The 69,155-nt window shown below is 37.3% G+C and overlaps 8 protein-coding genes and 2 long non-coding RNA genes across 17 annotated transcripts in view; 5 read left to right on the top strand and 5 right to left on the bottom strand.

Moving 5' to 3' along the window:
- The window catches only part of LOC116303691 (uncharacterized), an 8,657-nt gene extending 1,646 nt beyond the window's left edge, over nt 1-7,011 (bottom strand). Inside the window, exons 1-13 of one of the 3 annotated variants that reach the window (XM_031713272.2) lie at nt 6,878-7,011; nt 6,477-6,625; nt 5,222-5,407; nt 4,515-4,638; nt 3,815-3,993; nt 3,169-3,387; nt 2,668-2,751; nt 2,177-2,293; nt 1,596-1,718; nt 1,433-1,474; nt 686-823; nt 479-568; nt 1-9 (exon numbers count right to left, since the gene is read on the bottom strand). The exon at nt 1-9 is cut by the window's left edge and continues 147 nt beyond it. In XM_031713272.2, the coding sequence (XP_031569132.1) occupies nt 1-9; nt 479-568; nt 686-823; nt 1,433-1,474; nt 1,596-1,718; nt 2,177-2,293; nt 2,668-2,751; nt 3,169-3,387; nt 3,815-3,993; nt 4,515-4,638; nt 5,222-5,407; nt 6,477-6,555 (1,390 nt within the window). In that variant the 5' untranslated portion in view covers nt 6,556-6,625; nt 6,878-7,011. The remainder of the gene's footprint in view (nt 10-478; nt 569-685; nt 824-1,432; nt 1,475-1,595; nt 1,719-2,176; nt 2,294-2,667; nt 2,752-3,168; nt 3,388-3,814; nt 3,994-4,514; nt 4,639-5,221; nt 5,408-6,476; nt 6,626-6,877) is intronic. The other 2 variants (XM_031713273.2, XM_031713275.2) reach the window with 2 other exon arrangements.
- Nucleotides 7,012-15,732: 8,721 nt separating this feature from the next.
- Nucleotides 15,733-21,915, top strand: LOC116303696 (uncharacterized). 2 transcript variants are annotated; one of them, XM_031713281.2, is made up of 5 exons: nt 15,733-15,933; nt 17,160-17,233; nt 17,787-17,834; nt 18,697-18,756; nt 19,667-21,915. In XM_031713281.2, exons 2-5 carry the CDS (start codon nt 17,170-17,172, stop codon nt 20,545-20,547), a joined length of 1,053 nt encoding a protein of 350 aa, XP_031569141.1. In that variant the 5' UTR covers nt 15,733-15,933; nt 17,160-17,169; the 3' UTR covers nt 20,548-21,915. The 2 variants fall into 2 exon arrangements, with proteins under 2 accessions (XP_031569141.1, XP_031569142.1); XM_031713282.2 differs by lacking the exon at nt 15,733-15,933 and adding an exon at nt 16,757-16,992.
- Nucleotides 21,916-25,561: 3,646 nt separating this feature from the next.
- LOC148905515 (uncharacterized) lies at nt 25,562-31,231 on the top strand. Its single transcript, XR_016121730.1, has 3 exons — nt 25,562-25,742; nt 29,048-29,137; nt 30,505-31,231. It is a non-coding gene; the product is annotated as an uncharacterized LOC148905515 (long non-coding RNA).
- Nucleotides 28,165-32,536, bottom strand: LOC116303699 (uncharacterized). Of its 2 annotated transcripts, XM_031713286.2 has the most exons (6): nt 32,279-32,536; nt 32,148-32,200; nt 31,019-31,145; nt 30,300-30,548; nt 29,037-29,192; nt 28,165-28,528 (listed from the first exon to the last, which is right to left on the bottom strand). In XM_031713286.2, exons 1-6 carry the CDS (start codon nt 32,441-32,443, stop codon nt 28,304-28,306), a joined length of 975 nt encoding a protein of 324 aa, XP_031569146.1. In that variant the 5' UTR covers nt 32,444-32,536; the 3' UTR covers nt 28,165-28,303. The 2 variants fall into 2 exon arrangements, with proteins under 2 accessions (XP_031569146.1, XP_031569145.1); XM_031713285.2 differs by having other exon boundaries at nt 28,166-28,528; nt 32,148-32,536.
- Nucleotides 32,537-32,985: 449 nt separating this feature from the next.
- LOC116303698 (uncharacterized) lies at nt 32,986-49,687 on the top strand. Of its 2 annotated transcripts, XM_031713283.2 has the most exons (6): nt 32,986-33,078; nt 38,761-39,602; nt 44,363-45,992; nt 46,293-47,451; nt 48,477-48,608; nt 48,952-49,687. In XM_031713283.2, exons 1-6 carry the CDS (start codon nt 32,990-32,992, stop codon nt 49,054-49,056), a joined length of 3,957 nt encoding a protein of 1,318 aa, XP_031569143.1. In that variant the 5' UTR covers nt 32,986-32,989; the 3' UTR covers nt 49,057-49,687. The 2 variants fall into 2 exon arrangements, with proteins under 2 accessions (XP_031569143.1, XP_031569144.2); XM_031713284.2 differs by lacking the exons at nt 48,477-48,608; nt 48,952-49,687 and adding an exon at nt 48,223-48,468.
- LOC148905514 (uncharacterized) lies at nt 40,169-41,273 on the top strand. The gene has a single exon (XM_089040107.1). It carries the CDS (start codon nt 40,172-40,174, stop codon nt 41,249-41,251), a length of 1,080 nt encoding a protein of 359 aa, XP_088896233.1. The 5' UTR covers nt 40,169-40,171; the 3' UTR covers nt 41,252-41,273.
- Nucleotides 41,580-43,135, bottom strand: LOC116302030 (uncharacterized). The gene is made up of 2 exons (XM_089040218.1): nt 43,090-43,135; nt 41,580-42,309 (listed from the first exon to the last, which is right to left on the bottom strand). The coding sequence occupies exons 1-2, from the start codon at nt 43,107-43,109 to the stop codon at nt 41,580-41,582; spliced, it is 750 nt and encodes a 249-aa protein (XP_088896344.1). The 5' UTR covers nt 43,110-43,135.
- A 197-nt stretch (nt 49,688-49,884) lies between the features above and the next one.
- LOC116303701 (transmembrane protein 53) lies at nt 49,885-53,008 on the bottom strand. Its single transcript, XM_031713290.2, has 3 exons — nt 52,881-53,008; nt 51,747-51,986; nt 49,885-51,629 (listed from the first exon to the last, which is right to left on the bottom strand). The coding sequence occupies exons 1-3, from the start codon at nt 52,905-52,907 to the stop codon at nt 51,015-51,017; spliced, it is 882 nt and encodes a 293-aa protein (XP_031569150.2). The 5' UTR covers nt 52,908-53,008; the 3' UTR covers nt 49,885-51,014.
- A 655-nt stretch (nt 53,009-53,663) lies between these two features.
- LOC116303700 (uncharacterized) lies at nt 53,664-62,521 on the bottom strand. Of its 3 annotated transcripts, none has more exons than XM_089040083.1 (12): nt 62,401-62,521; nt 60,449-60,516; nt 59,729-59,870; nt 59,277-59,509; nt 57,593-57,921; nt 57,327-57,468; nt 56,777-57,250; nt 56,229-56,557; nt 55,961-56,102; nt 55,396-55,872; nt 55,006-55,048; nt 53,664-54,180 (listed from the first exon to the last, which is right to left on the bottom strand). In XM_089040083.1, exons 2-10 carry the CDS (start codon nt 60,504-60,506, stop codon nt 55,400-55,402), a joined length of 2,322 nt encoding a protein of 773 aa, XP_088896209.1. In that variant the 5' UTR covers nt 60,507-60,516; nt 62,401-62,521; the 3' UTR covers nt 53,664-54,180; nt 55,006-55,048; nt 55,396-55,399. The 3 variants fall into 3 exon arrangements, with proteins under 3 accessions (XP_088896209.1, XP_088896210.1, XP_088896208.1); XM_089040084.1 differs by having other exon boundaries at nt 53,664-54,177; XM_089040082.1 differs by lacking the exon at nt 53,664-54,180 and having other exon boundaries at nt 54,879-55,048; nt 62,401-62,520.
- Nucleotides 62,522-68,288: 5,767 nt separating this feature from the next.
- On the top strand, nt 68,289-68,887 carry LOC148905513 (uncharacterized). Its single transcript, XR_016121728.1, has 2 exons — nt 68,289-68,683; nt 68,830-68,887. It is a non-coding gene; the product is annotated as an uncharacterized LOC148905513 (long non-coding RNA).
- Nucleotides 68,888-69,155: the final 268 nt, after the last annotated feature.

The raw sequence follows: 69,155 nt of genomic DNA, 5'->3' as shown, positions 1-69,155 counted from the left end.
TCCAATCTCCTGTGATCAATACACCACCATTTTATATCAGTGACCACAGTGTATTACCTTCGAATTCAATCTTGTACAATTAGGAGGGAGGTAGGGAGGTAGGGAGGTAGGGAGGTAGGGAGGTAGGGAGGTAGGGAGGTAGGGAGGTAGGGAGGTAGGGAGGTAGGGAGGTAGGGAGGTAGGAGGTAGGGAGGTAGGGAGGTAGGGAGGTAGGGAGGTAGGTAGGGAAGGAGGTAGGGGGAGAGGTAGGGAGGAAGAAGGATGGGAGGTAGGGGGGTAGTTAGGGAAGGAGGGAGGGAGCGAAGAAGAAAATGATGATGGGAGGGAAAGAAAGGAGAAAGGAAAAAGGAGAGGGATAGAACGAGACAAAAGACAAAGAAGGTTCGAAACAAAACAAGTGAAGGAGAGGGAAAAAGGAAGAGTATAAACAAGCAATCATTTTTTAGTTTAAAAAAACTTTTAACTTGATCAGTGTTACCTGGTTTAAAATTGGAAGTAGCAAAGAAGTTAGCATCAGGCAGTTTGTAATCTCCCGGCCAACCAAGACCTAATGCGTTAGAACAGGATCCTGGAAAAAAGAAGATACAAATCAAAAATTGATCATTGATAATTATCAATCGCATGATAATTTAAGGACATACACATAGGCTGTGCTGAAGGCAAAACGGATCCAGGCAGACTATACCTTCAGGTTTTACAGGATAGGTATCACACTTTGTCCCGCAACTCTTGCGACAGTTGAAGTCAATCCAAGCTGTTGTTCCACACTGCTGTAAATGTGCATAGTCAGAGCATTTATCGTACTTGTCCAGACAGCGAAGACCTAAGGTTGAAGACATCAAGAATGAAAACAGCGAAGGAAAAAGCAATAAATTGAAACAGTAATGGATCCATAGGTGGTTCATTCCATCATAGGTAGCCCAAGCTCTGCTCTTGTTGGGTCTTTACTAACAGTTTGCAATGTGGGATATTTTTGTATATTCTGTACGAATTTCCAGCCTATTTGGAGTGGAAATTAGTACAGACCAAGATAAAGAACAGGAAAAGATATCTTCAAAGTTTGGAAGCATTTGTTTCAGTATTTCCAAAGGAAAGAAAGAAGCATGCAAGCAAGCAAGCAAGCAAGCAAGCAAGCAAGCAAGCAAGCAAGCAAGCAAGCAAGCAAGCAAGCAAGCAAGCAAGCAAGCAAGGAAGAAAGAAGGCAAGTAAGGAAGGAAGGAAAGATGGAAGGAAGCAAAGATGGAACGAAGCAAGGAAAATAGGGAGGGAGAAAGAAAACAATGTACGCATATGCATTTGGATGAGTGGATGGATGTCGGATGAATGATATGCTGCATCTGTCGTGGCTGGCTTATTTCTTTCGAGTTGTTGCATCCAACCTCGAGAAGATTGACGTGTCAAATTGCACAGCATAATAATTCACCGTACTTACCAACACCAGTTCTGGGTGCCAGAGAAGGGGTTGGTTTTGGCTCTAGGAAGATAAACAGCAAAATTAATATCTCGGGGGATAATTAAAAAAAACTTCATTGTAGTTTATTCTTCTAAGATAAACAAGTCGAATTATAAGGTATAGGATGATGAAGAATACTTACTGGTGCATTTGTTGCAAAATTTACAACTAAGTGGGCAATACAGCTTCATTTTTTCCTTTTCTGTTTGGCATTTTCCTTCTTTAGCCCACTGGATGCACTCAAACTCATAGTTCTTGCAATGAGCTGAAAACATTCAACATCAATTACAAAACAAGGTATATAATAATCTGCCAGGCGGTACGAGTTATAAGTCAGGAACTCGACTAGGGTCTTGATAGTACATTTGTCATTTCATGAACTATTCGTCGTGTATTAATTCTTCATAAACGTTGCACGCTACAAGAGTTTAAGGGTATGTCACACGTTCTCTAAATTAAATCAATCAAAACAGAAGAAGAGCCAAGAAAAAATGTTATCTACAGCTCCTAGCCTCTGATACTTGTGTATTACTTAAATTGTAGTTATACAAAATCTGTCGCCCTCCCGCCCTATGGAAGGTATATATAGGTATGTATTTCACTGACCAGACCGTCAGTGTGACAGCTGCACGGTGAGTTGTGACAGGGTTGCCATGGTTACCGCGATGTTATCTACTAGTGATGAGTGTAACTTAAATCGCAGTTATACAAAACCGGTCATACCTGATATGCAGTGACCACATGTTTTGGAACACCAGTAAAACAAGTTTTCGCCATGCTTTTCGCACAGTCCAGTCTGCTTGTAGTCTGCGCAATTGTCAGAACGATCCTCACAAGAAGCTGTAATACCAAGAAAAACAACACTGAGCCTTTTGGAAAGGTATGAATCCGATCATTTCTTTTAACTTTTTTCATCGTTTCTTTCAATTACAAGTTATGGTCATTACACACACTAGTGAAATGAATTTGCAGAATTATTTTTCGAGTCGTGCAGTCACTACCATACATTTTTCTAAGAGTTTCAAATTTTCTGTTAAGAATTAAGGGGCCTGTTGGTAAATTGGTCATACTTATTCTAAAAGGAAATAGAATTATGTAGAGCAGAGCAGAGCAGCGAAGAAGAATGCAGAGGTGCCGGTCTGAGGTATTTAGCTTTGCAGCAGATGAGCTGAATTACTCTAGATTTATTGAATATACCTATCGATCACACTTACCTGATCGCGCCTCCAACGAAGCCTTTGGCATAGCAATAGGCTTCTGTTTTTGAGTTTTTAAATTTCTTGCCTTTTTCAGAAAACCTGTGGCGCATCAGTAATACAATTTTGTTAGGTTAGGGTCGATGTTTTCCATTTCAATCCCTAGAGTATCATTTCTTTGTTTAACATTTGCGTATGAGAAACCACATGAATTTGGACACAACTGAAACAAACTATCGTATGTCCTTCTCGGACAAGGACTTAAAACCGTAGGCCCCGTCTGTCTTCACTATATAACCCTGTATAAGGCGGACGCAAAAGATCCACTGAAGACGCTGGTGACGACCATCTTCAGTGCCCGTGCTATAATCGGCTGCCTTATCAATTGGGCCGCAAGGCCTGTTAGGCATCAGCCGTCCACCCAGGAGTGGTAAACGCATTAGATTAAATTCACAAGAGAGTGGCAAGTGGTCTGAAATGGAAAAACTGTACGCCAAAGGTAAAGAGGTATATACCAACCTGGGCACTTGTACATTCTGTTTGCTTGAAGTGCGTCGTCATCACTAAGTGCCACGTACGGTGTCTTTCCCTTGAGGTCCCTGATTGGTTTGATCGTATCTTTTCCGTTACTAGAGAAGGAGTTCCATGGGTAGTGCATGATTGAGCCGTAGTCGTATGGGACGTTGTAATCAATGACTTCGGTACCCCATTTGCGTTTCTCGAAGTTGTACTTCATACCTTTAGAGAACATTGATTCACACAAGTAATTAAATAAATACATCGTACCAGAATATGTTTCTGATGCTTAGTCATAATATGCATTAGCGTAGTGAATAGCAATGAAGGTTCGTTTCTTTTTCTCAAAACTAAAATTGCTGACAAACATATGCGCATGCGCAAGGCCTAAAGCACGGACGCGTCCTTTTTCCTGCCAAAACTTAGTTAAACTTTTGTGACACTATTAACAGAGGCCTAAGGCAACTCAGTAATTGGTTGTTACTACATTGTTATCAACAATTTCAGATATCTGGCGTATTTTTGATAAAGAAGCTTCATGGAAAACCATACAAGAGACCACACCAAATCTAAACCTCATTGTTGAGCTACATTAAAACATCCTCAGTGATAGCAGAGAGATAATAGACGATGAGGAATGTGTACTTACTCTCTTGGACGTTTTCAAAAAGGATTTTGATGTAGGAGTCTCTGTCGGGTCTACTCTGTTCATGCCAGAATCCAATAGCGTGCCCAAGCTCATGTGTCATGACGTGTTGATAATCACAACCTTTACCCATGGACAGGTAGTTCTTCCTTCCGTACGTCATACCCACCTCACTCCAACATCTTGGAAATAATCAATGGTTGTCTAGCTAAGAAATGCTGTGTAGAACCAACTGAAACTACTTCTGGGCAGATCTAAGTCAAGGCATGGCTTTGACTCACAGATCGAACCCTGAAACAACCTCTGGGCTTATCTAATTCAAGGCACGGCTAACTCACAGATTGAACCCTGAAACAACCTCTGGGCTGATCTAAGTCGGGGCATGGCTAACTCACAGATCAAACCCTTAAACAACCTCTAGGCTGATCTAAGTCAGGGCATGGCTAACTCACAGATCGAACCCTCAAACCACCTCTGGGCTGATCTAAGTCAGGGCATGGTTAGCTCACAGATCGAACCCTGAAACAATCTCTAGGCTGATCTAAGTCAGGGCACGGCTAACTCACAGATCGAATTAGCTTGTTTGATTTTGCGGAGGGAGGAAAACCGTACTCAAGAGCCCAGAGAAGAACATTGCTGAAGAATATTGATCCTGCCGTACAATATAGTCACCCCCTCTAAAGAAAGTAATGTTGCGACTAACCCTAATGATCTGTAAAACCAAATGTAGTTGGTCTCGTTTGTTCTTGGCTTGAATCGAATGCAAGTCTTGCTCTCCCATTCTGCCATACCGGCTTTGATGGCTTTGATTCCCCAGTCCAGGCTCGCTTCAAGAAAGAAACGAAGAAAGAAATAATAGGCCGTTTGTAGGACATAATCTCAGGACAATTGCTGGATTGCTATAAACAAGTGTGCAGATATATCAGTCAGTTATTGTTCAAATACTCAATCGTGGCTGGTTTATTTGTATGACAATTCGTGTAGGTGGCCTTGGTTGGCGTAGTTGCACTGTAAATACAGTCAATTCAAAAAATGTTGTCGTCGACCAACTCAAGCCTACGCGACTGGACCGAAAGGAACTCTGGGTAGCAATCATTGAAGCCGAGTTGACTCCATAATTTTATCCGACTAGTTATGCCTGGTTTACAGTTTTTTTTATGCCTTCATATTTTCGAAATTGTGAACTAAATCATAACTACTTCGTTTTTCTTTCCCTAAACCCGAAGACATGCATTTGATGGATTCTTTCTCGCCATTATTATCTTATTACTAGAGGGAACAATTAATTCAGAACGAATATTTAACCGCTCCAGTGATTTTTACCCATATTCCTTTCGGTCCAGTCGCGTAGGCTTGAGCCGGTCGACGACAACGTTTTTTGAATTGACTGTATATAGAATGTTTACTCACAAACACTGCAGTCAAATTCGTAAGGTATAACAGCATTGGGCCACAGCTTCTTTGGATTGTTATTGGCGGCTCGTCCTGATAGGAATGTTGGGTCGCCGAAGGCTTCCAGGTTACGAGTTTGTTCAGGTGTTAACTTGATGTCGCCTTCAAATATGCTGCGGTCAGGTGTCATGTAGTGAAGTTGGTCTACAAGATATCGATAAGTGAAATTATTATACATTTCATTCACTATGTCGCTTCTCATTGGCAGAGAGCCTACAGCCAATACCGGCATGATATGATAATTGTAATATCTGTAGATTTTCCTGCAGATATTACCTTTATCATAAAGAGTTCAAGGTCGACTAAATAGATATTGTGGATGAAGCTATAAGTTAGATTCATCGTGAATTCCCGAATACTGGCTATGGTAGGGTACAATCTCAGCTTTTGTTCCGTGGAATCAAAACATCCCAACTCGGAGAATCCCTACAGACAACCGATCCAGATGGAGTTGCAATGAGATGGCTGTCCATTACACCTAGAGCAGTTTATTGTGTGAGTGGGCCGTTAGCATTATAGCACATAGGTGGTAACCACAAGTTGTTAAGGTAAGCAGGAGTAAATCTTTATTCTTAGTTTACAGATGTATAATAAACCTCGGTATGCAATTTGTCAGGACAAGACATAAAGACAGATAGATAAGGTCAGAAATTGTGGGAGTCTACAAGAATTCAAGAGGGCTTTAAGAAAATTAAAATTTGAATCGTTATATAAGGCATAGATTTGTAAAATATCTACTTAAGTTTTTCTCATTATTATTTAATTAGTTGTTACAATTCATAACATTTCTTTCTTTAATTTAGGTTTATATGGTTTTGGGTGGTTTTAATTTAACATGGATTTCTATTATGTATTTTTTGTATATTTAGGGGAATTTAAATTATAGATTATAAGTAGGTGTGGGTTGGTTTGGTTGGGGTTGGGTGGGGTGGGGTGGGGTGGTTCAGTATATTTTTACGTAGAATTCTACACTTACATAATATTTTTAGATCTAGAATTTTATCTGTATTGTATTATTTAGATTTGAGTTTAGCACGTGCACGTTCTAACGAGACTTTATTGTAAGCTCCTGTGTGTCTCCGGAATAAATAAATCACTTACTTACTTATAGCCAAACGCAGCACAGACAACCAGGAAGCTATAACAAGGAATACAGACACAGAGACAGAGAGAACAGACAGAACAAACAGAACCACATCAAGTCACTACTAACCTTTCTTGCCATCAAAAGGTCCTTCTCCAAGAGCATGACCAACCAACAGCAACACAGTCACCAGATAAAAGACGGCCATGACGATTATCGCTCCTAGCAAGTTTTATAACGAAATTCTCTAATTTCGTCAAGTTTAATAACAGAAGTAACTGTAATTTAACGAAACAATTTGGTGCAAAATAAGACAAAGAGAAACAAAAAAGAAGAAAAGAAATAAAAAATTGGCAAAAACTTTTTCTTCTCTTTTATTTGCGTGATATGACGGCTTAGTTTTCAAGAAGGATATCGGCTACAATAGTTTATAGTTTCATTTGCAAGTAGTCGAACTTCAATTGAAGAATCAATAAAAGACCACGTCCGCACTCTTTCAAATTTTATGATCACTTCGTTAAACATCTTACCTATATATCAGACCAGTATGATGGCACTGAGCTTGCTTCTTCACCAACACGTACTGAGCCACTCGAAACTTTAAGTAGCTTTATATTGTATTCATAAGCACGATGAAACTGGATGAAAGACGCGTTGTAATTGGTCATTAAGCTGAAAGCAGTAACATGATCAAGGAGCATAGCTAAACAAATACAGATTTAACTGAGGACTTGTGAGTGACCAGCATACGGGCGTAGTTTGTCTAGGCACTGATATTCTATTCGTCTTTTACTTGAGAGTAAATCTTCTGTGCAAACTCTAAGCAAGATAATCTTGGACTCAAATGTTTGGAGTTTATTTAGGGGGACAAAGAGAATGAAATATGTGGGTATAGAGTTACATAAAGGGGCAAGAATCAAATGGGATGTATCTTTCTAGAAGAGTGAAATTAAAAGTTCTGCCACATGTTTGAGTAATGGAACATTCTCAAAAATTAACTTAATAGTCGTAGTAATTTCAAGGCTATATGAAATAATGATGATATTCCGAATGTGGTGGCGAAGGTGATGATAGATGACGATGGCGATGACGATGACGATCGTGGTGGTAATGGTGGTGTGTATTGGATGATTACGATGATGATCGTGATTTTGATGGTGGTGATAATATTAAATGATTATAAAGATTAGATTGTGATGGTAATTGTGGTGTGTATATGATGATAATGATTGTAATGGTAGAAAGATGATGATGATTGTGATGGTAATTGTGGTGTGTATATGATGATAATGATTGTAATGGTGGAAAGATGATGATGATTGTGATGGTAATTGTGGTGTGCATGATGATAATGATTGTAAAGGTGGAAAGATGATGATGATTGTGATGGTATGATGATTGTAGTAATGATGAATGTGATGGTGATGGTGATTGTCAGGGTGGTGATGAAGATTGTGGTACAAATCATAAATATAATGTTCACGATGATAATAATAACGATGATGGTGATTATGACCAAGACGACGACAACGAAGATAAAAACAACAAGGATGATGAAGTTGTTGGTGTTGGTGTTGGGTCATAATCATAATGAGAGACGTCGATTAGATCTTCCGAGGATCTAACTAAGACCCCCTTTCTGTTTAAGCCACAGCAGCGCAACACAAATTCAGTCACACATTCGTTCAAACGTGACCCGATGAAACCCCCAAATTTCAGTGTAATGGTAAAATTGATTTTTTTAAAATGGAATTCAGTAAGAATCTTCCATACTTTGGTATTCAAAAAAGCATATGGACAATCCCACTCTTCGATGTTCCATATTGTATCAGCTTCGAATCATGGTCAAATTACTATGGTATAGAACAAAACAAAACAGTACAAGTAGTCCCTTGTGAGCAATGCCACCATTGCTTTTTTCCTGGTTGAAAGATGAACTTTTGATTTTCTATGTTCTATCAGCTGCATGATGATCAAGTTGCAACCTTTACTTTCCTGTCAAACTTGTTATCACATCTGGTCAAATAGTCACAAGCATAGAAGAATCAGTTTTCCATGTTTACGTTGAAATGAAAAATACTTCCAAAATTAAAAATATCCAGTTACGGTAACCATGTTACTGAATAAACACACCAAGCGGTACGTTACAACAGATAAAGGAAAACGTTTGGCTAATTACATTTTTTAAAAGATTGTGAAATAAATAGAGGATAGTACATTAGCGCACGGAGATACGAAGTTTATCTTCGAGTGTTGATAAATTTCGTATCTCCAAGCGCCCATGTAATATTATGTTTATTATGTAATTATCCATGAAATCAACTTAATAAGCTTTTTATAATTATTATAAAAAGTTTTTATTTATAAACTAATAGCATGGTAACGATATTTTCACATGTGAAAATGTCAGTTTTTCGAAAAGGAGAAATATAGGTATTTTATGGATAATTATATGATAAACTGATATTTTTTATCATGAGTTCAAAAATACTATTACGTTCCTTTCGTTACTTAATTACAGAATCATTTACTCAGGGTTGGCCTCATTTCAGCTTAATTAGAATATTCACCGGATACGAAAGAATGGTAAAATCTGAACATGTACAACTTCATTATTACAAAGCTAGCCGTCACTGTCAGCGCGCGCACTTTAACAAAACTGATTTAAATACCAATGTGTTCCTTGATTACAGAGTGGTATAGCAACGAATACATAACTGGGCTATGCCCGGGTAGGTGGGGGAGGGAGGGAGGGATTTTGTGCAAGTGGTAGGGGTAATCAGCGGTCGGTTTTGAGAATGAGCCCTTGTTAGACGTACCACTCGGAGAAATTGGATAAAATGACCTCCCCTCCCCCCTACCCCCCCCCCCCCCCCCCCCCCCCCCCCCCACACACACACACACGTCCCATACGTGGGTTACCTGTGTATTATTTCCTTTCTGGTAGTTCAGGAACTAGGAAGTAGATTCCCCTAGTCCAAAGGGGAAGTCTTTCCCCCACATTCCGCATGTTTCTTTGTCTGGAATTGTTTCCTGTAATATATAATTCCGTTTGCGTAAAAATGAAAACTCGTTGAAGGTTAACTCGAATAGGTCTTCCTGTTTACATGCATAGCCGGAAGGAAAGGACATCGGTTTTGGTCGAATAAAACATACCGCTTACACTATTGCTCGTAGTCTATTTTTGTCATATAGATGATAAAATGCGTGAAATGTTACGGAAGTAAACTGAGCACATATAGTGAAACCATGAAATAAAATCAGCAACAAAAAATAATGTACTATTTAGTGACTATAATAGTCGCTATCCCTCAACAGAAACAGAAACAGAGAAGAGTTGAGTGATAGCAACTATTAGTCACTAAATAGCTACTATTTGGCAGTATCAACTTTGTTATTATTTCATGGTTTTGCTGCAGCTGCTATAGCTCCAGGGCTACAGGGGTTTGACTTAGCTCTCGGATAGTTAGTACTCAATCAAATACCCCACCGTCACGAACGATTTATGTATCAGTCAATTCCAAAGATGCCCATCCCCTCCCTACCCCTAGCACTAAATCCCGGTAATTTGATTGAGGGAATTGCCCCGTACACCGGGTGCCATTTGACGAACCAAAATAAAAGGAAGCTCGATCGGTCGAGAATTTTGCTATAGATAAATCTTGGTCTCTTGCCAAAAGCTTCTAACTATAAATATATATATTTTTTAAGTTTGGCATAATTAGACTGTGGAAAAAATAAGTAAGATAAGTAAGATAAGTTAGCAGTTTCTCGAAAAGCCTGAGCAACGTACTTTGGATGTAAGTTAAGTAAACCCACTGAAAATATGTACGTGCATGCTACGAAAATCATCGCAATAGAAAGATTAGCGACTGCTCGTTACGCTCAGTTGCAGCAGATGTAGTTCGTCTAGGAGAGCAATCAAGTGTTCGCGAGACAGAATTTATTATATCTGACATTATTTAAAAAATTAAATACGTCATTAATTTAACAGTTTAACAATCACGTATCACATTTCACCGTTTGCTAAACCCTGTTTTTCAGTTATACTAATAGTATTTATTTTTTGATAATTAGTGATGAAAAGCAACGACATCAAATGCTGAAAAAATTTGATTTAAGAAAAGCCCATTGCGTGATTGTTCATTATTGATTTATTCTCAACGCTCCAACGACCAACGAATAATCGAAATATCATTATCAGGGCTCTTGTCCACCATATGAAAAGCGATTACAGAACCATAAAAAATGTCATAAAATCAAAGTTCAAGGACGTAGCAAACCCTAAAGAGAGAATTAAGGGACAAAGTAATGGCATTAATTCGCTGGGGGAGGGGATGGGAGTTGAAAAGAAAAAGAGAAGGGAGGGGAGGTAGGAGGGCAAAATGGTCAAGCGCTAAACCTCGCATAATTAAGAATGGTTAAGTGCACATGAACCCTTGGAAGCATAAACCTTCATAACTTGGAGACGCATCACTCAAATCAAGAAATATTTTACCATTCAACTATTTGTTTCATGTAGAATCAGTACTGAAAGTATTGTCGAAGGGTTCATTTGCACTTCAAGAAAAGAAGGGTTTACGAAAACGTCATTCTTATTTTGCATAAATAAGAAAAGAAAAATATAAATAACACACTTTTTAATAACATCCCAAGATTTTGCCTTACGCAAATATTTCGTACCAATATCATTTTTGATCACGTTCTCAACCTAATTTCAGATTTACTCTAGTGAACTTATTGAAGCAATTGAGATTTGGCAAGCGTCACGATCGTCTTTCATTTATCCATGCATCGTCGAACAAACTACCTCGGGTACGCACGTACGTAAATAGAATCGTATCTTGCTCAAGTTATTTTCGTCAACTCGTTCTATTTTGATGTCACGTTGACGTCATTAGCCACTTACACAATAGCCCAACAGGTGCTTGGATCTATATATATACTTTATGTACGTGCATTTCTAGTTATGGCCATTCGATTTAAAAATCTTAACAATTACGAAGTTTTAATGCAGGTCATGCGTGATGAAATATATATTTTTTGTATTTTGATGTTGGGTTTAAATTTTCTATCTTTAAAATTGCTATTTGCGATGGCACCGAAAAAGAAGCGCACAACAGAGGTTATTTGTCTCCACGATAACAATCGTAAACAAATTTATTATGCACACCACTCGTTATTACTCTTCCACCATCTGTGTGGGATTCGTTTAGAAAATAACAGGTGCGATACAAATAAAATATCTAATGAATAATAAAAGATGCAATCCTTAATTTCTAAGTGCATTGAATGCGTAGTAAAGAGATTAGATGAAAACAATCGCAAACACGATGGAAAAAAAGATAATAATATATAAAATTTTTATTAGGTTATTTGCATAACAAGCAAACTACATGCTGCCAAATGGCATCAAATCACCGTCACTATCTTAACAGAAAAACAAAAAACAAAAAAACAAAAAAAAAACGACCAAAATATCTTGAACTTCCGTAGTATCAAGGTTATGAGCCTATCAAAGCCGTTCGTGTTTTTGTCATGGTAACTAGGTAACCGATATCAGTGATCAATTATATATTAAAAATATCTTGACTTCAGTAATAGGAAGGTCATATGCTGTATGCTGTTTTTTATAAGCTTTATAAATCAGCTTTATTATACATATATAATTAACGTATATATATATGTACACTTGATTGCAGAAAGGTTGTAGTATACATTTATACAAATAAACAAATGATATGCAAGACATCAAATGAGATGCAGAATGTAAAACATTTTTTTTCTTCAAAAAGCTCTAAGGATGGACAACTCGAAAACAAAATATCAGGGATCGTATCCCATAATTTTTGATATACTTTTGATATAATTGTATATATTTAAAAAGGGTCAAAGTTTATGCAAACCGCAGTATGTATATATATATATATATATATATATATATATATATATATTTATTTATTTATTTATATTTATCCGTCGGATAGCGCTAGTGTCGATATTGCCTCTTGGGGTTTAAGGGGAGGTGTGGGCTTCAGTTAACCTCTTTATGCAATTCAACAAAAATATCCGATCCCCCTAGGCGATGAAAAAATAGGCGTTGAATTTTACTGTCTATAACCAGTTCAATCAACTGTATCCAAACAAAACGGGTAAAGAGCATATATCGCGAGTGAGTAGTTGGCCATATTAGCAACATTCACGCACGTACATGCTCAACTTAATTACAATCACACGGAAATGCGCACGTCTTGCTTGTTACACCTTGGGGACAAAATAGAACGAAGGCATCGGGTAGAGGTCTTGGGTACGCTTGGACAGTCTCACGAGATTTTCATGTTTGACTGGTTCAGGATTTTAGTCAAAACAAGGCATATTTTAAATATATATATATTAAGAAAAAGTCTGATTTCCACCCAAATCGTGACTTCCAAGTTTCACTCTTATGACATGGAATTCTAACTCTTTGAAAAACACACTCGTGCAAATTAATCCCAAATTGAACTCGAAACCGTGTGATTATCTATACTTATATTATTAACACTCATTTGCGGGTCATTAACATTTTTTTCCCGTATTATTCTACATTTTACCACCTCCCCCCCCCCCCCCCCCCCCCCAAACAAAACAAAAAACTTGCTATCCGCGGAAGAGGAGCGTGCATCTGTGATGGAAATCCGCTCAATGCTCCTACACTTCCGTTCCGGAATCTCCGATCCTGATTTTCTTCTACACTCCTGTACTTGGTAGCATTTATTGAGGAGGGGTTATGAGGTCTACGAAGTTAAGCCTTCTTCCCACTAGCTGCGTAGGCAGATGCAACTCTAATTTACGTTCGCATATTGAAAGAAGTGACGCATGCGCAAGTTCACTGCTAGCTCCCTTGTTGACGATTCTTAGCAGAATTCTCTGAATGAAATGAAGATTTTGTTTTTATTTCGTTGACTTGCGTCGGTCGGTCGCTAGCTAGTGAGAACTAGTCTTTAGATTACTGATAAGGAGATGTCATCATTCAAACATTTTAAATGCGGACCATCGAATCTCCACTGTTAACGCTAATTTAGACGGAGTATCAACTTCCAGTCTCAAGCTATCCGGCATAATGAGGTAATGATCTTAAATTAGTAACTAACAAAGCGACGGATCTCTAACATCCCTTCAGCGAAGAAGCCTTGCTGGCTATGTACGTCATCCTTGCCTAAAGGTCGCTGTGCCGGGTCTTATACTAGACTATTAACGTCTTTCTTAGTGATAAGACCACATATGGCTACCACCGGAACTGATTTCTGTTTTGTTTTTTTTTTTTTTTTTTTTTTTGGTCAAGGAAAATAGAAGAAAGTTTTAAAGGAAAAGAGAAAAAAGCTTTAAGAAATCTAAATTTATAAACGGTTTTCGTATAAAATGAATTTGCAAGTTCTAAAGTAACTCGTATGAGTACTCGTAGGAATTGATTTTTCAATAGTACGTCACACACCTATTCAACATCTTGAAGCTTGAGCCGGATTGAATAGTAATTTTGAACTTTACTAGATTGAAAATCGAAAGGAAAAAATATAAAAAGTAAATAAAATAATACGCTCCTCGAGAGAAAAACATTGAAATATCAGAGCTCGATTGAGTCGTTATAGTGACGTAATTGCATCATCACTCTATAATCCCATATAAGCAACTATTGTATTATAGTCAAATTCTCTTTCCTGTCCAAGTTAAAGATTAATTTGGGTCGTTCGATTCGCATTCCTTCGAGGGAAAACTATGACTTATGGAATCTGTGTAATATAGTGTGGGATGATATAATCAATCTGCAAAGCTACATGGCTGTCCAATTTGGAGATAATTGAATTCAAAAAATTCCTCTGACTGCCAAATTGGACTCGGCCTATCAGCCTCTTCCAATTTTGTCAGTCCTCGGAATTTTTTTCATCCAATTATTTCCAAATTGGATAGCATGTAGTCCTATTACCTATACTAATACATAGGTAATAATCAGGGAATCAAACTTTTTGAGATTGGGTTTCCTATGCTCTCATAAACAGATATCTATATTTTCTAACCTCTTCGCTATGTGAGTCGACTTGCAAAACCGTAATTGTTAAAAATACTCCTTTAATTCTATTGATTCTAATAGTTAAAAACCACGAATTATAATTCAAAATTTGTGCTGTGCTTGCGTGACAAGTTGTCCGTCACTGATACAAAAAAAGCTATCCTTCGTAAAATAGAATTGCAAGTTGTGTTACATAGAGTGCATAACATAACACGAATGCATCGTACTGTGACTGAACGTCGTTCATACATCAGATAAAACACGCTGAGACGACCAACATAGACTATATATTGATTACGTGAACTTTAGTGACGTCATAAATGAAGTATTCCTCTAAATTTAAACGTAGGTTTATAAGGTCTGTGACCCGTAAACTATCATCACATTCTTCAAATGAATGAAAGACCATGGCAATATAAATGCCCTTCAGCCAGAAGAACTAAAAAAAATTCTCTTCATTACGTGCCGTATTTAAATCGATTCTAAGTGCAAAAGATGGAGTTTTTCGTGTGTTAAAGCATGCAAAGATTGTTCGAGAAAAATCAATCATCTGAAAAATCTGAGGAGGAAAAAAACAAGTGAACTTTGGTTTTTATACAAAGAAAGTTCAGGGTTTTTTTTTTGCGCAAGATTAAAATACGAATTCTTCTATGACTTCTGTGTAGACTGTAGAAACTATGAGTAGAGATCAATATTTATTAATATATATATATATATATATATATCCAACAGAAATGGGTAATAATATGTGTTTCGATCAAGTTGCGTGAGGTTAGGATGCAAAATAACTTGTTGATCAAGCATACTGCCCCTCTAAATCGGTGTAATATTGGTTAGAGAATCTTCCAGTATATTGGTTTTGAGCAAATATAAGTCTTATTTATATACCATGTTTTTGAAGAAACCTTCAACTATAACGCAACTAAACGCAAAAGCAATTTAAAAGCCTTAAAATTGAAATTCCGACTTTTAAAAAACTGACAATAAGGTATATAAAAGCCTTAGTTATTAAAAAAAAAAGTCGAAACTGGACGAAACAAAACTTCGTAAGGCACACTCTGTTGGCTACGAAAGGATTTACCGAGGAAATATGACTCTATGATAGAAGTAAATTAATTTTATCAGTAATAAAATAAAGTTTCGACATTTCATAGCAATATCTGATGCATTCGATAAAAGTCCCAGATGTTATTTTTTAAGGCATTACAGAGATCAACAAAAAATATCCATTGACGTCAGAACTGGACTTCTGACCTATCAGCTAACAGTATTTATTGTCTGGTTGTTATTAGCAACGTGAAACGCGACAGTTTAAGAGTCATAAGAGGATTATGTAAATATGCGATGAGTTCAGTTTGAGTTAGGCTTTGAGGAGTTCAAGGTATATCCGAAATATCATCCATCCTGTGTGGCACTCGCGTGTTAGCAATTGCACAATAAGTCCACGTTGTTCAAGTCCTGCAGCTCAATAATACAAAACCAAACTCGTGCAGAGGCAGAATACCCCGGCTTTTCTTCTAAGATTCGCAGAATTACAAGGTGAGTTATTTCTTTTAAAAAATGTTTCTCAAAAATGCATGATTTACTAGTTAGGTGTCCATATTTTTGGGATTTAAAAAAATTTTCTTGCAACGTCAATTCTGCAAATATTCTACAAATAATTTTCTTCATTTGATTGAGTTTTTTTTTTTTTTTTTTTTTTTTTTTTTCCACACTACTGGAGGTGTGTCAGAAAAAGTCAAATTTTTTTCATTGAATTTTGAAGCCGCTCTTAAAAGGCTTTCAGAGACAAAAGAAAAATTGACTTCAAATATCATTTAATTCCAAGCTAAACACCAAGCGTCACGCAGTTGTTTTACAAAGCCCATTCTTATTTTCATTCACTCTCCAAACCGAAACTTGTTACAGCGTGTTCACTGACCGCGAGGTTCGAACTGACTACACATACACCGGATGTGCGCGATAGAGATGCGTACTAAGACAACTTTTTTTCATATTGAGATTCGCTTCCTGTCATGTGATCACGCACGGCTGCCGAAGTGTGTTTGTCTTCAGCTTAACAAAGAAAACTGCTTTTTATATTGACTCTTAAATTATTTAAGCGATCTTTGTCATTCGAACAGTAAAAATTACGTCAAAGATCTACGTATAAATCTCTTTTCGGTTATTTTGGCGCACGTCCAAGCAACATGGCAGCTAATTACGTAGGAAAATAGCAGAATAGATATCGTTTCTGTATAACATATATAGATATATACATTTCGAAGCAACAGAGGTAATGTCACGCCAGTTTAGCTTGGCTAATCACTCGCATATCCGATAACACAAATATGACGTCAAACGTTTCGTATATATTTCGTTGAAGGAGCGGATGTTGTTCAAAGGATGAGATCATACTACTTAATTTTCTCCGAATTCAATGAAAACCTCGTGTGTCAAAGATTGTAACGAAGTGTTCTAATACCACGGAGGTCATTCAACAGTTCGTACACTAGGAGAGTCGTTCACGTTCGCGTTCTCTTCGACTCGACCGACATTTGTTTTATTATTTTTTTGTTTCGTTTCGCGAGGGGTTTTAACAGTGCTTTCGCATTTTAGGTGAGTGAAAATTGTTTCGCATCTACCCACTCGTACGCTACTTTCTTCTCTGAGTGCTCAATAAGTAGTGGGCGTATTTTTTTTCGGTATTGCCTATGCGTGGGGTGTTTAATTCGAACGTTTTATACTGTAAAGTATTTGAAATGTAATTCTTTTTTTAATTTCAGATAAAAAGGGATGGTTAGGGCAGCTTCTGGTTCACAGAGTCCGGTTGACATGGCATTTAATGATATTTTTGAAGGTAATATTTCATCAAAATATACATGATATAATTAGAGAGAATTTCTAGAACTTAATGTCACCACTATCACGCATAATAAGTTGATTCAGTCTTCTATTTGCGATTATAAAGTCAATATTAAAAATCTGCATTCACTTAGTTCATGGAAGTTATTTACTACATTTGAGGGTGTATGGCACTTTGAACATGATGGAGTTCTAGGAGAGGCAAGAGAGTACAAATTGCCTTAGGGGGGAGGGGAAGGGAGGGGAAGAAAGAAACTGTGGGGGAGGGCGAGAGGGAGGACAATCAGCACTCAAAAAAGCACTCCGAAACTCAGTTATCAATATCATATTGGTAATTTTAGAAAGCTATCAAAGTGCTTGTCTAGCCTTGCCATTAATAGCTGTTATTGATGTAGAAGAAATCGAAAGTTACGTCATTGGGTAATTGAACCAATGAGCCAATGAACGTCGAGTGTTGGAGCTTTCCACTAGATTACTCGATGGCGTTTAACACGCAAGTGTTATTACGATCGACAGTAATTTATGGTTAGTATTATATCTCTCATCAGTTATACAAGCGATAGAAGAAATGCCCAACACCGCACAGATCGTTCCTAGTGAGTATAAAATATCTATTTTTTAAAATCAATAATAAAATAGTAATAACCGTAATAATGTTATTAACCAATCAGCATTTTTTACTAAAATATTAATATTAGATACAGTTTTTTATTAACGCGTCAATATTGTAAACAGATCGCCGTAGTTAATCATTAACAAAAGTCACTTGGTGAGTAGAAGCTTATTGTCTAGAGGCGAAGCGGATATGAAAGCCTATGAAAATGTTCCAAGTTCTACGCTTTCTTTTGAAATGAGTTCGTTTATCGAAATAACTTTGAACGTGCTTTGGTCATGCGTTTTGTCATGTCTTAATCTTATTAAACTATAAACGCACTCATGTGATAATTCGACTCAACTAAAGCCACGTCACACTACAGACGCTAACCTTCATAAACCAACACACCCTCCACTTGCTACCTTCGGGAAGAACTAGATCAATAAAAATCCGCATGCAAAAGTGCCTTCAACACTCGCCTTACTTGAACTTTCGTGTGTGAAAAATAATTGTCTAATCACATCATTCTTTCTAGTCAATTAATGCTTTGCGACATTAAATATATATAATATTATATACAGCCATTTGCAAAAATTATGGCCGCTTCCATATATATGTACAAGTATATCAAAAGCATATCAAAAGTTATAAGATATCATCCCTGATATTTTTTTGGAGTTGTCTATCACTAGGGCTTTCCGAAAAAAATATCAAGAAAGATATCCCGCCCTGTCTGATATACTTTCGATATACCTGTATGTATATTTGAAACGGCCATAATTTTTGCAAATGGCTGTATGTATATATATATATAATATATAATATTGTTTTGTTATTTAAAAAAAAAATTTGCATTTTTTTAGGTCGCGACGATTGTTCAACCGAATTATTTGAGATGCAAAACGAAAATTTTCGCGGACAAGGTAAGAAAATACGTTTAAATTTAATAAAAGTTTAAAAGAAGACTAGACCAATAAATACAAGTAATTGCTTCGAGTTTTTTTATCCAAAATCGGACTATTTTTCATATTGTTTACAAGAGAAAGTAGATGTCTTTCACTTAACATGTCTGCTTTAGTGTCTGCTTGGCACACTTGTTTTCAAGCAACGGCGCAGTAAACTGGGCACAAAGTTAAATTGCTTTCGTGACTAGGAGAAAGTTTGAAATTTTCGAAGTTGTTAGATATTTAAAAGATACCATTACAGAATTATATTGCTACTTGCTGACAATCTGGTTTCTAAGACCTTATTTAGGTTGAAAAGTTAGAATTGATAGCGTACTTAGACTAAGTGTTTTCGCTTGAAGAACCTTCATGCATATTTATGACATTATTTAAGTTGCGATAGCAAAAAAAAACAACAACAAAAATGAAAAGGTGTGATACCAAAACTTAGAACAAAAACGAAATTCTGAATCTCTAGTAATGCTTGATGTTGAGGAGTATACTGATGATGGTAGTGGTGTCCATGATCATGGAGGTGGTGGCGGAGACGATGATTACTGCATGGCTGGTGGTCGGTAATCAGTAGTGAATGGAGATGGTGGTGGTGGATCTTATGATAGTGGTACTGGCGAGCTATAATTCTAATGTGATTTTTTTTTTTTTTGCAAACTGGGAGATAAGATACTGCCAGCTAAGCTGACCTTGCCTAGAAAAAATGTTAAGACTAGGCTTTAAGAAGCTAGGTTAGATCCATAGTAGAAGATGCTTGAAGATACATACACGATGTTCCACGAAGACTATATATAAATATACAGGAGCTACATGAATCTCAAGTTATAAGCTCTTGCAACTATTAATTAACAAGATCTTTATTACTTATTTTTTTCAGCCAAGATCTACGGGAGTGACTTAAACCTAGCCGATACGAAGCCTGAGGCAACAGCGTCTTCAAACTACCAACCTCTCAACCACATCTCAGGATTGGTGGGCCTGAGCTTACAGCTTGACAGAACCCGAGCTAAACCAGAACCAGAACCGTTTTTACGAGATTTCCCAACAGCTTTTCCAGATGATGTCCTGTGGGGAGAAAAACTCATAAATGACACAAAGAATCTGATCCAGTATCCACCGTTTTTCTCGCGAGACTTGTCGGAAAATTACAGGAATTTTCCTGTTCCTGAGGGACAGGAAATGCATATTGTTCCCGAGCTCGGAGAAAAATGGCTCGACACACCAGAGGTTCTTTTTGCTGACAATGAAGAAATTATCCCAAAAACACCCGAGGATTCTAACTTCTCGGAATACAGTAGTGACAGCGAGCCACCATTCGAGGTGAAAAAAGTCGATGAAGCCGAAAGAATGAGTGAATCACCGGATAGCTTCAGCAGCAGACTCGAAGCTCACTCCCCTTGGTTTGAAATTGACTCTACGAATAGCCATAGCCCTCTGGTGATCACAAAGAGGCCTACTGAAGTGAAAAAAGAAATAAAAAAATGTAAGAGCTCGTTTAAATCAGGAAGACCGAGGCTATGCCAGTTTCTTCTCGAGCTTCTAAGCCACCCTGAGAAGTATTCGCACCTCATCGAATGGATCGACAAAGAAAGGGGCGTTTTTAAGTTTCTGAATTCGTCACGCGTGGCACAAGAATGGGGAGAACGAAGGAATAAACCTCGTATGAAGTACGAGAACTTTGCCCGGTCTCTACGTACTTACATCGCCAAAGGAATCCTCACTAAACCTCGAAGCAAGCTGGTATACAAATTCGCGTAAGACTGCTTGACCATATCTTCACTCTTGGCAGAGGGAACTCAATGAAATCCACGGTTTCAAAGCCACTAGTCTGGTGAATGGGGTCGTTATTGATCTAAGAATACTGAAGATAAGCCTGAACTTACTCCATACTTAATGGAGCAAAGAACAATCCTAAGAATATTGCAGCAAAATCAAGTCAAATTTAGGACATGCAGTTTGCAAGTTAGCAGTTTGTACAAGAAGGTGTGGACAGGTATCTCAGATATGAGATCAGTTAGAGCACCGTATTTCACGAGACCCAAGCTAATTACATTGTGTAGAGACCGAGTGAAATACATATTTGTTTAGCAAAGTACCTTAAATGAAGTTTTCCTTAATATCAAAATTTTGAAATCCAAAAGAAATTGCGTTTATGAAGGTCTGTGAAGTCAGTCAGACAGTTTCTGGCAATCGAGTGAAGCTCAACGACCACATTGAACTGACGAAAAAATTTGTTTATTATTTAGAAAGAGTCGTTTAGAATAAAGAATCGAACTTTGAAGCTAAAACTGCTATATCTATACTGCTATATTCTACAGTTTTTAACTTTTTTTTCCATAAATTATAGTCTAATTATAAGTTATTCATAGATGCTACATGTTAGCTTTCTTTAGCTTTTTAAGTAGCAATACCAACAAAGACTACTTCGTACCTCGGGAATAATATACCCAAGTTGAAATATTCGAGTAGACTAATAGAGGATAGATCTTTTTTTCTCTTCATTATTTTGTGTATTTGCTTATTAAGTTTTGGTTCGTGGGTTAAGCAAAATCACAATAACTGTTGACTCTAAACAGGTCGTTACTGTTCGTTTATAAAGCTTATCATATTATTCAAGCCGAATCGAGTGCATTGTACAAAAACTCGATAGCAATCACTAAGCAAAGTCCATAAACAACACAACGTAGTCTTTGCCAAGAATGCAAAGCTAAAGTATTTACAATGTAAAGACAGAAGTATTCTGAACGTTCTGGCTGTGCCAGACTATATTTTTATAGTAAAACTGGTATTGCCTACAAAAATACTGTCTTACTGATAGTATACCGACAAGTAAGTAAAAAAAACTTATCCAAAACAATCTAGCTCAATAAACACTTTTTTAGCATACGTTTTTTCCAAGGAAAATTAAAAAAAGTTTAACAAGACAGAATTGTAGTATCGACTTTACTGCGTGTATTCAATCAATCGTTTTCATAGTTAATAACTATATCTGAACAGGATGGTAATTTTATGAAGAATATATTGTAGACGAACTGACTGTAGAGATGTTTGTATTTGTAGATAATATTATTATAAACTAATCTTTGTACAATAGTTGAATATATGAATAAACCATGTTTATGATGACTTTAATTTATTTTATTTTTCTAATTCGTAGCTACTTTCTTGTTTAACTTGTTGATATCAGTTTTCCACCAATATATTAGCCCCCTTGTATCTATCTTTATGTTAGATATGATTACGAAAGCCTCAAAATGGAATTTGACTGAAGAGTGACTCTTGTGAAAATTCGGACATAACTGAATCATATATGAACTATCGATTGAGCTGTTTCAGCCGTTCCATTACTTGGAGAAGTGTCCCCAGAAGAAAGAACGCTGACCTGTTACTCTCAAATACTGACTCTCAAATACAAAACCACAAGCGTTTTTCCCCTGTCAATTTGCTTAAGTACAAAACATACTAAGACTTACACTTACAACCAAAGCTTCACTAAAAAAGGCAATTTTTACGATCCTCATCGAGTATCTTCGCCACAATCGACTCGCGACAGCAAAGTTGACAAGGATGTTGTTATTTTTTTTCCTGGAGGAAGTAGAAAACCCAGCCATGCTGATATTTTGATGTTTTTATTTTCTGCTTGGCCTATTTATTACGAGTTGATAAAATATTTTTTTTTCGTTGTATATAGTTCATGGACGAAAAGGAATGTAGCGACGATGTTCAACTTTAGGTCCGACGAAAGATTAGTTGCAAGTGTCGAAAACCTTTGTGTCATTTTCTTTAATCTGAAAGGCTGGTAAAATTTCAGCCTAGGGATTTTAGTAACAAGGGCTGATTTTTCAGTAGCCGAACCTTCGCTCAGTCGTGCTACTGAGGTTCAACCCTGCACTTACGTAACGGAAGTCATAAGCTTCCGGTACAGCAATGCAAAATAGGTCTTTCGTCTTCCGGTATTTCATACACGAGCTGGTATGGCGTTCCATCCCCGCCAAAATTGATGGTTTGTATTTGAAGTTCATCACATGAATTTTGCATTCGAGTAAATTTTTTTATGTTATCATCTTGTATTTCATATGCTTCATCAAGGGTTCAACATACGTGTTTTATATTTGTCGTTCATGTTTTATATTCTTGATTGTCGCTGATTCATTCTAAACTCCACGCCACGTATTTGTCCTTTGAGTTTCACATTACAAACTCGACAACTTTTATTTTCAACTCAACTTCACGCTCCGGTGAACTCGGTTGACCTTGGTAGCCGCTGACCTAAAACAACGCAGTCGTAGGTATGAAAAGAAAAGAAAATGGCGGCAGAGTTTGCCCTCTGTTGTTGAAGAGACAATTCGGCAGCTTGATACAAACCGCCAACAGGAGGATGACTGTAGTAGCTTATTGCTTCGTTTAGAGTATCCTAAACCGTATCTAAACCGCATGTGGAAATGTTCATGTCTTTAATTTGTTTCGTATAAATAAGTACTATGATTACACTGGGACTATCTAGCATTCACTGCGGCCGTCAGCTTCTTGCTTTAGGCCCAGACAACGTTTATTGGAATAGGTGTATAAACGCAATAAAATTTAAAAACTAATCTTTCTACGTGGAATATACAATTCTTAGATTTTTTTTATCCTGATATCCTAATGCCAAAATGAGACATTCTCCTTTCGATGGTTATGGACACTCCTAGCAAAAGACTTTATTTGCGGCACAGAAAACCCACTTTCTACAAGGTGAGAGACGTTGATCTTCAGAAACCTTGAAAGAAGGGCGACCTGGGTGGCCAGTTAACACTTTTTCTGCCCTAGATTCATGAGATATAAACTATTGTTTTTCGTTCCTTAAGCATTTTATCGCTAATCCAATGCCAGCCACGATTGAGGCCGGTAGTTAACCTTTATTAATAATTGTACGGTTTAGGATACTCTAAACGAAGCAATAAGCTACTACAGTCATCCTCCTGTTGGCGGTTTGTATCAAGCTGCCGAATTGTCTCTTCAACAACAGAGGGCAAACTCTGCCGCCATTTTCTTTTCTTTTCATACCTACGACTGCGTTGTTTTAGGTCAGCGGCTACCAAGGTCAACCGAGTTCACCGGAGCGTGAAGTTGAGTTGAAAATAAAAGTTGTCGAGTTTGTAATGTGAAACTCAAAGGACAAATACGTGGCGTGGAGTTTAGAATGAATCAGCGACAATCAAGAATATAAAACATGAACGACAAATATAAAACACGTATGTTGAACCCTTGATGAAGCATATGAAATACAAGATGATAACATAAAAAAATTTACTCGAATGCAAAATTCATGTGATGAACTTCAAATACAAACCATCAATTTTGGCGGGGATGGAACGCCATAAGCTGGAACTAAAAAGATATTGTTTCAAACCAGAGTATTATATATGGAGATAACATGACAATAATGGTGAGAAAGTGAAAATAACAAAAGACGCATTAAGAAAACTGACGTGCCTTTTTTCTTTCGCGAAAATCGAGACACTGTCAGTATCATAATTCGAGATGGAAAACAAATTATTTTGCTTTGTTCCGTTAGATTTGTTTTGCGACGCTATGAAAGAGATACAAGTCGATATATCATAATTTAACCACGCTAAACTATGGTTATAATTTATACTGATTTAGATGAGTTTATTTGTCAGTGATGGAGTCATTGTCACATTACCCAGTATGTGGTAGTCTGGAAGCTAAAAGAATCACAGGTAGCCCAGTCTCTTTTTTTTTTTCCTGAATGTATGTTGCGAAGATTCTATATTAATTTTTTTATTTGTTTATTTATATATATTTTTTTGTAATAAAATCGTTCAATAGACTTGTACGGAACTCCTTGTGTCTATTATAGTTGTCAATTGTACGAAGGAAGCCTTATTTCAAGGTTTTTCCGTACCTACGATATTTAGATGAGGGGGATACGAGCCAACTAGCAGCAAACGGAGTCGTACGATTCAAAATCATTCTTTCCGCATTCTAAAATGAAAAAAAAAAGCGAATCGATAACCCAAAAATTTCACGCAATGGAACAGAATCCAACTCGCAAGGCCCAAGTCTCTGACCCAAGCCGAATATTTTTAGACACTTGCAGGCGGTTGTATAACCGGAAAAAAATTAAAATTCAAAGCTCAAATTTACGACACGAATATCCGACTTTTAAGGAACACAATAAACAACATAGTACATTATAAGAAACTTTTTAAATACTGTTTTGAGTTGAATAATGTAACGGAAAAACACTTGTGTAACGCTTCGTTTATAAGTAATACAAGATAACTCATGCAAAGAATTTTGATTGTGGAGTTCTGATATTGATGGCCAGGTTGCTTGGAAGGTAAGTAACTTTAGCAAAGATATGATTTAGATTCTGTAGGACGGATGTAAAGGTATGCGAGGCATCTACTTCCTGTGATTTGCTACCATAGTTATTGTTATACTATAGGTACACTCGACATGTCATAAAGTATGATACAATTAGTCTAAGAGTTTAGTCATGCCTACATGTATATGACCTCGTGTTCTGATTCAACGCTTATAGATGAGTCATCAGTCAATAATAGACTGGATAGATGATGCAATGAGAATAGTGTATGTTTTGGGGGGAGTGGAGTTGGGGATCTCAAATAGCAAGAGATCAATAAATTTTGTTAAAGTCTCAGCCCCGGGGGGGGGGGGGGGGGTAGGGGAGTGGGGGGGGGGGGGAGGGACTCCTATATATAGAAGGGCTGGGATGCTCTGCAGAATATTTGAAAATGACTGATCCTTGAAAGGTACCCGAGGCTTGTCCAGGTGGCCATGGCAACTAATGATTTCTACCCCTAAAAGGTGTCAATAATCAGAGTGCTAAGTGTTGGAAGTCAGATATTGAACCGAAAAGAAAAAATCCTGATTTACAGCTGTCATTCTGGCTGTCATCTGACAGAGTCAAGAGCCCCTTTTTGGTAATGAATTGTTTTATTATAAATATATTTATCTATCTACAGATATTATACGGACCATTTTTGGAGCATATAAGAGTTCCTATCAAGCTTTGTAAAAAAACTGTCATCAAACATATTTTGTTCTTCATGTCTTATACTTTGTACTGATTATCTATATACCACAATGCACCCTGTTTATCGAACTCAGAAAAGGACTGTGCATTATGAGAGTACACAGCACACCAGCTCACTTTCTACCTGGTCATTTGTATTCAAAATAATGGCTACTCTAACTTGTATGTCATAATAATGAAGAAATACAAAGCGTGCGCGCGTGCTTTGTGCAGTTATAAAGCACGCGAGGGTTGGCAGAACGAGAGAGAAACAAGATAGAAGTGTTAGGAAAAGAACGACACGTGGCGGGGTGCTTCTCGAGTGTTCTGCAAATTACAATAACCGTTATTTTAGATAAGAATGACGCAACTGAAAGTGCATGCGCATGCTGTGTGCTCTCATAAAGCACACGCTCCCAACCAATCAGAACGCCAGATTCAACAGTTATTTTATAAAAATAAAATAAAAAGCCTGCTTGCTGTACTTTGTGAAGTTATAAAGCACTTGGGCATTGGCAGACTGACACTTTAAGAGAGGTGTCACAATTCTCTTTTCTTCTGACAATCTTCTCGTGCGTTATAACTCTACACATCATGCTCTTTCACAGACTTGTTTCTATTTCTTCAATATCTATTAATTACCTGGGCCGACAGGGCAGAAAAACGACAAGCCCGCTACTTTCACGATTTTTTTATTTAACTGAGTTTAATACTCCAAATTTTTAAGCGATTCATTTGTCACTGCTGCTCGAAACTCGTGACGAAATTTTGTCAAATTAGAGTAAAGGCTACTTATTAGTATTCACGAAAATGTCAGTTTTTCTGCTGATCAAAATATCACCTCTCTCAAAGTACACGGCTTTATATCTCAAATACGCATTCAATAAATTTTGGTCGCATTTGATATTTTGCCATTTGGCTCCAAAAGAACGTCTTTACAAAACATTGAGCTTGAATACGTAAAGCTGTCCTTATGGCGAAAGGCCAAAAACCATTCTTCTGCCCTGTCGCCTGGGCCCCTTTTTATCCCGGATTCCCTCCTTCCATCCCCCTCCCCACTCCCCTGATGATTCTAGTGGCTACAGGTATATACTATGTAGTAATACTATGTGAAACAGATATACACCTAGCCACAGGGAGTCCAATAGATCTTATTTGTCTCGGTGTAATGTTTTCCCATGATTTTACAGACCACATGCCATTCCCTTTAGAATAAGATTCTTCATTTGAGTTGTATCCATGTTCATGTGAGTCTATTCGATTGTTTCATCATGTGCAACCATTAAACAAAGAAATGCTACCCTTTGAGATTGAATGGCATGTGGTCAATCCCCAAGTGGATTTGGTCCATATTAACTATAGAGAAAGGGAGCTCAACACAATAGGAAAATATAGGTTAGATTTACAGCTGTAGTATTCAATGCCTGTAAAGGAGACTAGAGTCCAGCAATACCCTGAAAAAACCTGTGGGTTAATCTACTGTAGCTAAGGGCATGGCTAACTCACAGATCAAACCCTGAAATAACCTCTGGGTTGATCTAAGTCAGGGCATGGGCTAACTCACAGATAGAGCCCTGAAACAACCTCTGGGCTAATCTAAGTCAGGGCATGGCTAACTCACAGATTGAACCCTGAAACATCCTCTAGGCTGATCTAAGTCAGGGCATGGCTAACTCACAGATTGAACCATGAAACAACCTCTGGGCTGATCTAATAAGTCAGGGCATGGCTAACTCACAGATTGAACCCTGAAACAACCTCTGGGCTGATCTAAGCCAGGGCATGGCTAACTCACAGATTGAGCCGTGAAACAACCTCTGGGCTGATCTAAGTCAGGGCATGACTAACTCACAGATCGCAAGCCCTGAAACAACCTCTGGGCTGAGGCACAGCTAACTCACAAATCACAAATCGAACCCTGAAACAACCTATGCACTGATGTAAGTCAGGGCACAGGTAACTCACAGATTGAATGCTACACTTTCTCAAATAATTAATTGACATGTTTTGAGGAGGGAGATTGAGGAAAACTTGAGAAAAACATTTCAAATTTAAATCAAGACAAAGGCCTAATGAACTACGGTACAGGACTGTTATTCTCAAAACTAAGTAATACCAAATCCATGACTTAAATTGGGTGAGGTGGCATGAAGAGATGGGGGTAGATGTGGTAAGCAATGATTATTTGGCATTTTTTCCTTAAATATTATTACCGCCTCCTCCATGGTTAACCAACCATTCAAGACCGTCACCAAGTTTTTAAGCACTCCCCCCCCCCCCCCCCCAGTATGTCCCCAAATCATAGTACCCCACCCCCTGCCCCTTAAATAGACTTGTACTAAGTTAATTAATTAATTGATTGATGAATCAAATTAATTTGTAACTTAGTTGACAAAAATTTTGCAAAATTAATATCCTTAGGCTAGCTAAAATATATATATTAACTGTCATACTAACTCGATTAAATAATCAAGAATTAATTTCTGTAATGTTCTCAACGAGTACGGCAATAAATATTACACTAACCATCCAAAATCCAAGGAATGTTGACACCAGTAGCTCCATTTTCAAGGAAAATGTAATCGCTAAAGTCGCAGGTACCCAAGCAAAGTTCCGAGCAGGAATGTGAAGAAGGCTGGAAACATTCTTAATATGGTAGAAGCTTGCAATCTGGTCAAATATTCTAAGCAAAGCCTGCAAATAATAAAAAAAGAAACAAAACACAGTTAACTTTGATTCTAATTTATAAACTAAAAAGATTTGAGATTATTTAAAACAAGCTTGCTAGTAAAGTAGCATGATGTACAACTTATTTTTTTAGTTCGGTATCTTAAAATTTTGATTGGCTGAGCGAGCGAGCGGTCAGTATTATAATCCCATCTATGCCTGCAGGATGTCCAGTATCCTGACTTTGGGCACAGTAATTGCCAATCAAAGGGCTTAAAATAACGGCTGGGCATCAGACAATGTCTGCCCAGAATTGGAACTTGTCCGGTCAAATCTTTGCATTTGTCAGTCATTTTGACCAGTAATGTTAAGCCAGAAACGAGGTATGACAGAGTTAAAACTAATTTGTTGGCTGGTTATCATGACCGGTGACTTACTGGCCGTTATTTTAAGTCCTGCTATGCAGATCTCCTATGTAGCCAGTAAATAGCCTCAATATTAATATTATTTAGAAAATTAACAATTTATTTCTTACCAAAATTAAAGCTGTGAGGAAAACATTATAGAAGCCACCATGAGAGGAGAGGCCATTAGCAATAAGGAGGTCAATCTCTCCATTGAACAAGATCACAAACGGTAAGAACAGGACACAGCCGATGTTAATGGAATGGATAAGCTGAGAAACCGACATCTAGGAAAAAATGTATGACAACTATTGAGTCAGTTTTATGAATACACTGAAGCCATTGCTGAAATGATCTAATAGCCAGTCCTTTTTTCAGGAGGGGAGCACTTAATAGCCAGTGGCTAACAAACCTGTGACCCTCATTCTGTGATCGAATTGGAATTTAGGAGTTGATTTTTGAGGAGGGAGGAAAACCGGAGAATCTGGGGAAAAACCCTTGAAGCATAGGAGAGAACCAACAAACAACTCTACTCATATACGACACCATACCTGGCGGGACTCGAACTCGGGTCGCATTGATGAGAGGCGAGCTCTCACACCGCTACGCCACCCATGCTTCCCAAACGTCTGTTCACACCAGACTTCCCTGCTAGCAGAGTCTCTCCTCTTTCTCTCCCTTCTTTCAGGCGGGGAGGAGGTAGACCTTGCTGACTTAGAGCGTTTCCTTTGATACACTGATGTCCATGATCATGGATGAACAAAACCAGTTTTAAAAGTGGTTTTTACTGGGCACACGTAGTGCACAAGAGCAAATGTAACACACCGTGGCGCCAAATGTTGTTTGACGAGAGCGGCTGTTAAAATCATGACAGCTTTGCTAAGTTACACCACGCAGGCGTGACAAGCATAACGTCCTACATTGGCAGAGTTTATTTTTCTCACTCCACCAAAACAAAAGAAAAATAGGCTCTGCTAGCAGGGAAACGACAGACCTTTTTAAACATGTTTAAAAGTTGTTTACTTTAACTAGTGGCCGTTAACACAATGCGCATGACTAAGTAAACAATTTTCAAACCTTGTTTACAGTAACTAAAACAACCTTGGGGAAGCACAGGAGGTGTAGCAGTGAGAGCGCTCGCCTCTCACCAAGGTGACCAGAGGTCAAGTCCTGCCAGCTCAAAAAACCTTTTTTAAGCCTGTGTAACCTGATTCTGAAATGCTTGAATGTGAGGCTACACAGAAGAAAATTTATTGTTATGGAAAACATGGCTGTGGTGTGAGAAAGGTCAATATATTTTGCTAATACAAAATATGATGCCTAGTGCATGGTATTTCAGGAATCCAAAAAAAAGGTCTAATATTAGATGAAATAGCAAAAGAATTATTCTTTACCTCTTGGACAGTTAAGTAGTTCTTGGAGGTCAGCACAAATATAGCGAGCGATAAGCCATGAATCAAACCAAATATTCCATGCGAAAAAGTAAATTGAAAAGGTATATATGGATCATTTTCTGAACAGTATAGGACAACTAGTATAAGTGAAACAAGTGTGACAAATACAGTAACCAAGCTTGCATGTGCTTTTTCATGGAACCAGATATAGGAAAGGATCATCATCAGTGGACTAGAAGCCAGGCCAAGCTAGAAAAAAAAGATAATTTTACCACAAATGTAAAAAAAAATTTTTGCTTTGGAAAACACTTTAGGAGCTGTAAAGCACTTAAAAAGCAAGAGACACATTACGTCATGCCTCATGTTCCTAAGCTTGCTTTTCATGTGCTCTACAGCTTCAAGTGTGTTATCATGGTACAGCACAGCAACATGTGCTCATATTTTAGGCCAAACAAAAAAAATAAGTGTGTTTCCTGTTGCACGACCGATCCTAATTTTCTTGCGGATTTTTGCCGACCCTAATATTTTTACATTCCTAAATTCACCACAGGGTTCCCAGTAAACTCATTTCCACTTTTATATCAGTAAAATCTGACCTACCAACTCCAATTATTTTTCTTATGCAACAGGAAACACACTTTTTGTTTTTGTTTGGCCTTATATTTTTTAATTATGTAAAGTGTATATTCCTTAATTGCATGAATACAATATATGCCAACCTGTAGCACTTCTGGTCCACCTGATGTGTTTTTGTAGCCATTAGAATAATATTCATTTATTGATATGTGGATAACATAGCAACAAAGGACTGGAAGAGCTTTAAGATGTCTCGTCTGATAAATAAAACTGGGAAAAAAAGCAACAAGATTATTTTTAACCTGAACAAAGGAATTGGATGGATGGAAGGATGGATGGAGGGAGGGATGGATGGATGGATGGATGGATGCATGGATGCAGGGAGGGAGGGAGGGAGGGAGGGAGGGTTGTGGGATGGATGGAAGGATGGATGGAGGGGTGAAGGGATGTATGGATGGATGGATGGATGGATGGATGGATGGATGGATGGATGGAGGGATGGACGGTAACTACCTGCCCCTTCAGCCAGGGGCTTAACAATGATATGTGCATTAGATCAACCAACGTTGGGGCTGTTTCATTGTTATTTTTATCTTTATAAGCGATTTTGAGTCACATGATTGGACCAAAATTTCCTTTCAATGTTAGTGACACCAGGATGGCTGTTTGATCTTGAAGCTTACGAATTAAAGGTCCTTATCAATTTGGGGGGGGGGGGGGGGGGGGGGGGGAATGGGAAAAGAATGACATCTCAGTTTTATATTAAAGTGTATATGACACGAAAACATTCCATCATTTAAAATGTATAGTTTGTTAGTAATAATAAATATATCGTAACAAAATTTGTTTCAAAAGCTTATTTCTTGAGATATTTGCGAAAGTTAATCCCAATTTGTGACGTCATTTTGTTGACACGTACTCTAGATTCAGTAGTAATGTACTAAATATAAATTGTAATTCATATAAATTAACAACAAAAGACATATTTTAGTCAGCTTCATTTGATAGCTTACGTAGTACTCTTCCAATGTTGGAAAATTGAAAAGTGTACTACTTGAAATTAAGATTCTATATTCAAACATATTTCATGTATTTGCAACTAAATCTGGAGACTTGTAAACAAAATGACGTCACAACTCGTGCTAAAAATTTTTGAATTTCTAGAGAAATACGTTTTTGGAACAAATTTAACCGTGATATTCTTATTAATGCCAATAAACTACACATTTTTAACATTAAAATTTTTTCGTGTCATATACACTTTAAACATACCTCCATCGTCTTCTCTTCCTCGATATCCACAGAAATACTAAAATCATCAAAGACTGTAACCAGAGGAAGAAAACATGAAGTCGACTCTTTCTTAAATACGAAGCATTTTTCACTCTTAAGATCATATTTACCACCACAAAGAGAAAAGTAAGAGAAAGAGTATGTCGTAAGCTTGGCTTGTCATTTTGCCCGTTCTGACTTGACTTGGACAATAAGCCTCTTTTTGCACCGTCGTCTTTCATCGCTCGAGGGAGCTTTTCTACCTCAGATCCGAAAAAGGATTTCAGACCATTCATAATGATCGCAAAAAATCAAGAAAGTGGCTGTAAAATTTGGAGATAAACTTATTTTTCCCGTTTGTATTTTCAACAAACGCCTTTCATCTTTCATTGAAATCTTTATTTTGAATCTTCAATGGCTTTGGACAGCGGTATCACTATCGGTACACAGGAAACCCAACGACTGATAAAAAATCCCAAACCTTGTTTCTAAAACAATTATACACATAAAAATTAAAATATCATATGAGGGATATATATAGTCGATATTGAATATATATAATGACATAAGATCGCTAGCAGCATAACAGCTTAGAACTATGGAAACTATTATTTTATACTGATAGGGATACCTGTGGAATTAGGTGATGGGGGAAAAATGTACACTGAATGGGGTGTAAATTAGCTTTCTTTCACTATATGTTTTTTAATAAAAAAAACTTGATAAAGTTAAAGAAAAAAATGATTTTGAAAAGGTAAATTATTGTTCGGACAAATTTCGGTTAAAGGTCGGCGAGAGTTCGGAATGCCCCCCAGAGACCTTTGCAAACATTATAAAACAACATGGCGGATGAAGCTGTGAGAGTAACTTCAAACAAGACATGCGAAACTGCCACAAAAACTATTGAAGCGTTGCGTCTATTCAATGAAAGGTAAGGAAAAAACACCGTAAATTTTCTCTTGCTGCTGAGTATCTATCGTTTTATTCAAAAAATACGATAAATAGAACAGTTCTGGAGTATAAATCTGCGTTTTTGATTCCCCTTCTTGTTGGTTCAGTGTCAAGTACAAGTAAGCTTTATTTCAAAAGGTGTTAAATCAAAGATCAAGGAATATTTCACTTGAAAGGATGCTATTATTTCGTAATGCTATCAACAAGGAAATCTTTGGAGCTAGCTATGAAAAATTCTACGATTTTGTTTTTCCATTTATTATGATCCAAACAAACGTCCAGCGAGACACCTAAATCACCGTACACCTTCATATGTAATTTTAAATGCTTAAGAGCTCATATGTAATTTTAAATGCTTAAGAGCGACTGTCCAGAAATATCGAGCACGGGGCGGCCACAGTCAAAAAATAAAAGTCCTTCATTTTTGGTCTGTAGACACTATTAGATGAGTTTATGAACGTACTGGGGTCGGTTTTTCGATCTACGTAAAAAATCTGGATTTTTTTGAAAAAAACGATTTCACCCCGTGTCGGTCTAAAAATTGCTCAAGAAACGGCTGCGAATTACGCTTTCAAAAACATTCTCGCTCCAAGTGAAAACCCAAGTTACAATCAAATTTGCAACTTAATTCAAGAAAAGGGGTGTTGAACAATTGTTCCAGGTGATTTTAGACGTTTTAAACTAAACTTTAGATAGAAAAAATTGCATTCTTCCAGCACAGTTATTCACAGTCTCGATTTTACCTCACATTTATAAAAGCGATTTTTCACATGTGGCCATTCTCCAATTTTTACAAAACTCAAGCTGTACAATGTTCAAATGATAGAATAACACGAACTACAAAAATTAGTTTGGGTTTTTCCACAGGCCTTATGAAAACTTTATGCGAAGTTGGAAAAATTTGCCATGTAAATATGCAAATTAGCAGTTTGTTTACATCTCCAAACCACAGATCACGGCCGCGAAAAAAGTCATCTAAAATAGTTTTAACAGCTTATTAATCCACACATTAGCCTATCTAAGGACTATCTAAGTATGATTGGCCTTTGTTATTATTTTAAACGATTATTTGTTGAAGTTAAGCCTACACTTCCGGTGTTGAAGACACTCAGCTTGCTTGCCTCGGTGGCATTCCATCGGTGCGTAGTAAACTTAGTAATCATAAGTGACTGTTATCATGCTCTATAAACGTTACTATTCCTCACTAGTGGTATCCAGCTTATCACATAGTATTTTCACATACTGAGTATGCTTGAAAGTTTGCATTACTTTGTAAATAAGCAGGGATCAAACCTGTAAAAGCGGATAATGTGAGCTGATGGCGTGACAAACAACAGTTTGCGCGGAGCCGGACGTGACGTCGTTTGGTACAGTACGTTTTTTATTGCCTGAACATCTTGTGATTTGGCATAAACTAAAGAGAATCACTCATTATCAAGATTTGTTTTTTTTTAGCTGTCATATGTTTTCTTGCTTGATCGAAGTCATGTTTAAAATTGGTTACATGTATGAGTGCAGTTGTAGACGGGTATACAATTCCCCCTCCCCTACCCCACTAGCTTCATGGCTGTACAATAGATCGAATGTATGATAGACTCGCCTGGTTTCGTGGAAGCGTAAATCTGATATAAGACTATGAGAAAAAGGAAAATACATTTTAAAGTATATATATATATATATATATGTATGTATATATATATATATAACATTTTATGTCGATAGTGCGATTTGATAGAACTGTGATCTGAACATGACGAGTGTGTGGCCGAAATGTCCAGGAATTTGATAGTTTCAATCAAATTCCAAAAATTTGTTGTACCTTACCAGGTAGACAAAAATAAAAGCAGCATTTAACAAAGTGTTTATAGTCAGTATAGAAATTTGTTAATTATGGTGAGCATCAGTTATGGAGGCTCGTGAATCATGTTCCTTTCAAGCTATCATTGGTGGTCATTGTGGGTTTGACCCAAAAGAAAGAAGTAGATCTGTCACTAACGTTCCTTTGACAAGATGTAAACGGGATATCGCCGAGGACAAACGATGTTTTAGTATAGTTGAAGTTGAAACCGAGGTCGAATTAATTCTCGCAAGAGTATGTATTTTTGAGCCCTCTAGAAACATAGACAGCCCTACAATCTGTCGGAATCACCGTGCGTTTGGGCGTCAGCTGGAAACGGACATCAGCGAAATGTTCTGTACCCGTAACTCTTTCTTTGCACAAAGCCGATGTCAAAAGGAATCCAAAAGCAGAGTGGGGTTTGAGCAAAAGTGGATCGAAAACTGTGTTAAAAGAGACTGGTGTTTTTCTTACTGTTGGTTCAGGAAGGTTGGTGGATTGCTAGCATTAAATTGACTAATATATACGGTCTATACGACGCCATGACTACTTGCGCAGTGCTCAGTCGTGAAATTGTGCAAGCTTGACGCTACTACATCATTGACTAGGGACTGGTCATAAAATATAGGGGGGGTGGGGGTGTGCAAAATCAGAATAGAATCAGTGTTTTTTATCGTGGCCCACATAAAATGATGCTGAAAATCCTGATGACCCAAAACCAGTTTAGAAGCAAAATTGCAGGCCCACCCATTTTAGTTGTCAAATTTTATCAACAGCCCACCCCTTTTAAGGAGTTCAAAATTATGTGACCCATCCCCTGATTTTGCCCCCCCCCAACCCCCCCGAGGGACGCAAGCTACTTGATTGCAAATCGATGTGGGATGTGGTTCGATGATTCCAGTTAACTTATTATATAAACTAGTTCTTTGATGTCTGAATTCCATGAGACATTAGGATGCGTTCATAATGTATGGCAGAGAGTGGTGGTGAGGGGGGAAGGGGGGGGGGGGGGGGTGGGGGGGGCAGATGAAATTTAGGGGGGATCGGAAAAAGTTTTACCAATAAAAAGAGGGGGTGGGGTGGGTGGGTTGAAAACCTTTTTTCAGAGAAATGGGGGGGGGGGGGGGGGATGCAAAATATTTAGATGAAGCTACGAGAGTTTGCCAGGGGAGGGGGTATATTATTTTTTGGGGGACTTTTGGGTGGTCTTAAGAATTGTTTTGTCATTTAAAGATTTCATCTGCCCCCGCCCCTTCTGCCATACAATATGAACGCAGCCTTATTCAAATCGGGGTCTTTTTGTCGTAAAGAACAATATCATTGAAAGCTCATAGAGAGTCTTGATAACGAGTGATTCTCTTTAGTTTATGCCAAATCACAAGATGTTCAGGCAATAAAAAACGTACTGTACCAAACGACGTCACGTCCGGCTCCGCGCAAACTGTTGTTTGTCACGCCATCAGCTCACATTATCCGCTTTTACAGGTTTGATCCCTGCTTATTTACAAAGTAATGCAAACTTTCAAGCATACTCAGTATGTGAAAATACTATGTGATAAGCTGGATACCACTAGTGAGGAATAGTAACGTTTATAGAGCATGATAACAGTCACTTATGATTACTAAGTTTACTACGCACCGATGGAATGCCACCGAGGCAAGCAAGCTGAGTGTCTTCAACACCGGAAGTGTAGGCTTAACTTCAACAAATAATCGTTTAAAATAATAACAAAGGCCAATCATACTTAGATAGTCCTTAGATAGGCTAATGTGTGGATTAATAAGCTGTTAAAACTATTTTAGATGACTTTTTTCGCGGCCGTGATCTGTGGTTTGGAGATGTAAACAAACTGCTAATTTGCATATTTACATGGCAAATTTTTCCAACTTCGCATAAAGTTTTCATAAGGCCTGTGGAAAAACCCAAACTAATTTTTGTAGTTCGTGTTATTCTATCATTTGAACATTGTACAGCTTGAGTTTTGTAAAAATTGGAGAATGGCCACATGTGAAAAATCGCTTTTATAAATGTGAGGTAAAATCGAGACTGTGAATAACTGTGCTGGAAGAATGCAATTTTTTCTATCTAAAGTTTAGTTTAAAACGTCTAAAATCACCTGGAACAATTGTTCAACACCCCTTTTCTTGAATTAAGTTGCAAATTTGATTGTAACTTGGGTTTTCACTTGGAGCGAGAATGTTTTTGAAAGCGTAATTCGCAGCCGTTTCTTGAGCAATTTTTAGACCGACACGGGGTGAAATCGTTTTTTTCAAAAAAATCCAGATTTTTTACGTAGATCGAAAAACCGACCCCAGTACGTTCATAAACTCATCTAATAGTGTCTACAGACCAAAAATGAAGGACTTTTATTTTTTGACTGTGGCCGCCCCGTGCTCGATATTTCTGGACAGTCGCTCTTAATTTTGCATGATGTAAAGCAATTTCACCATTCTTTTGTGGTATTGTTTATATTCTCGGGTTTGCCCGCAAAATGTTCTAATTTTGTTGGTTAAAGGAGTTTAGGTTCCCAATTCTTGCTGTCTTACTTTAAAGGTTGCTGCAGATTTCACTATTATGCTAACTCAGTAGCTGTAAGCTGCACGCTGAAATTTATTTTTTTTCACTGTCGTCAATCAAATATAATCAACTGCCACCTTTTATATTTTTGACTGACGTACAAAAGTGAAAAACCTGGGGGGGAGGGGCCCAAAACGTGTTTTCAGGACATCGGTAAGTCAAACCTATCATGTGACTACATAATAATAATAATAATAATAATATAATAATAATAATAATAATAATAATAATAATAATAATAATATTGCATAAATAAAAAACATATTTACACTTGCAATAAAATCTAAACTACATATATATATGTATATATAATTTAAAATATTACTAGAAATTCAAAATCAAGTTAACTATCTACAAATCTACTTCATACTTAAAAGCTAAACAAATCTTAAAGGCATTAATAATAATAATAATAAAAATAATAACAACTTTATTAGACAGGGTAACACCGTTACCATAAATGATAATTTTCAGGTGGCCCTTGATAAAATATATACAAAATAGAATAATAATAATAAATAATTGTTAAAAAATAATTACATATCAATTCCCCTCCCCGCCAAACCATCAATGCCCCCTCCAACCCCCCATCCACCCCCTACCCTCCCCCACGCGACGACCCTCCCGCAACCAGGTGTATATGAGATTATATAATAAGCAAAAAATAGATCATCCTAAATATGTAAATTGAAAATTCTAAAAACAAAATCAAAAATATGAGAGTGTATATTCGTAAGAGAACCGCCACACGAAAACAGAGCATCAGGAATTCAGCTGGACAGGGACAGATCAAAGGACAGAAGAACAACATAGAACTTTTTCTTCCGTCCCTCAACCAATTCCCCCCCCACCAAACCACCAATGCCCGCCCCGCATTCTTTAGATATATATGTTTCTACAGTGGAAGATGGGTGGAGGGGGGAGGCAGAGGAAGATCAAGGGGAGGGGTGCAGGGGGTGCTCACCCCTCCCTGGTTACACTTTTTCCTCCTACTTCGAAGATAACCAATTTTGTTTTTTGCCTTTGATTCTAAGGGGTGCACCCCTCCCTGGGTTAACATTACGTGCAGCACCCCTCCCTCAAACAAAATTTTGGAATCACTTGGGTTCATGCTTGCCTAGCTACATGTACTGTATGACCCTGAAATGTGAAGCAAAAATACAGATGTCTGGAATCTCATAGAATGCATGAACATGAAATAGCTCTAACAATGATATGTCCATAATCTTTCCTTTCCTTTTTTTCAGGTCTATGCATGATTCTCCAAATGTTGATGACGATGATTCCAAAAGTGATGAAATAGAAAGAGAAAAGACTGCATCACCATCTCTTGAAATAGCAGAGGAATGTATTGAGTCCTTTATACATCAAGGACTAGAGAATGTTGATAATGAACATGAAGAGCCAGCCTCTACTTTATCTGATACATATAATAGACATCATTTAGAGGTTTCCAAACCATTATCCATTGACGGTTACAAGGAAGGTAGTTTTGATCGCAATCCTAAGTTACAAGAAAATATTTTAAACACTGAAGCATCTCATGATTCTGAGAGGCACAACTTCAAAGAACAAACTACAAATATTATCATGGAAGTTAAAAATATCATCAACACTTGTTTATTAGATGCTGCGAACTTAGATGACAGCTTAAGTATCAATGCTGATGATGATGCTATTGATAATTCTGAAAAAGAACTTAATGAAGTAAAAAAGGAAATTGATCTTGAAGAAAATTCAAAGGAAAGGTTTGGAGAAACGTCTACATTGAATACTGAACATTATGACAGAACTTATTCTAAATCAAAAATGAATGATTCGGTGAAGTCTGATATTGAAGATACTGAAAGTTTTTTAAAGAAAGGCGACAATGTTGCTACTGATGATGATGGAATAAATCGTAACGAAGTAGACGCTACTAAAGATGGTAAAAAAGACAAAAAGAAACACAAGAAGCACTCAAAAAAGAAAAAGAAAAAGCACAAGAAAGAGAAAAAGGCTGAGAAACAGAAAGGGAAAGATTCCAAGGTATCAGAGGAGAAAGGGGCAAAAGGTGATGATGAAAACAGTCTGGAAGATCAAGTATTTGGTAAGATTTTGAACAATACATGTAGCTATGATCTTGAAAGTAAGATTAAGAGTAAAAAGTGTAGATTTTGGTAAAAACAAAAACCTATGCGTTTTATCTGTAATCTTACATGTACATTAAATGTCATATCAAAACGTGAAAGCATCAAAGATACTAACAGCTACTGTATAATCGCCACCCGGTTAGCCCAGTAGGTAAGAGTGTTGGTCTGTTGTGCAGGAGGTCGTGGTTCAAGCCTTGGCTGGACAACACTCGGGTCTTAAAATAACTGAGGAGGTGCTGCCTTTGTAGTAATAGAGAGCTTACGAATCGACGACGACTTCTAGTGACGTCACCAACTAGGTTGGCGTCGTAAGTGGCGTCGTAATAGAATTTAGCTTACGAAGGTAGCACGACGGCATGCCGAAAACGCGCGTGCGCGTCTACATTAATTTCCCGCCAAAAGGTTTCAATTTAATTTTCATCGGTTTTTTTGAGACTTGTAACTGTTGTTTCTTTGTTTTTATGTTTGACTCGTAAAATTTAACAGTTTTCTTTTGAAACACTCTATCCTTTGTTTCCTTGTTTACATGCCGAACTTCAGAGAGACGAGACTTTGTATTTTACATGCTTACCGAAAAGGATTTATTAAGAACAGAGAGTTTGTTTTACTTTACGATGCCTATACTTCAAAAAACCCAGATTTTCCCTATTGGAACTATGACCGTTTTGAGCTAGACTTGTTAACAGATGATGAATGCAAGGCCCAATTTCGATTCTTCAGGCAAGACATCTATAAACTTGCTGAGGAGCTCCAATTACCAGATGAAATTGTAACATACAATGGCTTGGTAGTTGGATCAATTCCTGCTCTATGTATTTATCTGAAACGTTTTGCTTACCCTTGCCGATATGGAGATTTGGTTCCTCACTTTGCTAGACCAGTTCCTGAACTTTGTATCATTACTAATCACATGATTGACTGGATCTATAACCGCTGGCATCATCTACTTACAAGGTACAATCATACTCTTCTCTCCCCGGCAAATATTGTTTTGTATGCTGATGCAGTTCATCAGTCAGGTGCAGCTTTGGACAACTGTTGGGGGTTTGTAGATGGAACGGTTCGTCCAGTGTGTCGTCCTGGTAGGAATCAGCAAATTATATACAATGGACACAAACGTGTGCATTCAATCAAATTTCAATCTGTTGCTCTACCGAATGGATTAGTCGGCAACCTTTTTGGTCCAGTAGAAGGCAAACGTCACGATAGTGGTATGCTAGCCTCTTCTGGTTTACTGCAAGATCTCCAAAGATTCTCTTATAACCCAATTACTGGCTCAACGATGTGCATATATGGAGACCTTGCTTATCCTTTACGACCACAGCTACAAACTCCTTATAGAGGTGCAGTACTTACACAAAATCAACGAGATTATAACAAATCTATGAGCTCTGCTAGAGTCTCAGTAGAATGGATTTTTGGGGACATAATAAACTACTTTAAATTTTTGGATTTTAAGAACAACCTTAAAATAGGTCTAAGCGCAGTTGGCAAGATGTACATAGGATGTACCCTAATGCAAAATGCACGCTCAATTTTGTATGGATCTATTACTTCACAGTACTTTGGTATCGATCCGCCTGCCCTACATGATTATTTCATCTAATTGATTAAGTAATGTTTTACCCTTGATAGCCAAGTGAATAAGAACAGTGAAGACCAGTAGTCTATGGTTTTTATTGATGTCTGGCAAACAAAATTTCCAGCTGAATATAAAATGTGGCTATAATCAGTAATAACTTATTATAAAAACAAATGTCATTTTAAGTCAATCAATTTAAGGCAAATAATTTTGTCAAAATTAATTTTTTACCAATTGACAATTAAGATGTTCCATTTCATTCAAAAATGCAATTCAATTACTTGATTGTAAATTAAAAAAATCGAAATCGAACAAATCGTAACTGAATCATCAATGAAAAGGCATGTATACTTTACTTGTCTTTTTTCAACAGCTCATGAAATACCTGAGCTTGGGTATTTTGCTGATTCATGAACATTTGCATGAACATTTGAAACTGTTGTTGCTGGGTTTTCATTTGATCTTGTACCAGCCTTACCATTTCCTGCTGTTGCTCAAACATTCTTCGTTGTTCAACTTTCGCTCTTTCTTCCTGCTGCTTCTTTATTTCCAACTCTGCCTTTCTTAACTCGAATTCTTTCTCAGTGGATTCTTTTAGATATTCCATGGCATCAGTTTGTTTCCTTCTCTTTTTTGGTGTGTCACTGCCATCTTTCTTTTGTTGCGAGAGGCGTTCCATTGCCTTGTTTCTCATTTCCTCTGCCAACTCCTTATTTTTCTCCATCTTCTTTTTATCTTCCTCTGATGATTTCTCGGCCAACTCCTCCTGCTCGTCTCTTAACTGAATGTAGTTTTCCATAATTTCATCCAGCTCGGTTTTTTCTGGAGAAATCCCAGATGCGCTTTTTTCGGTCCTTTCTTTCTTCTTAAATTCCCTTTCCATAATTTTCATCCTGTCCCGAATGGCCTTCTGAGAAACAGTAAATGTAGGTTTCTCTTGGCGACTGTTTAGACTCTCTGCGATTCTGTCTAGGCAGTTTCCTCGTTCCCGGCTCCCTGCTTTGAACTTCCACAACTCAAAAAGCATCATCTCTCTTCCTAGAAAAACATCGTGATCACTTGACCATTTCATTTGTGAAATCCTATTCAAAAAAAAAAAAAGTATTACAAATTATAATGGAATCAACAGAAAAGTTTCAGTGCACAATTTTCTTTAGTCTTTGTTTGATTTGTTTTTTGTTTTTGGAGGAAGATTTGTTTGTTTGTTATTTTTTGTGTGTCTGTGTGTGTTATGTTGTTGTTATGTTTTCCCTTTGACTAATTATTTCTATTTATCTCAATGATAAAAATATTTTTACACTGAACAACCTTTTTGGTTAAATAAGCTTAATGCATGTAAACTATCCGACATCTTGCTCTGAGCATATTTTAGATCGTTTGATTTTATTGCAGGCCGTTATACTAGCTTCTCAATCTTTTAATAAAACACAGTTTAACTAAACACCGTTTTGATGTGAACGGGGTTGTATTGCTCATAAGCTTAAACTTGTAAGCTTAAATATAAATAACAAATTATTTTTCAAACTGACTGTACATTCATTGAAAAGTTCAACTTTTAATAAGTAGGGCCAGCTGTATTTCAGTAAAAGAAGTTACTTATCTCATTACCTGAAGCACCAATAACATTTATTAAGGAATATAAAGAAGAAGCAATGTAAATGCAATGTAAGATAAAACGTATTTCAATTCAAAGGCGAAAACTAAAAAAACTGATTGCTGCATTCTAGCCCGGCATTTATAAGCCAATTTAAAAAAGTTGAATGAGATATTCACTCTTATATATTCAAAAGTTCTTCTTTTCAGTCTAATCAATGACTGTTATCGTAATTATCTCAAATTTATCTCGATAAAACCAAACCTACTTTGTGTTGTTGGCTGCCATGATGACTGGATAATCTTCTGGCTTGTAAAACTAGGCAAAGAAATATGAAAACCTTCACATTAGACTATAAAAGGAATAAAAAGCGAAATTTTACAAATGCTACATGGTTTTCAAAGATTTTTGATTAAAAAGACTCGAAAATATATAAGTAAAATACATCACATACCTTGAGGTGTAGGACGACGTCAAATTACTGCTTTAGAGGTCGTCGTCGGTCTGAAGACGACGGTCCACATGACGTCACTTCCTGCTGCGCATGCGTAGTAACGGTGTTCTCATAAACGGCGTCGTCGTCGTCGTGCAAACGGTCGTCGATTCGTAAGCTCTCTAATATCTGCAAGTGGTTAGACCTTCAAGTCTTCTCAGATAAGGACTTTAAACCGTAGGCCCTGTCTCCCAACCCTTCCTAACCTGCAGTAAAATGGGGGACATAAAAGAACCTGTTGAATTATTCATATAAGAGCAGGGGATTGTCTCCTGGTTCAACAGCCTATCCCTGTCTGGAGGCATATAACACTAATGTACTAACAAATCACTCATGATTGTAAGCTGCATGACTGCTACTAGCGCCTTAATATGCAGCCTGTAAAGTCCTCCACTGGTCTTTAATGCTATACAAGAACCCATTATTATTATTATTATTATTATTATTATTATTATTATTATTATTATTATTATTATTATTATTATTATTATTATTATTATTTCTTTATGCCGTCAAATGAAAACAATATTTTGTTTTACTGTCAGAATGGTTCAAGCTTACCCCCTAATGGTTCCATGATACATGTATTTTCATTCAAACATTGAAAATTAAAAATTATTATTCTTTCTGAGAGTACGCAGACTTGGGATTCAAAATGATAACCCATTAAAACTCAAATTCTGATTGGACTACCATATTCAAGTCTAAAATTATACTTATCATTGTTTATTGGCTTTCCATGTTTGAATGGTTCCTTGCTTGCTTTGGCTCTTTAGTAATAACTGCTGTTTGGCTTTGCAGTGATTGCATTTTGTCGTTTCCTATTTGATGTTTTTTTTGTGTGTGTCTTTTGTTTTTTATTTTTGTTTTTGTTTTGTTTTGTTTTTGTTTGTCTATTTTGGTTGTCAAGTAGCTTTTAAATATTTCTGTCATGATTATGAATAATTGTTATGCTTACATATTTCAAGCCCAGCAAATATTTCTCCAACAAGCTGTTAAGAAAAATATTTATTTTTTTATTTTATTTTTTATTTTTTTACAAATTTAGAGATGGACACTGATGTCCCCTCCAGCAGCAGTAAATATTTAACCATTGTGAAAGATTCACTGGAATCAAAGCCACACCAAAAGAGAAAAATTGCATCCATAGTTACATGTGTGTCATCAGCCAATGCGAATACCTTGTCTGATAAAGGAGAACCAGGTTTTAAAGAAGAGCCTATATCACAAAAGCACAAGGAGACCAGTAAAGTTGATCATTCTACAATACAGTCTTCTGAAAGGAGTTCCAAGTCGAATGAGAGCATCAAAGATGAGGTAAAATCCAACGTAAGCACCTTGTCTAGCAAAGGTGAACAGGGTACCAAAGACGATTCTACATCACAAAGGTACTGGGAGACCAGCCAAATTGATAAATCAAAAAGACGGTCTTCTGAAAGGAGTTCCAAGTCGAATGAGGTTAAAGAGGGAGAGCTTCACAGACAATTGTCCAGTGCAAGCACATCAGCTGAGGCCAAAGACCAAGTCAAGCGTGACAATACAAGTTACCATAGTGATAAGTCCTTTGGTGAAAAACACAAGAAAAGTAAAAAGAAGCGTAGACATCGGTCACGTGAGGAAGAAAGTAGAGAGTCCCCACAAAGTGTTGGTAGATTTTCAAAAAGCAGTACTCAAAGTGAAGAATACAAAGAGAAAGAGGAGAAAAAGAAAAGTGAATCTAGCGAAAGAGATGTAAGGAAACTCTCCAGGCATCATTCCCACGAGAGTTCAAGAACATCTTCACACTCGGAGCATCAGAAATCAAGGATTAGTCGAAGCGGGTCAAGAGAATCAGAAGAGTTTCAAACGTCTGAGATTCGACAACGTCCACGAAGCAAATCAAAGGACCGGCGGTCTAGAAAGCATGGCAAAAGGTCCAGAAGCAAATCAAAGCACCGTCGAAGCAGAAGCAGATCAGTTGACAAGTCATCAAAGGATCGTCGTGAATCAGGGAGGACATCAATGGGTGTGCAAACAAAGGAGGACCACCTGAGCAGAAGCAGATCGGTGGACAAAACATCAAAGAATCGGTATAGATCTAAGAGCAAATCATCGGATGGGTCCAATGACGAAATAAAGGAGAAGCGGCCAAGAATTCGAGGAAGATCAAGAAGCAGATCAATGGAAAAGGGTGAAAGGCGAAAAAGAGACTCCCAAAGATCTAGAAAGAAGTCAAATGCACCAACCAAAAAGCGTGCCTTGTCAAGGAGCATCTCAAGGGAGAGGTCCCCAAGAGACCAAAAGTCACCTTCAAGAAAACATGCCTCAAAAGAAAGGTCCCCGATTCGTGTAGAGTCAAATGCACCACCCAAAAAGCGTGCCTTGTCAAGGAGCACCTCAAGGGAGAGGTCCCCTAAAAAGCGTTCTCAAACGTCAACGGAGGTTCTTTCTGATTACAACACCAATTCGAATGAGGACTCCACAAGTATTTTGAACACAGTAAGATCGTTTGCAACCTCTATGGTTGAGAAACAGTCTTCAAAAGAGAGGTTAGTCCAGGGAACTAATAAAACTATTGATAATACAGATTCATTAAAGGAAGGAAAAGAAGAAGTTAAAGATGAAGAACACGTGAATAGAATATCAAAAGATGGAAATAGTGGAAAAGTTGTAACAAAGGAGGACTCAGAAGATGAAAGGTAAGGAGGACTGCACTAGTTTAAGTTTCTGAATAAATACACTCCTGGAAACGGCCGAGAGAATTACTGATGAATGCTAGCACATTTTCTTCCTATCTTTCGTTCCTTTTTTCATACCTTCCTGTATTCCAGCCTGCCTTGCATCTTCTTCCCTTGCTACTTTCCTTCTTTCCTTTCTTCCTTGCTTTCCGCAGTCCTTGCTTGCCTACCTGCCATTGTTCTTTTTTGTTGTTATTTCTTCAAAGCTCCATTTATTCATTTTTTTCATATTGACATTGTTGATCTCCTCTTTTTTTATAGAAAACAATTTGAAGCTAATGAGACTTCAGAAAATGTACGAACATCCAAGAACAGTAATAGGCCAGATGAAAAAGAAATATTAGCTGATACTTCTGAAGGAATTAAAACTATTGAAGATGCACTTGATTTAGAAAGGGAAAAAAACCTTGAATCTTCAGCGTCATTAGACACCAAGCCCTGTATTGAAAAGGCAAATGTTGAACCAGAAGACCAGCATGATGCAAAAGGGATAGATGTATATAATAAAACTGTTGGAAGCGATCAAGCAATGGATACAACTTCAGGAAGCATTTCCCATCAAGATGTGGCAAGCGTCATGAATAACGAACGCTCGAATCAAAATTCTGCTGCAAATATGAACATTCAGATACCTCCCCCTCCTCCTCACTTATTAACTCAGAATGAGCTTGCAAATTCAAATCTCCCAAGGGGTCCACCCCATAATAAGGGTAATCTCGTTTGTCCGCCCGTGGTTAATCCCTTTGTGAGAACTTTTCCGGATCAAGGAACGACCATGAACAGTGCTCCGATTAATCAGCAACCCCAAAGTGTCCAACAATGCCCTGCTCCTCTAAATATGTTTGGTCCTCAACCACAGTCTGCTAATCAAATTGCCCTTGATCAGTCGCATACGGTTTTTACTGAAAATGTTGTACCACAGGGGTTTGCTTTAGGACCTAATCAGGAACCTTTAAAAGATAACACTAGTGCACCTTCACCGTATATTCAGCAGTCTTCTTTGCTTGGGCTACCAACCTCTGCTAGTGTTATACCCTTTCTTGACGATGAAGGACCAAAAATATTACCTGAGGAGAAAGAAAAGCCCTCGAACATTTGGGTCAAAACTGATGCGGTTGACACCAACCATGCGCAGGCGTTGGTGCCTAGTCCAGTAGACATGGATATGTCGTCGCCTGAGGAGGATATTATCGAAAAAATGAATGAGGAGTTTTGGGAAAATGAAAGAAAGGGAACTAAAGAGGATGACAACAGTGTTCGCAAGGAAAAGAGTCTTGAATCACAGTATGATACTTGCACGCAAGTGCAGGATGAACGAGAGGAGTATGACCCTGAGCACTTTGTCTCCAACACCAGTCCGAAACAGAAAAAGAAGAAAGATAAAACCAAGAAACACTCGGATTCCAAAACTAAAGTTCAGGTGAGTATGGTTGGCAGTGTGACCTATAGACCTCCTCGGCTCTGACGTAATATTGTCCCATTTCAGACCACGTGTCATTCCCTAGAGTATCATTTCTTTGTTTAAGGTATACGCTCGGTTGCACATGAGAAGACACATGAATATGGATATGACTCAAACAAAGAATATTATTCTCAAGGGAATGACACGTGGTCTGAAATGGGATCAACATTACGCTCGAGCGCTCAAGAGCCGAGGAGGTTTATTGGTGAGGGTTTTTGATGGAGAAAGCTTCATATGACTGAAGCGTTCGTGACGCGATCTTTACGGTTACGTGTCCAAGCATTTTCATTGGATGAACGGTATTCATGGGTGCTGTGATTGGTTCAAATGATGTCCTCATTTTTGTGCCTTACCACCATGACCATGACGGTAACGTGTCCGAGCATTTTTTATTGGATGAACGGTATTGTCACGCGCTCGGATTGGTCCAAAAGATGCCGTCAATTAAACGCTACGGACGCACACACCGATCGTTTCATATTCTTCGCTTGGACGTTACATCATCAAGGCCATGTTGGTGGTACTTAACAAAAAATTTCGCATTAGCCTGTTTTGATACCACCAACATGGCCGAGATGATGTAACGTCCAAACGAAGAATAGGGAGCATTGGGTAGATAGATGCCAAATCGTTTTGTTATGACTCCTACTTGAGAGAAATACTTAGCTTTGTTCTTCTTCAACTGTCCTTGTTTTACGAGGGTAACACTTAATATCCATTGCCCAACAGACCTGTGGCCCACGTTGCATAATCGAATTGGTATTTAGGAGTTAATTTTTGTGGAGGGAAGAAAACCGGAGAACCCGGAGAACCCTTGAAGCACAGGAGAGAACCACATAGGAACTCTACTCACATACGACAGCGAGCCCAGCGGTACTCGAAACCGGGTCACATGATGAGACGCAAGATCTCTCACAGCTACGCCACGCGTGCTTCTCATTAGGTGAAGTTTACATATCAGTTTGTATATTTTATTGACACAGTCGCTTATCGATAAGCTGCATAGACAAGCGCGTGTTGAAGACGAAGTCAAGATAGTCCTGAAGGATTACTACAAGCACAGGGAAATCAATAAAAATGAATACAAAGATATTCTGAGAAAAGCAGTACCCCAGGTACGTAAAGAACAAGAAATATCGTCCACTGCATGCAAGGCAAATTTTGTCAAGAACCGTTTATTTCCTTTTTATTCACGATTTTTTTGAAATTTGTTACTTTTCTTTTCTTTTCTCTCTTCCTTTCCTCTCAATTTCCCTTCATTTCTCTTCCCATCCATTTTTTCTCTTGCCTTTTTTCTTCACAGTTTTCTCTTCACATTGTTTTCTCTTCACATTGTTTTCTCTTTAGTTACACATTAGTTACTTTCTCTCCTCTCCTCTCCTCTCCCTCCCCTCCCCTCCCCTCCCCTTATAATTATAATTATTTGAAACTGAATTAATTATTTCTTCGTTGCTACAGGTTGCCAACTCAGACCATTCCATCGATCCAGAAAGAATTCGCTCACTAGTAAAAAAGTATGTGGCAAAAATGAAAGGGCAACGCCACCTCAAACCAAAAAGCTAACAGCTGACCTTAATTTTTTTGTTTTTCTACACACAAAAAAAAGTTAATGTAATATAAAATATATGTACATAGCTGTTTGTATTAAGAATGGTCACGCGAGATGATACCCATGTTGGATGGAAGAGTTTATCAAATTTCATTAAAAATAGGACATTTGCATTATGGTTGCACTATCTTCATCTACCAGAATCCCTCGCACACTTTATTTTGTTCAGTTAATTACCACCAGTTTTCTTACTATTCTCACAAGGAATATGAAATAATATAAAAGAATAAGAAATAATATAAGAAATAATATGAAAGAAAATTTGCAAAACATTTGGTTAGTGAGAGTCAAATGATGCCATCATGCTAACAAGCCATTGCTACTCCGATTGCTATTGCAACTTTAGAGATGTCAGCGCCAATCAAAAATTTACTAAAACCTGTTGTATATTTGATTGAGGGAGGCCAAAACATGAGAAAATGTGCCCCATTTGGAGTTTTCTGGTGACCAGAAACATGAATGAAAACTATGAATCATGCTGATGTAGTAATGGTTTATGCATTCCATTTTGCCTTCCAGTTCAAAATACCCTTTGGTTTTTGATGTAAAAAAATTATATTAAAAATATTCCTATGATTCACTATATGCAATCCTTTCTGGTGACATAAGCTGAGCAAACATTGAGGGGTTTCTCAGTTACTCAGGGTAGGCCTTGTTTTGTTGTTTTGGGGGGGGGGGGGGGGGGGGGGTAGAATATTGGTGTTCCAGTGGAGCTCTGTGAAATCATGAGTTATGGGCACTCTTGACTTAAATGAATATTAAAAAATCAAACATTTCCCCATATCATTTTTATCCTTTATTTAGTTCTGCTTATATTTTACAAGATGATGACTTGATGCCATGATAAATAACAATCTGGAATTCTCATTCAACTTTGAATGTCACATTTTAGTTCTGTGTTTGAATTTTCCTTTCTGAAATTGTTTCACTTCACTCATCCAGTTTAAAATAATTTAAGTGCTATATATGTCATGGCTTTACCATTCGCTATCTTATTGATCTTAATGTAGTGTTTAAAAAAAACCTTTCAACTTTGTCAAAGCCTGAAACAACCTCTGGGCTGATCAAAGTCAGGGCACGGCCTACTTAACACTAATGTACTAACAAATCACTCATGATTATAAGCTGCACGGCTGCTAATAACGCCTTTTCAAATATCAAAATTTTAATTAATTTATTTTATCAATATTATATTAAAATATGCAGCCTGTTAAGTCCTCCACTGACCATAAATGTAAAGCGTATTGAGATGTTGTATAAATGCACCAAATGAGAACCTCTCGTTATGATTGTTATTATTATATATCGATAATATAGGTCTAAGATGGGACATACTGTAGTTTACTCACAAATTGAAATGGAATTTGCAGAGGTAGGAACGACAGTGAACCTAGACAAAATACTCTCGAATTAAGAAAGAGTCGCAACAAACTCTACTGAAATGACGCCGAGTCCAAGAATAGAATCCAAGACTCGAAGGCGAGAGGCAAGTGTTCTACCATCACCCTTGATTTCTAAAGTACTGTGAGTCGTTCTACTAACCGTCAACACTCAACTAGTTTATTTTATTTCATTTTTTATTTGTGTAAAATTAATGTAATTTTATTTTTTCTTTCTCTTATATTATTTCATCTCCTCAAATAGCTTTTACAGACTTTCAATACATGTAACTCAAATTTTATTGTTTTCGAATTCAATTTGTAATCTGATTGGTTGACAAACTTGAGTGTTTATTGTTAGAAAAGAACAACAGTAAGGCAAATGATTTGGGATTCCTATTCCTCTCCCTTATTCCTGCATACTCGGTTCCAGCTACAATCTACACACGTCCAAAGGAATCCCAAAACACTCACCTTTACTGAGTCTGGAGGGAAAGGTAGGGCCAGTCGCAAGATTGTCATTTTTTCATTAATTACTGAGATTGATTTTGTACAGATGGTGGATTGTGAGGTTTCATGACTTGATCAACAAAACTGTTCACTGTATCAATGTAGTCATTTGTGTGGACATAGAAATGTGAGACATGGGGAGATTTGTCCCAGCACTTTGACTGCACATCTATACCAAGGCTGTTTTTCCAGTGGTCAGCAACAGCTTGGCACCTTACAGAATCACTAACTTCGTCACTCTTTGAGAACAAAAACAATGAGGGAGACTGCACAGGATTGTTGTGGAACAGTTCTGATCGCTCCATATAAACCTTGGATGTGTATTTTTCTGTTGCTTTGAGGTACCCTTTAATGGTATTCTTCATAAGTGAGCGCAGAACTGGGTTTTTAAGTGCAGCATTTGAAACCCCATGAGGAATCCCTTGGAAATCAACAGGACTATCAAAAACCTGGCTGCGAATCCTCTCTATCACAGGGGAGTACTTGCTATTGTTAACCATTTGGTTTAGTACTTGGCTATACAAGTATCCACCCACGGAAAAGCCATGCACTAGTAATGGACGTTTTTGGGTGTGTGACGTGGTCAGTCGGTCAAGAACGTCAACTGCCGTCTGTTCAGCCTTCTTTGGTCTCAATACCTTTAATAAAACAGCAATAATAATACATAAATAATTCATTTCTTTTATTGATACCCTAAAACAACTTCCCTGGGGGCAGAACTTATTTAAGTTAGAGCCTTGATCTTATGCATTTACCTCTGCCACTTCCAGTTTGACAGTCATAACATCAGCTCCATGTTTGTGATAAATACTGCCATATTTTTCTAAATGGCGGCTCTTCGCCAGCAGCCATCCAAATAACACAACAATAGGCTTAACTTTGTCATCTTTTGTTAGTTCTGCTGGACAAGGGTGAAAGCCCAGGGAAGATCTGTTGGATGGACTGCTGTGAAATGCTCTGGTAGATGCTGCAGCTGTAAAGCCTGGCTTGATAATCTTTTAAATCAATTGATGCAAATCATTATTAGTTAAGGGTGAAGGCAAGATGATGGGTGATGATGATGGTGTTGGTATGATGATGATAGTGGTGGTCATAATAAGGCTCCAAGTACAACGACTAAGTCCAACCTCAACTTTCCAACCACTGTTTTGTGGTCATTCAAGCTAGAGGATTCAGAAAATGGTGCACTATATATATTGAGTACACTTTTTAATATTTTGCATTTTTTGTTTTCTCTTCCTCATTTTTAAATTATTTTGAATTTTGATTTGAATTTACATTGACATTTCAGCTAAATATCGAAAGCCGTAATAAATTCTGTCACAAAAAAGCTACTTATTATGTGCAAACACTACATGCATGCTGATATTTCATTTATTTATTCATTCATTCGTCCTGTGGTATTAATGCTTTCAATGCTGAGGCCATTTAAGAAAGATATATTCAAAAAAGAGAAAGAATAACCAGCGACTCTTATTAGCTCTTACCGATAGAGTTCTGCGTTTAAAAGTTATTTTAATATTAGTTGTGATAAGAGAAAAAAATATTTTTCGTAAGCTTGTATTTATTATGTTCCTAAGTATCTTTTATCCGATCGGCTAATACATAGCGCGATTTGAATAAAGATCATTTATTCATCGCCTTAAAATAAAACCTTTTTGAGGGTAAAGGAAAGAATCTCAGAGATATTAGGTATCAAAATTATACAAATTGATAAAAGAAGAAAAAATATTTCCATTCTTTCTATCAGTCTACTCTCTATTTAAACCGCACATGACTGAATATTTTCTGACAGTGAACGTGTTTTGTATACAAACTGCATCATCAATCAAATGGTCAATAAAATCAAAATGTAGCCAAAATATTTACCATCCCATTTTGCTACCTACCTTTAAACTCAATCGTTTCACAGACATCTTGGATAGGATGGAAAGTAAATAACAAATTTCCCACAAATGACCCACTCGCAATATGCGATTGAAGCTAGTTTAGGTTCGAACGTGCCCCTTTGTTTGGATTAGTCTGCCCCACAGGGAGACCAAAGACTTGTTTTGATTGGCGGAACGATAAAGCGTGACTAGCTTGCCCTTGAATAACCTTGAGACTCCAGTCGCTTCCACAGGAGGCCCAAACACTAATAAACATCAAGAGCCTTTGCGCGAGTTCCAAATTATCGCTGTGTTCCTCAATAATATTTAAGAGGCTGTCTCTGTAAGACCCTCATATCGCCCAAATTTCATTTATGAGAAAGTAGTCAAAATCACTAATTTGGCCCCCTAGGGGACCCCCCTGAAACTTTGCAAAAAAGCGCCGAGACAATACAAGATTGTTTGTGCTTCGCTCTTAGGCAGTACCTAAATTTGTATATTCACAAATATTATAAATTTATCTCGAAGGATTTTGAGTCATGTGGTTGCTCTCCAAGAAGATGCGAATGAATTTTTTTGTAAAATTAAATAAAAATCTAAGCAGACCATTTGTCCTCTATGATTTAGATGTAATTCTCAAAGTCAGAAATGATTCATTTTCTACTGTTACAGCACCCAAATATTCACAGGTAACGATGGAGCGCAGTCGCATATAGTCAATCAAAAAACTTGTCGTCTAACAACTTAAGCCTATGCGTCTAGGGCTAAAAGGTAATACGGGTAAAAATCACTGAAACACCGTGGTTAAATATTCGTTCCAAATTTATTGTTCTAGTAATTTCTTTTTTAGGAAAAGGAAAACAAAGTTGTTATGATTCAGTTTTTCTCGAAAATATTGTTGGTTGGATATCTGAAATCAGGAATTGTGGGGGACTGAGTGTTTTCTCGTTCAAAATTCAATATACACTTACCCAGTTAGTTTGCCAGCGCAGGTCATCGCTCAAAGTCAGTATATCAAGATTTGACCTTTCTGCGAACTACTTATTAAAACCACAAACAATCATTACAGCTTACACAATTCATAAACACAATTCCTTTCGGTCTCAGATTTCAGATCTCCGACGAACAGCATTTTTTTGAAATAGGTGTACAAACCAATGCCTTTGTATTACGGGCTACATAAACCAGTTGTAAAAACGTTTTGTTTTTTTTTAGTTGGCTTGCTTTATTACTAGTCAAGTGTTTACATTTATGTCTACATAATTCTTATTGATGATTGGTTAACTTACGGTGTGGGTTTAAAAACAAGGGAGGGGGGGGGGGGGGGGATAGCTGGGGATGGGATCCATACTTTTACAGAAAAATATGAAGGCAATTTCCGTGGATGCGTTTATACACGTTCATTATCCAAATTACTCTAGGTTACGGTAACTCAAAAAGCACTCTTCGAAAAGGGATTAAGATTAAGATTAAAACGATGAAACAAATATATGAAAAAGGGCCATAATGTTCAGTTAACATTAAAATCAAATATCATACAAATCTTACAACGCTATGACTATCCATGGTGGGAAGATGAAGTGAATGGAAAAATGAAAGGATTTGAGTTGTAAATAAGCTGAACCCAGAATCGTTGAAACTACTGCTGCTTTCAAACTAATGTAAGAGAACCATCAGACAATTTACATTACAACACTTAAACTATCTTCATATTAATTTAATTCAAACCATCAGTGAATCCGTCTTCATTCTCTACTTTCACATCCCCATAATGCCTTGCGTCTTTGGGGGGTAACCAATCAAAAAATTGTCCCAAATTGAAAGGTTTCTTAATTGAATTTATACTATACCTGCTTTTATCTGTACAATACTTTTTATTAGTTTATAATTCCAAGTTATTTTTGCGTGTACAGATCATCATCAAGAGTTTTGGTCTTATAGAAAATGTATTGACTTACGAAAAATAAATTTACCTTAAGCGTCTTCAAGCTTCTAAGTTTTTTGTTTTTTATTTCTTCATTTTATCTTTGGATACCAAACAAGGTATTTTCAACATGGTCTGATCAGCCTTCAGCAAAATAAGTGGGCCACCCTCTGGTTACCCCCCCCCCCCCCCCCCCCCCCAAAGACGCAAAGTATTATGGGGATGTGAAAGTAGAGAATTCGTGGTAATGTTTCCTTGTCAAATCCTGCAAAGTATAAGCAGAAGAGCATTTGAACCTTTATTAATCCTTTCTTTTTTTTTTTTTATCTTTTTTTTTTTTTTTTTTTTTTTTTCTCCAGTAAATAATTCTCACTATTTCTATCAAGGAGATGATCGAGTAAATAAAGGAATTGGATGGATAGAAAAGTCCAAGGTTTTATAAGCCCCGTTCAAATCAGACTCAAAAAAAAAAAAAAAAACATATAAAAAGAGCAATAATTATTATTTAATTGCTAATTACCTTTTATGCGATATGCGGAAGATCGATCAGTGCTATCAAGTCAATGTCGTAATCAACAGACAAAAGCAATTACAAACAATACCTAAACTTACAAAATTAAGTGCATCCGTAGACTTCGAATCGCAGAGATATGTGTCCATACCAAGACTTGGGACGGATCCTGATGTATCTTGCAATAATGGCGGGCTCCAAAATATGGCCAACTATACTGTTACGGTCACTGTTTCCCGTCAACACTCGACCTCCTTGGTAGTCTTCAAAATGACCTCCACCCAAGCTGTATTGCAAAGAATAGGATTTTACCCATTGGCTAAAATCTTGACGACCTTGTGTTGCGATACCAGTAACCTTGACAACTTTACCCAAATCTACTTGGATCCATTGGTTTGCATTACTCGTTCTTGCCGCCCACGCGCCTGCCTTGCCGCTCTCTTTAACTGTACCAAGTCTTGCCCTGGATGGTAAATGGTTAGCATTCCACATGGAAGAGGCTGTGATACTGGAATCGGGAATGGTTTTGTCTTGCATTCCAAGTGCAGAAAGGCACGTTTCAGCTGGAACATCAAATCCTGAGCGAATGACAAAAGTACAATACTCATCGAACCCCAGATATTAAAAATTACTCAACCACCAAAATAGCCCAATCTTTATTCTTACCTGAAGTGCATCCATAGACCTCAGCCCTCAGGGAAATGAATCCATGCCAACTTTGAGAATGAATCCGCAGATAACGAGCGTATATCGCTTGTTTCAGTTCATGAGTGACGACAGTCGATCGATCAGAATTTCCAGAAAATACCTATAATTTCAAAGACTGCTGTCAAATCCCAACAGTTAAGTTTCTTCCTTAAAAACTAATGCACCAAAAATGAATTGACACCCTCTCCAAGTACATTAGCTAGACGCGATACTTCAATTTGCTCACCTCTGGGTACTGTGCCCAAAGTACACCATCTCTGCTGTACGAAAGTGTGTAACTCTTCACCCACTGGTCATGATCCTGACGGCCTTGAGTCGCTATTTTGGTGATTTTTGCAATTTTTCTGAAGTCTACTTGGAGCCACTGTTCAGCATTACCGTATTTAGCAGACCACGCTCCAGTTCTTCCTCCGCCGGCACGGAAATGTAGCCTACCATTGGCCGCCCTATGAGCGGAATTCCATTCAGAAGAGGCACTCATTTGGGAATCGCTCACAACCTGCGATTGAAGGCCAAGAGCATATCGACACGCTGGGCTGGTAGGAGCTGGAAATCCTTGAACACAAAATAGAATCAAAAGAAAAGATAATTGAAATAACCTTAAAGTTAAAAGAATGTTTATGAATAAAAAGGAACAACTAAAAAGGCAGCTATTTGACATCTTCATTGAATCAATACTTCAAAACTCGATCGCGAGTTAAGTAAAGGCAAAAAAATGGCGGCCAATGTTTGCCTCAGCTTCCTGTTAGGGCTTCTTGTGCTGGTATTACTTACCACTTGTGCATCCGTAGATTTCGAATCTCATAGAAATGTGTCCATACCAAGACTTGGGACGGATCCTGATGTATCTTGCTATAATGGCGGGCGCCAAAATATTGCCAACTATACTGTTACGGTCACTGTTTCCCGTTAACACTCGACCTCCTTGGTAGTCTTCAAAATGACCCCCATCCAAACTGTATTGCAAAGAATAGGATTTTACCCATTGGCTAAAATCTTGACGACCTTGTGTTGCGATCCTAGTTACTTTGACAACTTTACCCAAATCTACTTGGATCCATTGGTTCGCATTACTCGTTCTTGCCGCCCACGCGCCTGCCTTGCCGCTCTCTTTAACTGTACCAAGTCTTGCCCTGGATGGTAAATGGTTAGCATTCCACATGGAAGAGGCTGTGATACTGGAATCGGGAATGGTTTTGTCTTGCATTCCAAGTGCAGAAAGGCACGTTTCAGCTGGAACATCAAATCCTGAGCGAATGACAAAAGTACAATACTCATCGAACCCCAGATATCAAAAATTAAATAGCCCAATCTTTATTCTTACCTGAAGTGCATCCATAGACCTCAGCCCTCAGGGAAATGAATCCATGCCAACTTTGAGGATGAATCCGCAGATAACGAGCGTATATCGCTTGTTTCAGTTCATGAGTGACGACAGTTGATCGATCAGAATTTCCAGAAAATACCTATAATTTCAAAAATTGCTGTCAAATCCCAACAGCAGTTTCTTCCTTAAAAACTAATGCACCAAAAATGAATTGACACCCTCTCCAAGTACATTAGCTAGACGCGATACTTCAATTTGCTCACCTCTGGGTACTGTGCCCAAAATACACCATCTCTGCTGTACGAAAGTATGTAACTCTTCACCCACTGGTCATGATCCTGACGGCCTTGAGTCGCTATTTTGGTGATTTTTGCAATTTTTCTGAAGTCTACTTGGAGCCACTGTTCAGCATTACCGTATTTAGCAGACCACGCTCCAGTTCTTCCTCCGCCGGCACGGAAATGTAGCCTACCATTGGCCGCCCTATGAGCGGAATTCCATTCAGAAGAGGCACTCATTTGGGAATCGCTCACAACCTGCGATTGAAGGCCAAGAGCATATCGACACGCTGGGCTGGTAGGAGCTGGAACCTCTTGAATACAAAATAGAATCAAACAAAAAGATAATTGAAATAACCTTAAAGTTAAAAAAAGTTTATAAATAAAAAGGGACAACTAAAAACAGTTGTTCGACGTCTTCATTGAATCAATACTTCAAAGTGACTATGCATTTTTGTGTGGGCTCCATTGCCACAAGGCTTCTACATTTATCTCCAGCGCGAAAGTTTTCACTATCCATACGGGGAGTGATTAAATGAAGCAAGAAAGGATGCACTGGTTTGATAGGGTGTCCTAAGAGCTCTGAAAATTATATAATTATATATATATTTTTTTTTTTTAATAATTTTATACTCATTGGTGCTGTATGTGTATTGTGATAATTATAACTTACGCAAAAAGACTAGCTGTGAAGAGATAGCCTGCGTTGCGCGGGTTTAATTTCTCTCGAAATAACCGTCTGCGAAACAGCGCCAGAATCCTTGTTACCGTGACCCGAAATAAGAAGCGATTTCTGATTGGCTCTCGCCCGGTTCAATTCTTACGCGAACTCTGATTGGCCGGTAGCATATTCGAATCTCATGTACTATCGTCATGATAAACACAATCGCAAGGGAATTTTATAGCTCGCTTCAAAATGGAAATGTTTTTTTTAGACGGTAAGACAGGCTAATCTTTGCTCATAGAATTATAATTATTATTTATAATTTTCTAATTTATCGATATTTTTCATTTCATAGATTACGAAGGGTGATGACGTCATCACACATATCAGAAAACTATCCACTTCACAAATTGGTCTTATGCATGAGCTTAAAACTAAAGAAAACATCCTATACTATTTTAAACCTTTTTATAGCAATCGTGACTGGTGAATAGGTAAGATCTCCTTAACACCAATGTTATAGTTATTATCAATCGCTATCCAGAAATAAATTCTTCGTTTGCAACCACGTGTATTTTGCTGGTGCTAAAGTACTTTTTGGTTCCAATCAAAAAACAATCCTTATGACCATGTAGAGCTACTTATAATACAACGCTGAGCAAAAAATTGGAGCATTAGAGAATTTGTAAAACGAACTATGAGCGAACGAAGTTACCGATATTTTAGTGTAAATGTATGGCGAAAACTCTCTGGATGATATCTAGTATCATCCAACATGGCGGCCAAAATTTCAAAAAATATATTTAATGACAAAAATTCATCAAATTCACTTCCAACATGTACAAATCTAATTTATAGACTTGTACAACACTAAAAGATTTTGATTTGGCAAAAATATATGTATTTCTTTGACTTTTCAGAAACGTATTGAGCGTAGGGTGAGGATGTTATTATTTTCTTGGTTTATGATGTCACGTGCAAACGAAGAATATTCTCCAAGCTCACCCTCTTTTAGACGATAGACATAGTTAGCCCAAGGACCACCAACACACTCTTGTTCCTTAGATTTGTCACAGGGAGGTTTCCCATTGAACTGGTAGAACTTCGATGCCTCACCCTCGCCATATCTATCGTAGTTCTTCTCAGCATCAGGACCGCTCCAGCATTCCACGATGTTCTGTAAACCAAACACCTTGTAGCCCTTTTCTTTGGCCTTGGCAGCGCATCGACAGACTAGGCTGGAAATTAAGAATTATTAAGTCACACCTTTTAATAAATATCCCAGAGCAGGAAACATGAATTACATGCATGGAGGAGGAGGAAGTGACTGACAAATTTTACTATTTGCTTCCACGGGTGTAGCCAAGCTTTAAATGAGGATTCCAAGATTATCGAAGGCCCACTCTCCCCTCTTTGGTGTCAGATCTACGAGAGACTACGCTCCCAGACGTTCTCACCTGTGTGCTGATTCCTCAAATGTTTTCCCTTCCGGAAATTTGCCATCATTTATAAGTAACTTTGGCATTGTTCTGTCCGCCTTATCGTTAAAGCCACCTACTTTATCATAGGATGTGCTGCATTTCGTAGGAGGCAGGGATGCTGTAAATGTAAAAACAACAAAGCGTGGGTTAGTAAGGTGTATAACAGAAAGAAGGAATGAAGGACACAGATAGCCGAGCGCTAGCTTACTGATGTTGAAGTGAGTTGCCATTGGCTGGTTGGTTGAACGTAGAGTAGTTGTTATAGGTTGTTTACCATTACATTGGAAATTCCGGTAATTCCAATTTTTCTGTAAATGGTACAACCTTCTCCCATCGGAAAATTTCTGGTAAAAGTGGAAATGCTCAATAGGTACCCCATTTGTTCTAGTGATCAGCCCAGAATAAACGGAGAATCGCGTACCATTTACACTTTCCACACATGCAAGTATCTCTCGGCCCCAGAACAGGAAGCCCAAAAGTAGAATTTCCAGTTGATATTGCAAATGAACACAAGCCTCCCAGGAATGACTGGGAAAAGGGAAACAGGGAAACCATTTGCTCATTCTGGATGAAGAGGGAATTCTAGTGGAATTTCCAATCTAATGGTAAAACAACCATAGTGACAGGTTGCTGCTAGGTGGTTGATTAAGAACCTAATTGTTTGGTTGATATTTGGTTTGCATTCTCACGACTTACCTTGAGAATAAGAAAACAACCCAGAGATGGCCACCAACATAAGCATGTGAGTCTCCATCGTTAATCACCTAGTTAAGCGTCAAAAGATAATTAATAAATATATGGCTTTTCCCCCTCACATGGCTTACTTTTGAACATTAAGTGAGCACGGAGAAAAAACAGTAGAAATCGAGTTATTTATGTGTTATGTACGAGATTATACTAACTAAATCAGTGATAAGAAGAACATTCATTTTAGTTAAGATAAAATAAGTGTGAAATAATAAAGTGAGATAAATCCATATTTGGTATAAAATAAGTAGTCGTGATTTAAGTCCTTAGGCCGTGGCTAAACGAGGAAACATGTATCCAGAAACATGCTTACCGCGCGCATGTTTCCTGGATGTTTCCCAGTGTAGCCACATGCCAAACATTGCTGTGTGCAACAAATTTTGCTTCCAAGACGCAAAAAATGTTTTTGCTGTGCGGCAGAAACATTTCATGTTTCCAAGACGCATGGAAACATTGTTTCCCGATGTTCCCTGACAGTTTTGCAACCTTAGGAAACATTTAGGGAAACATGTTTCCTCGCTTAGCCAGGGCCTAACAGAAGTGAGTACAGCTAATAATAAAAGTAACACCAAAATTTATTTTACATATCAGTTAAGAACAGTCAAACTAAAGGAATGAATTTCGCTGGAAAAACCAAAATTCAAAAACCTACGTCTAAAAGTCCAAACAGAATTCTACGGTTAATTCATATAAGGACAAAATAGTAACATGTAGGCATTTTTCTTCTATCTTTATTCGTATTCGCTATAAGCATAGTTTATGGAGTGGAATGGTTTGGAAACTCCATAGAACAAAGCACCGTGAACAAAGCTATTGTTTTGCCTCTTGATGTTGAATCGTACCATCACGTGTTACTGACGGTGCACAATGAACCAAAGCAAGTATGGCTTAAAACGATCATTTCCTTATTATTTTCATGTATGAACACTTTGAAAGTAAAAACTTTCATTCGATAACCAAAAACCACGCGAATAAACATTGCCGCTCAGACACAGTTAAGGCAAAAAACTTTTATGTTTCCTAATACTGTGCACAAATGGAGCAACTTTTCCTTCACTGTGCACGGTCAACGTCATATAAAAATGGATAAAGTCGAACAATAACATAGAACGATAGGTTTCCCAACCATTCCGCTCCATAAACTATGCTTTAAGTAGATGATTATACTTGTATATCTCATATGATTTGGATTGAGTGCAAAGCGCTCAGGACAGCGATGGATAAGCGCTATATTAAATTCTTTCACTAATCATTAATGTATTTTCAATTTCATAGTTTAACTTTATAAGAAGGACAAAATTTAAAGTCAAGTCTCGAGAATTCAGCGTATCCTATTCGACAGGTTCGAAACAATCAGGATCATGTTTACATGTGAGTCAGGTAGAGAGAAATACAGCACAAATTGAAGAATTTTCTTTCTTTCTTTCACGTATCAAACATTGTGTCGTATTTCCCTGTTTCGCTCTTTAAGAAAAAGGACTAGAAGAGCTTAGCAGCCATTTGACGAAAACCTCTCCTTCTCTTTCCTCCAAAACTTCCTCGATTTTCCAAAGTTTTTCTTTTTTTACTTGTCTTTTTTTATTATTTCATTTTCTTCTTTAAAAATGTTCATGTCGAATTCCTTATAAAACGACGGCCTTTTTTTGTTTTCCGCTTTTCCGCCACAATCCAAATATGCAATTGATCATACCATATATTAAGTGAGCTTTCTCTACTCCAACTTCGACCCTAACATATAAAGTAAAGCTTGATATGCTTCTTTCTTTCCTTCATTCTTTCTTTTCTTCCTTCGGTTCCTTTAATATTCCTATCTTTTTTTTAATAAAAAGCATATAGAAATCTGCTGGAATATATAACCTACGCCAGCATATATATTCACGTATTTATCCCTCTTTTCTTACCTTCGAATTCAGGGAATGTTCCTTCTCAGGAGATCCTCAATGATTTACACCGCATCTCTTGCTTCTATTTATACCAAATATTTAAAAACCACATGGCAGTTGCCATCCAAGTTAAAATTAATCAAAAGCTGTTAACAAACAAAAAAAAACAGCGCTTGTGAAAAGACTTCAAAACAGAAAAAAAAAACGGCTTTCAGACTAATTAGTCCAATCGTCTTGTTATTCTGCAATTACCGCCTTAGCAGCAGATCTCCAGAACACTAAGTACAATAATAAAATCTGCTTCGTTTTTTTTTTCACTTTGAGGTTTTTGAGATAGTTTTGCTTTGCATTCTTTAAAAAGGAAGGAAACCTAGAAATAGAAATTTTATTGAAGCAGAATTTTATTGAAAAATTAATTTTGTTAATTTTTAAAATAAGAGACATTATGACCATTCATTGCCAAAGGGCGTTTGTTAATCACTTTAAATTCCAATAGCGCAGCGCACTGATTCTAAAAATAGCTTAAAGATTCGGACAAACATTGCATTCTGTTTAACCGCTACGAGGATTATACGAACCGATTTTATTAGTTTTGCTTAAAGTTACAATAATAACCCATGTAAACTAAGATCAACTGCGATCGGCTGTGAAAATTATCTGCTGAAAGTAAACTTGTAAGTTTGTTTGTCCGAATTTCGCCTTTGTCTTCGTTTTTATGACGTCACGGCTGCGCTGCGCTATTGAACTCCTTCACATACTCCTTTTTTCTTTTTCTTCTTCTTAAATTTTTATAGGAAAGTATATATTACAAATATTTTAAAGAATGTTCGCTTTGTTCACGTAACATATTCTTATGTTTTTTACATTTTTCAATTCATTTTGATTCTAATAACTGTATTAGTGCATCCCTGCAAGGTAATATAAAAAATGCCAGCCTATACCTTTAAGACAGTGAAAAAGTTCAGTACCAGTTTTGCTAAGAAAGTTATTAATTCCTATTTCAGTGTTGGTAGTTTTGTGCTAGTTTTAATTTGCGTTGTTGGGTTTATTGATAACAATTAACAAAACTCAAGTTTACCCTGAAGTAAGGGATATTCATGGCGTTAAATATCGAGATTTATCACACTGTTATCGAAACCAAATGTGTAGTAAAATAAAGTAAACTATCTTGTTTTTCATCAAAGTTTTCTATTCAAACGATGAGAATAAACGTTAAGGATTTGGTTTCATGGATCCGTTATTAATCAAGTATCAGACGTGCATCCTATATTTTTACGCCTTTCCTACGCGCCCTACGCGACATTGTCAAATTTGGCGCCAGCTCAACGCACTTTTAATTTTTCTATGTAGTTTCATCACTTTTTCACAAAAGCCATACATACAGATACCTAATGAGATACAAGATATTAAATGAAATGCAGAAGGTAAAACATGCTTGAATATGTTTGTTTAACCACAAAATTTTGTGGAAAAAAACTTTTTGAACATGTCTTTGCAGTGGCGGATCCAGGGGGGAGGGGGGGGGGGGTCGAAGGGGTCCACGGAACCCTCCTTGAAGGTTTGATCTTTTAGGTAATAGAAATGTATGTCTTATATAAATTTTGTTTAAAAGTATCCACAAGGATAATGTTGAACACGAAATGATAGATATTTGCTGTTATAATGTTTAATTTACCTTTAAGTTCCGTTACTAGATAGTAAATTAGTTGATTAGAGCCAATTTTTTGTCAAACATCGACTAAACAAAAGAGAATTATACACAGTTTAAGAAACGGAACCCCCCTTTGAAAAATCCTGGATCCACCATTGCTTTGTGCAATACTTATGTCTCTGATACAATAGAAGATAAATGAGACCAAATAAGTTTTTTTTAAGTTTTGCATCTCATTTGATATTTCGCATGTTACTACACCCTTTCTGCAATCAAGTGTGTATATATATATACAACGTTCCTGCATTTACGTTTATATCTAAATTATATAACAAAATAATGACAGCCGAGGCAAATGCTGAAAAATAGAGAAACTTTCTCCTCGTTTTTGCAGCATCAAATTTTACTGATTGGTTATGTATATAAGTGGAGTCAGTATGGGAAATTAAGCATACCTAATCAGATAAAGTACTAGTCGGGAAGTCAGTACCGTACCTTTTCCACTTATACGATACCATCCTTATGGGAATCCAAATCAATGTTACGGCGGCATGTTGTACCGTGTACGTGCTGTAGGTCAGTACCGTAGCCGTACTGTGTACGTGCTGTAAGTCAGTACCGTACGTTCCCCACTCATGCGATAACCATCTCCATGGGAAGCCATTTCAATGTTACGGCATTTCGTACCTTGTACGTGCTGTAAGTCAGTACCGTACGTTTCCCACTTATACGATAAACATCCTTATGGGAAGTCAATTCAATGCTACGGCATTTCGTACCGTGTACGTGCTGTAAGTCAGTACCGTACGTTTCCCACTCATACGATAACCACTCTTATGGGAATCCATTTCAATGTTATGGCATGTTGTACCGTGCACGTGCTGTAAGTCAGTATCGTACGTTCCCCACTCATACGATAACCATCCTTATGGGAAGTCATTTTAATGTTACAGCATGTCGTACCCTGTACGTGCTGTAAGTCAGTACCGTGTGTTTCCTACTCATACGATAACCATCCTTATGGGAATCCATTTCAATGTTACGGCATGTCGTACCCTGTAAGTGCTGCCAAATCAGTACCGTACATCTCCTACTCGTACGTTAACAATTCTTATGGAAAGCCATTTTAATGTTACTTAATGTCGTTCACTTTTTAGGTTGCTCCGCGGTCCCTGAATATTATGGCATGTCAGTACCATGCGTTTGTCACTAGTACGGTATCTTCTACATACTCTGGTATGATACCCATTCTTATTCCGGGAAGCCGTTCCAATTGCTCATACATTACGTTTTCCAGTCACTCGATCGATTACATCGTGAAGACTAAAAGTGGACTTAAATTTATCTGGTTCTTCATACAGGTTTAATGTGATCGTGCCACTACGCTCGACTTTCTGGAAAAGAACCGGCGCTTTGAGATGACGCCACAAACCAGACAAGAATAATTAATTAATTTTGTTAACAATCATTCTAATATTACATGAGATAAGATACGGGAGGGAAGGCGACTAGTGGCGTGAGTCACTAATGCGTCGCTTCTCTTAGTCAACTTCTAAATTCAAAATCAACTTCTAGTAAATTCCAATTCGATCTTTAGGGATACGATAGGGCTGCGCTACACTCTTATTTCTCCTTTAGCACTATAATGCGAACAAATTGGTTACTGACTAGTAAGATGATTTATCTTCTAGTTTGTCGGGAAAACCCCATACCAACTATGCAACTATGAATAGGATTATCACATTGCTATCGCGTTTTTCTTTCGAGTTTTCATATCATATCGCAAACATGCAAGTCCGAGAGCAAGTGAGTGATATCGTATGGAAAACAATTGAATAAAAATATATCAAATATTACACATTTAAGGTCGATACCGATAAAATCTCAAAGTTTACCGTGAAGGGATATCGTATCACTTCAATGAAATGGGTTTTTTTTTCTTTCACGGTTTTATTATACTAATATCGAACCTAAATGCTATAAAACAAAGTATGAAATGAATCGGAATATTCCATCGAAGTTTTCAATTCAAACCATGAAGGATTCGATTTCATGATAACGGATCTTAATCAATTCCGTCAATTCATTAGACGTGCCATACTAAGCAAGACTATGTTTTTCTGAATTAGTGAAACCTAGTTAGAAAAAGCATGTTAAAGTAATAAAAATAATAATTTTAAAACCTCGCGAAGAGCATCAGATGCCTCCAACAAAGGTTTTCTCATACAATTTTGATTTCATATCTTCGCGATTTTTGAGCTTGCTTCCATCAAACTTGACAGTTTTACTACTTTTAACGTGCTCTTTTCTGTGAGTTTTGGAATTACAGGATAAAAGCTCATTCCTCAGACGTGCAGAACTACTTTATTCAGAAAGAATTAATATTGGGCTCTCCCGCTAAGAGCGGTCCGGTGGATTTGGGTTCGCAAAATCGATTCTCTTTATTTTTTGTGGGGGAAAAGATTTTGGTATGCATCAACTAGAAAAAAAATTTTTTTTAATAATTTTAATTTTGAGCTTCGTTAAACGCCAAAACATGTTTTGCCCGTGTCTGGCTATTTGGATAGCTCATGCTGTCGAAGGTCGCATTTGGGTAGACTTTAAGAGCCCTGCCGCTTCAAAACTATTTTTAACGTATTTCCAAATTTTAACTACACTGTTAACTTTATATACTTTTCATCTGCTATGCTATTTTAAAAAAATATGAAGATATAACTAGCTAAAAACTAGTGTGAGCTGCGTCGGTGTTTCTAATGAAACAGTAATGATAAAAGGGTAAATTATACATCGTGAAAAGATGAAAAAACTTACTGACGTTTCGGACGCTAGTCCTTCGTCGGAGTAAAAGAGGAAAACTCTCTTTTACTTCGGAGTAAAAGAGGAAAACTCTCTTTTACTCCGACGAAGGACTAGCGTCCGAAACGTCAGTAAGTTTTTTCATCTTTTCACGGTGTATAATTTACCTTTTCATCATTACTGTTTAAAAAAAATAGCTATTTTCCTTTTGCTAACGAAGTAGAGCAAATTTTGCTAGGTATGATCCGTCCCTACGTTAGGATAACCATACATGGTACAATGGTTTTTCATTGTCAACCATGGTCAACCATGTTTTGACTGTGGTCTAACGAATAATGATGACCATGGCACAAAGTCAACAAGGGTCAATAGAAATTTTGTTTGATTTTACCAAAAAAAGGCACAAATTGATCTAAATATGAAAAAATATAAGGAACAAAAGCTAAAAATCAAAATTTGAATATCCTAAATATATTTATTAATATTATTTATTAATATATTCTTATAGTCATGACCATGTTACACTGACTGTCAACCATGGTCAAAATATATTAATGATGACCATAGTACACAGTCAACCATGGTCAAAATATTATTACCATATATAACTATCTACCTTTTTGCTAGCCAAAATGTCAACTGTCTCCTTAGGAAAACATGATAATAACACTCTTCTGTTAGCCTGCGTCACATCCGGAATTTTCTTCGTTTTCAACCATTCCCAAGAGAATTAAATAACAAAAGACACGGCGGCCATGTTGGAGGATATAACAAAAGAATTCATTGACAATTCTTTTGTTAAGTTCCTCCAACGTGGCCGCCGTGAAAACCATCAATTGAAAAATATTCTTAATATTTATTTCCTGTTATTGTTACCCACTACTGAAACTCTTTCCGGTGCATTAATGACATATTCAATTCCATCTCTACACACTTGCAATATTAAAGTGCTACTATGACGAAAATCGCTCAAACTTGGATTCAGCTGAAACTTCCTAAGAATACTCTTTAAAACTCTTTAAAGGTCCAATAATCACTGTATGAAGTGTTTTCTCGATATTCAGGACGAAAGTATGATATTTTTACGATTATTTTTTGGAGTCTGTGACGTCATACACTCAACATCAAACATTGCTACATATATTTCTTTGTATATAAATCCTTAATTTATTTTATTCCTATGAAGCCCACAGGGTGCCTAATGTGCTTATTTCACATTACTTGTGACTATGATTTATATTTTGGGGTGTTTGGGTATTTCTTTCTCCCTTTTCTACTGATATTTTGATCATAAACTACAAAGAAATGTATGGAGCGATGTTCGATGTTGAGTGTATGACGTCACAGACTCCAAAAAATAATCGTAAAAATGTCATACTTTCGTCCTGAATATCGAGAAAACACTTCATAGAGTGATTATTGGACCTTTAAAGAGTATTCTTAGGAAGTTTCAGCTGAATCCAAGTTTGAGCGATTTTCGTCATAGTAGCACTTTAAGTCTTATTAGAACCTGTATACTGTTTGTATACTGTACTGTGACAGTGGACTGGTGATTGGCCTGGACACCAAACTCCAGTATGTACGCGGGCTCATAGACGGTGTTTTGGCACCTCGTGTGTTGTGTTATTCACTGGTAACCAACGTCAATAAAACGTTTCTTTAGATAAAAATACCGTATGTAGCTGTTTCCATAGTAATCAGCGTATTCAGCAATTATTTGATTGACAAGAGATTAACTTAATCTCTTAGCGTTCTACCCTTTTAATTCAGTATAGTGTAACACTCGTTTGAAGTAAGACGAACTTTCGGGATTAATATCTTTATGTAATTGTTTTAACTGACCCGCCAACGTTGGTAAGTCCTCAACCTTATTGTATTTCTTTTAATCTGTAGCACAACTGATTACTTTGTTGTGTATTTCACCTTGTGAATCATTTTCCCATAAGTAACAACAATTGTAAACAGAGCAATAGGCTAACTATAGATAATCCTTATTTTAGTTGACCAGATCATTACCAGATTCAATAGTGCAAGAATAAAAAGGATTTGCGTACTCAACTATGGCAGTGGTTTCTTTTTGATACGATATTATTGAGAAATCCCGTACACCGTATAATCTCTGTTCAAAAGTAGTTTTTTTATAATTTTGGAAGCTGAATTAATTTGCTCAACAAGAGTTTGATATCATGCAATGGGTTCTATTGCAAAACTGGATGCTGAGGACATGGATTGGATCACTGTCAGGCATGTAACGTTGAAGTCTTATTTTGCTTTTCACTTTTATTCAAATTCAATTTATTATGGAGTTAACTTGCTGAAATCTTGC

Source organism: Actinia tenebrosa, unplaced genomic scaffold (assembly GCF_029948245.1).
Source record: "Actinia tenebrosa isolate PJP-AT-01 unplaced genomic scaffold, QUT_ActTen_1.0 PGA_scaffold7__59_contigs__length_16204524, whole genome shotgun sequence".
Taxonomy (NCBI): domain Eukaryota; kingdom Metazoa; phylum Cnidaria; class Anthozoa; order Actiniaria; family Actiniidae; genus Actinia; species Actinia tenebrosa.
This window is presented reverse-complemented; position numbering and strand designations above follow the sequence as displayed.

Bases quoted from the DNA above. Each gene is read 5' to 3' on its own strand.
- LOC116303700 (XM_089040083.1), bottom strand. From the start codon at position 60,506: ATGGAGACTCACATGCTTATGTTGGTGGCCATCTCTGGGTTGTTTTCT. The intron at 59,871-60,448 runs GTAAGTCGTGAG...TTACATTTACAG, and splicing joins GTTGTTTTCTTATTCTCAAG to CATCCCTGCCTCCTACGAAA. The intron at 55,873-55,960 runs GTAAGAATAAAG...TCATTCGCTCAG, and splicing joins GGTCTATGGATGCACTTCAG to GATTTGATGTTCCAGCTGAA.
- LOC116302030 (XM_089040218.1), bottom strand. From the start codon at position 43,109: ATGGCAGCCAACAACACAAA. The intron at 42,310-43,089 runs GTAGGTTTGGTT...TTTTTTGAATAG, and splicing joins ATGGCAGCCAACAACACAAA to GATTTCACAAATGAAATGGT.
- LOC116303699 (XM_031713285.2), bottom strand. From the start codon at position 32,443: ATGAATGGTCTGAAATCCTTTTTCGGATCTGAGGTAGAAAAGCTCCCT. The intron at 31,146-32,147 runs GTATGTTTAAAG...TTTTTTTCCCAG, and splicing joins AGGAAGAGAAGACGATGGAG to TTTTATTTATCAGACGAGAC. The intron at 28,529-29,036 runs GTAAGAAATAAA...TATTATTTGCAG, and splicing joins TCCTCACAGCTTTAATTTTG to GCTTTGCTTAGAATATTTGA.
- LOC116303698 (XM_031713283.2), top strand. From the start codon at position 32,990: ATGGCGGATGAAGCTGTGAGAGTAACTTCAAACAAGACATGCGAAACT. The intron at 47,452-48,476 runs GTGAGTATGGTT...TTATTGACACAG, and splicing joins ATTCCAAAACTAAAGTTCAG to TCGCTTATCGATAAGCTGCA. The intron at 48,609-48,951 runs GTACGTAAAGAA...TCGTTGCTACAG, and splicing joins TGAGAAAAGCAGTACCCCAG to GTTGCCAACTCAGACCATTC.
- LOC116303696 (XM_031713281.2), top strand. From the start codon at position 17,170: ATGGTTAGGGCAGCTTCTGGTTCACAGAGTCCGGTTGACATGGCATTT. The intron at 17,234-17,786 runs GTAATATTTCAT...ATCTCTCATCAG, and splicing joins ATTTAATGATATTTTTGAAG to TTATACAAGCGATAGAAGAA. The intron at 17,835-18,696 runs GTGAGTATAAAA...GCATTTTTTTAG, and splicing joins CACCGCACAGATCGTTCCTA to GTCGCGACGATTGTTCAACC.
- LOC148905514 (XM_089040107.1), top strand. From the start codon at position 40,172: ATGCCGAACTTCAGAGAGACGAGACTTTGTATTTTACATGCTTACCGA.
- LOC116303701 (XM_031713290.2), bottom strand. From the start codon at position 52,907: ATGTCTGTGAAACGATTGAGTTTAAAG. The intron at 51,987-52,880 runs GTAGGTAGCAAA...TTGATTTAAAAG, and splicing joins TGAAACGATTGAGTTTAAAG to ATTATCAAGCCAGGCTTTAC. The intron at 51,630-51,746 runs GTAAATGCATAA...GTTTTATTAAAG, and splicing joins TCAAACTGGAAGTGGCAGAG to GTATTGAGACCAAAGAAGGC.